Source organism: Aedes aegypti, chromosome 2 (genome assembly GCF_002204515.2).
Source record: "Aedes aegypti strain LVP_AGWG chromosome 2, AaegL5.0 Primary Assembly, whole genome shotgun sequence".
NCBI classification, from domain to species: Eukaryota; Metazoa; Arthropoda; class Insecta; order Diptera; family Culicidae; genus Aedes; species Aedes aegypti.
In genome coordinates this window covers 153197186-153269274 of record NC_035108.1, presented here as the reverse complement: position 1 = coordinate 153269274, position 72089 = coordinate 153197186, and the positions used below count along the sequence as shown (strand labels likewise).

Here is a 72089-nt window from a genome sequence, read left to right as displayed (position 1 = left end):
TGATCAATTTCATCCTACTGATCAATTTTACCCGACTCACGGTACTTTCCATAAATCATTTTCCATAGCAGAAATTTTATCGATGCCTAATTTGTTTTTCTTTTATCAAGGATACCAAATCTAAAAAGCAGAAAGAAAAAATTGGACTCATAAATCGTATGATGAGAAAGGTTCTCAAACAGGGTGAAGCTATTCAGAACCACCTCTCGATGATGAGGTATAATGAATTTACTCCACTTATTTTCACATCTATTATACTTATTTTTACCATTTTAGCCAAAAATCAACCGAAAAGCGTAACCAGGAAAAGTTTCGCAAATATGTCAAAAAGCATTGCGGCAAAACAGCCATCATGGAAAACTTCCTGGAAGATGCCACCACATTGTACGACATTGTCAATCCCAGTGACGAAAGTACCGAGCAGTGCAAATGCAGTGACAAAGCTAGGCGTAGTACATTTCCAAGCAAACTTTTTGCAACCAAGAAATACAAAGAAACCAAGGTCCTGAAGCCTAAACTTTACGAATCATCAGATCAAATCGAAGCTCTGAAGAACGAAGACGAGCTTCTGTTGGTGATCGAACACACTTCCGATAGTGACAGTGGGATATTTACCAATAATCAGTTGGGACGCAAGAATACCCTGCCAAAGAAGCCCAACTTTGGATCCATGATTGAGATAGACAAACTTGCCAAAGAACCGACATACGAACCGGCACCGGAGAATAATACTCCGAAACGAAAACATCGCCCAAAGAGGCGCTATGGATCACTACGAAACAGAGAGGTCAACCGACGAAAGCTGGACTACGACAGCGATGACGTTACGCCACCCATAGATGACTTCGAAAACATTAATCTCGAGTTGCGCAAAGGAACCTTCAACCGGACCTCATTCCGGTTCGATCTCATCCGCCAGGAAATCTCCACCAAAATGGAAGAGATGCAGCAACTGTTGACCCAAGAAGATGACCTTCTCCGCCGTCTGAAGCTGAAGAGTGCCAAATTCCAGGCGGAAAACCAAATCTATCGGTCGCACATTGGGCTTGACTTTCACGTCGAACGCTTGCAGGAATCAATCGACACGTGCGCCAAAGAAATAATCGAAATCGAACAGGAGTTGTTGCACACAAAAGCCGAAATAGAGGAAAAATCTCCCCTCATCGATAATCTGAAAGCATTGCTGGAAGCACAGGAGGCGAAACAGTTCCGTGGGTTCTATTCGTCCTACTCACCGTCGGGTTCCACTGCAGACAGCCTGAACGAAACGTCCTCGTCGAATGCTCTAGGGGCGATGGCTCTGCCCAGAACGGGAGCCTCTTCCAAAGCCAGTTTATCTTCCGAACGTAATGCTAAGGAAACGCAGTTTGTTGACAATATATACGAATTTTGTGATAATAATCGGAGTTTTGTAGTCTAGGCCAAATAACCAGATGGAGCTTAGCAGTGCGGTTTTAGAAAGAGTAGTTATACAGATAAGTTTGCAACGCCGAATACAAAATGCTCAAAACTGTTTACGTATATTTAAAAGCATATATTTTTAACTGTTGTTCGATATATTTTTATTACGCATACTCAATAAATTGTTTACTCGCATTATACAACATCTACGATCTAACAATTTTATTCAGAAAGAAACTCCTATTAAGTTGTGGCTCCAAGATCGTCATGTCAAGAACAAAATATGGGTTGTCTTTGTTCAAAGTTGTTTGACGAAATCTACAAAAATAATCACAGTTACTACTATATTCAAGGGCGTTGCAAGAATTTCCATCAGGGGAGGAAGAGGCGAACGACCTCAAAAGTTCAGTTACCGTCAAACGGGGATAACTTCCAACACATCGACATAATACCGATATATGTTTTTTGTAACAGAGTTTACTGGATTCGTAACAGAGATTTCCGGAGATTCATTAGAAACCTTCCCACGATTCGTTCAGGGTAGAGGTCTTGCCTATGATTTCCCGAAACAAAATTCCGGGATATCCCGAGATCTGAAAAATGCCGGATCCCGGAATATTTTTCGAAAATCCTGCAAATTCCAGAAATATCAAGGTAAACATTATTGGCAAGCACAAATTTTAAGGTGTTACAATCTTGAATGATTTTGTAAGGGCTGCATTTTCCTATTCAACCCAATGACAGCGATTGAGTACTTCACAGCTCTTTGACAAGATTTATGCATTTTTCGGTAATCGAGAGCTGCGTTGACACTTGGTTGCTAGTTGAAGCAATGAGAAGATGATTGGTTGGATGGCTTGCAGTGTTTTACAACTTTCATATACCGTTTTGATTCATATTACGGACACTTAAGGCCTCCGTAAAGTGTTATTCATCAAAAAGCATTTAAAATAAATCAGTTTGTATTATTTCTCCGCATTATCGAGCTTTGAAGACTTTTAGCTTTCGAATGGTGGGTTAAGATTTTGATTCCGCAACATGAATAATTTTAAATAAATGGAAATGTGTTGACTTCCGATGATTCTTATTCCGGACGCTCTGATTCGAATTCCGGACAGCTCATAAAAATCATTAAAAGAGAAGTCAAATAATCGATTGGAATTGTCAAACAGCTAAACAGACGTCTGAGGCAGTTGGGCATTGTAAATTTCCACGGATATTTATGAAAAATGCTTATTCAAACAAGCTTCGAAAGTGCGAACTTTTAAAAAGCAAAAACTGAAACATTTCATGTGAAATGTTTCCCATACAAAGAAGTGTGTCCGGAATTAAAAGCTGTCCGTACTATGAATCAAAGCGGTGCATCAAAAAGTTTTGGATACTGTTCATTTTAAAATACTAATTATAAAATTGATGAACTGTCAGAAATTTAACTAGACATATTGATCTAAGTTTCGTGTGATGGATAGCATGTAAATCAAACCTCCATGAGTCAATATTAAAGTGACTAATTTATCAAGCTATGTATCAAACACCCCCAAGATTTTTTTGCTGCAGCCTTTATAGTATTTTTAACTTGAACTTAGTCTGATTCCATGAGTTCATATCGAGTTCAGAAACATCAACTAGTGTTAAATTTATTGAAGGAAATGGAATCATGGAAGAAGCAAAAAATATATAGATAGAACGAGTGCCACTGAAGTGAAATAAATGCAACAAGGGTAGAGAAATATTCTTGAACATCTGAACGGAAAATGTGATGACACCATACAATATTTCCAATATTTCTCATAACAAATCGTAGGATAGGAGAATAACTTGTAATTCTGTTTAAACTTGTTTATCGTATACAACGTTTAGATAAAACAATGTGGAATACGGCTCATTTTCTTAGGACTTTTATTCAATCTCGGCAGGATTTTTCTTTAAAAGCTCTGGGTCCATATTGAGCAACAATATGCTCCGTCAAGTGCATCTTTCTGCCGAATTCCAGACAATTCACCCAATAAAAACTCCTGATGTCATTGGATAATGGATCCAATGTTCTTTACTCTAACTTTTGGAAATATTCCTAATAGATCGTAAATAGAAAAGCAGTGGCTATCGGAAAACAAGTATAGAGTAGGGAACTACTAAGACACTTCCATAATTCACATTTGGTTGTTTTTTTTTCTTAACCAAATTGTCTGAAATTTTTACAATAAGAAAAGCTTCAATATGACGCACATTGTTGCAAAATATGTGGTCTGTAGCTATTAAAAAAACTCTTGCCGAAGTGAAACAAAAGTGCGAATAATATTATTCGACTCTCATTTGAGAAAACACAACTCATTTTTAGAAAAAATTTGAAATACAGTTCAAATTTTTTTTAAAGACACGGACACGTTAAGCCTTCCAGTGGGCATTTTGCCCTTTGATAGAAGCACCACACTAGACAACGTACTAGCATGCAACGCCCCCAAATTTGAACATATAAATGGACAAAATTTAGCATTTTTATCAAAACCTTAACACACATTCAAGCCTATAGGTTATTTAATGCGTTAAAAATTAAAACTTCAGTTTTGACCGAGCTAAACTTGTTTAAAAATATTTTAGGTTTATCTCGAGATCCCGGGATTTTTAAAATAAAAATCCTGGATCCCGAGTTTGTTTCAAGTCCTGTAAACAAAGCCCTCTAGTTCAGGGTTTGTTATGAGCTCTAAGCCAAAAAATACCCGGTAAATAATTTTAAGAACTTCTATGAAGAAAGGGTAAGAGATTATTTCAAATGTTTACTTCATCATTATGAACAAGAGATTTTGCAGTTTTTCTGGTTGAAGAAAACAATGAGAAATAGTTTGGGAAATTTTCTATGAAAACTATATTTATAATTTTCTAGGGAAACTTATGAAAATGCCGATGATGACGATGGTTTTGATTATGAATTCTTGGGCGTTGAAAGAACTCCGGGGAAAAGATGAAAAAAGCTCTAGTGGAATCGCTCAGAAGCAATACCTAGTTTAATTCCTAAAGTGATGCCTATTTATAAATTCAGGAGGGATTATCGAAGAAATTCTAATCATTTAATCAAGAATGTTAGCAACTTTCTGGAGGAATCACTGATAGAATTCCTGAAGAACTCCATATTGCGCTACATGATAAAATAGGTAAATTGCCTGAACAATTCCTGAAGTATTTTTGTATTCTGTTCGTTTATTTGGTAGGTACATTGTATTAATGATCATTACTGTTCCGATCTTCATAGTTCTTCTCTACTTATAGGCTTCTAACACTGATTCAGAGTCAATTCATAGTTTTACTTTTTCGCTTGCTTCTGTGCTAACGGAGGATGGATTTTCTCGCCAATTGAAGCCTTCCGTGTAGCTCTTCTTGTGGCTGAACTTTCACTCATAAGACGCGACACAAGACATAACACAACACTTATTTCTATTACAACGATAAAAAGCAATTTATTAGTTATTTTTGCCACTTCTCATCGTAATATGCTGTTTTTCATCATGCCAATCTGTTATGAAACGGTCTATTTTCCTGAACTGAAGTATGCAGTGCGGGAATAGTCATTACGCAACTGAATCCAGTGCTGTAATGATTCATTGAGCAACGCTTTCTCATTACGCAACTGTTTAAAGTTGTGTAATGAATCATAACACAACACTTTTTCAGAAATTGTAAAATAATGGTGAATGCATTTTGTTATAATTTCTGATATCCTCATGTAGTCTTCTACGAAATAGTTATTTATGCAACAAGTTGCAAAATGATGATTTTTTTCAGCACGAGTCGTACATTTACTACTTGAGGGTATCAGAAATTATATCGGAATGCATTCACCATTATTTTACAATTTTTTAAAAATTGTTGTGTTATGATCCATTACGCAACTCAAAACAGTTGCGTAATGAGAAAGCGTTGCGTAATGAATCATTACAGCACTGGTTTCAGTTGCGTAATGACTATTCCCGCACTGCATACTTCAGTGCAGGAAAGTGGGCCGTTTCATGACAGATTGGTGTGATGTAAAACAGCCTATTACGATGAGAAATTGCAAAACACATTTTTTGCTATTTCGAAAAATGCCGTTTCAACTAATAGAAATATTAGTAGTAGAACGCTAGGGGCGTTGTTGTCACAAAATTGATTTTAATAATTATTACCTTAAATTATGGGTTTTCATTGCTTGTTCAATACTATGTTGTTGTTTTGGTTTTGAAAATTAATCTGACACTTTGAGGCCCGGTACTCACGCTGTCAGTTCGTGGCAAACTAGATGTTGGTAACACAAACAGCAGCGACATTAGCATTCTCAGGTTAATGCTTCTACTTTTCAACTGGATGAATCTAAACAGTAGAAGCATTAACCTAAGAATGCTAATGTCGCTACTGTTCGTGTTACCAACATCTAGTTTGCCACGCGCTGACAGCTTGAGTACCGGTCCTCAAAGTGTCAAATACATTTTGAAATCATCCACTACAACATGGCATCGAACAAACAATGAAAATATAATAAACTAATTCATTTTTGTGAGAACAGCACCATTAGCGTTCTACTACTAATATTTCTATTATCTAAACACACAAACAAACGTTTCAAGAGAACCCACATGGCCAATAACGTAGGCTATGATACAGTAGTACCCATGAATGTCACAAATTTTCTCGCTCCCATCGGTATCATGACAGCACAGAAGCTGACTACAAACGCTGGACGATCCGATCCCACATCAGAATCGTCAACCTGCGTCGGAACTAGATCCCACAACGGATATAGACCCTAGTGGAGTGACTCGCCGTGTAAACCAAATGGAAAGTCACTTCACTCGAGTCAAGAATTGTCACCTCGCTATACGACACCGTCAATTCTCTCCTCATGACAATGGTCCGAAGACGACCGAAACCTCAAAATTCGAAGTTGTTTTCTCCGAACGGTAATATTTTTCCTGGCTTTCTTAGCGCACTGATGGTTTAAATCCAAAGTTTGAAGCAGTTCATTGAATTTTGAATTTTATACAATTCTTTGAGTGGACCGTGGACAGGGTTTTTGAAGAAAATTCTTATTTGCAATCCATAATTCATCAGCTGTTTATGAATTTAAAGAGAGCTAAAACCGCAATGGTACCCGATCAGTGGACTACAATAGAGTTATAACAGATTTTGTATATAAGGTACAGTGGGGGAAGTGTATCAGTGGGGTAAGTGGATCATTTGTCCATATTAAGCATAAATACTTGAATATGTTGAATGTTTTCGTACCATTGCTTCGTTTTAGGTTATATTCTTACGTCCACACTAATACTATTGCAAAACTGGTACTACACATACACTAACACAAGCAAACTTGTTAGCAGCAAAAATCAATTAGTTTCAAAATTGTTTTCTACCAATCAAAAATCCATTGTATCTCAGTCTAAAATCGAATACTATTAGTTTTTTCAACACATGGTGAGCATTTCAGTTCTAATTTAATGAATATCGATGAAAAATATGTGATTTTCATTAATAAATACAGATATACTGGACATGATACACTTACCCCTACTTCTTCATGGGGTGGGGTAAGTGGATCAAATATTATTATCATTTGTTGGCAGACTACTTACAAGAAATTAAATAAGTTTCAATATCCGCAAATGTTGTTTTCCTTTAACTTTGTCCATTCCTAGCTTAAATTTGTCAAAGTGGCCATAGAAAATTTGAATTAATCCACCTAAAAGGTTTATCAATCTTCCTGGTATAAAAAAATATAAAAGAATGAATATTGCAAAATTCAAACAAAACTTTTTGTGGTATATCTTTTGTTTAATTGCAAAAAAGGCAAAGTATACATTTTATTCAATTGAAAGCATATTAAGGAACCTTATTTGACCATATTAATTGTTCTAGACAGATGGAACAACTAAATAAATGAATAGAATAAAAAGATTTCAGTATGTTAATCAAAAGTAAATGTAACTAATATTTTTAGATTATGAATGTTTTTCAAAAACATCGTTAGGAATAATCCTACAATACTTCTGTACAACTTATGAGTATTAAATGGATGATTTTTCTCCAAATTACTCTAGTTACAATATTTTTTTTGTTCGAATTAGTGTAAACTAATGTTTAAATATTTTTCATAATATTTTGGTGAAATTAACTAATTTTTAATGTTAAAGGTATCAAAATGTAACATAAATAGCACTAATAATAAGAACAAGAGTAATGTCATTCATACTATACATAATTACACCACATTTGTTTTGAGAATAGATTTTTTTTATTGGTGATCCACTTACCCCACTATGGTGCAAATTTTCAAGTTTCTCATACTCATTACATAACAATCAAAAAAATCAGAATAAATGGTGATTTGAAGTATACTAGTCCCTCACTTCTCATCCACAGAAAAAAGTTTGATTAACATTATTAACGTTAGCTGTACATAACAATGAAGTTGACTATTGATTTTTCTGTATCCACTTACCCCACGCAACCTTACTGAAAGTAACAGCCCTGTGCTATTCGTGCATCGCAATCATAGTAGCCATGAAAAGCATATGGTGATTTGTATTACGATCTGAACAAGTAAATTATAATTATCTACATCACGTAAAATTTTACCATTCCCATTTTCCTGTATCACGCCATTTCCATAATATTTGTATGGATCATCAGACTTCCTAAGATCATATTTTTCTAACAGTGTTCCATATTTTATGAACGCTCCCCAACAATTATCTTGTGAGTTATATGATAAGTGGTAATAAACGAGTGGTAGATTACGTCATGCTATAAATGCTATCAAGGTTAATGATAACTGGCTCTAAGCCCTTTTGGAAATCATCTAAAATTTTGAAAAAACCTCAGTAGCCAATACCGACATATTGAAAAAGGAAATCAAATTATTACTAACTAATTGCGAAAAAGCTCAAAAACATGCTATGCAGTTTGAAAGCGCGCACAATTTGAATTTAGGACTTACTAGTCCAATTGAAAATCAAGTTACTCAGGACTTTGGAAATATTCTCAATCAAGAGAACGTTTTCGAAAATTCCTGGGAGACTGATTTGGAAGAAGTGAGAACTATTATTAAAAAATCCTGGCGATGATGGAATGTTCTACATCCTCATCAAGAAACTTCGCCAGTGCGCATCGTACCTTCGTGCTGTGCGTACACGAATTCTCTCTGCTCTTGGAAGTTTTCTTAAAAACTACCTAAAGCAATAAAACAGTACTTTTCAGTGCTACAAAAACAGTACTTTTCAGTGCTAAAATTAAAATCGGTACTTTTCAGTGCTACTAAAACAGTACTTTTCAGTACTATTTTTTCTACTATTGATCCCTTTACGATCCTTGTTTGGACCCGTGCCTTCGATTTTTCGTTGGACCCGTTGGCGAAAGCTAGCGGTGGTAATCCTTCTTGGACACCGTCTTGGGAAAAAACCTCTCGAAGGTCACGTCTTCTTTCGTTTATTAACTAAACATGGTATCAACAACTAACAAAAGGAAGGGTGAATCTCTGAATTCACTACTTCCTTCCAAAAAAGTGGGTTTTAAAACTGTCACTACACGTGGCAAGAATGGCAGAAAGGACGTTTCCCCGGAATGCGAACTTTCTTCCAAGGGTGAAATGAATAATTGTATCGAAATGAGCAATCAGTTCGATGCTCTAGACAAATTTTCCGAACACCAAATTGAAGCAGCCTCTAGCCCAGGCTCTTTGATTCAAGTGAGGAAGCAAAGAGTGCCGCCTATCGTGGTCAGTTGTTCCGAATTTGCGGGATTTAGGCAGGAGATCTTGAACTCCATTAGGGGAATCAAGGTTTCCTTCCAAATCGCAAAAAAGGAGACTGTCGCGTTTTGCCGGAAACTCTTAAAGATCGTGAACTTCTTCTCAAACATCTTGAAGAGAAGAAGCACAATTTTTTTACTAATGACGACAAAACTGAACGTTTGTTCAAAGTTGTCTTGAAAGGTCTCTCAAGTGACTATAAATCACCTGAAGAGATCAAAAATGGAATAAATGATATACTTGGATTTTCCCCAGTCCAAGTAATCATTATGAAAAAGAGAACCCAATCTGGCATTGTTCGTAAAGGGCTTTCTCAAGAATTTTATTTAGTTCACTTTAACAAAAAAGAACTAAATAATATTAAAGCTTTAGAAAAAGCAAAACTTTTGTTTGATGTCCGTGTGACATGGGAACATTTCCAGAAACCTGGAGGAAATTACCAGAACCCCACTCAGTGCCGTCGGTGCCAAAAGTGGGGTCATGGTACAAAAAATTGTCGCATGGATGCTAAATGCATGATTTGCGGAGGTCCTTCTCACGAAAAAGACGTCTGTCCAGTGAAGGAAGATACCACCAAATTCATATGCTGTAATTGCGGGGCTAACCATAAGTCCAATTTTTGGAATTGTCCTTCACGCAAAAGGGTCATTGAGACTCGTGCCAGGCAGATGAAAGATAATATCCGTTACGATAACGGTCGTTTCCGGAATTTGCCTGGTAGAGTATCGAACAATGCTCATTTTTCAGTTAACGAGCGCTTGATCATGAATCATAATCATCAGGAAGATCATAATCAAAGCTCATTCACTAACTAATTTTAATCCGTCGGGTAGCCGTTCGAATCTTTCAATTTCGAATGTATCTACCCACGGTAAATCCTTTGCCGATATCGTAGCAGGAAATTCGAACTCCTCCCCTGTTTGATCCATGGGTACCCATTCTACTTGTTTCAAATCAAATGGAAAAAACCCTACCGCCACAGGTAACTCCGCTTCTTCGTCTACTGGAAATTCCAATGGGAAATCACATGACATGTCTGCCTCTGATTTTAATTTTCTAACTGAACAATTGAATCTAATGATTGATGCAATGTTCAAAGCCACCACTATGACTGAAGCAGTCCAAGTAGGTGTAAAATTTTCTAATCAAATTGTTATTGGATTACGTTTTTCTAATGGATCCAAATAATAATTTAAATATTTTAAATTGGAATGCTCGTTCTCTGAATGGTAAAGAGGACGAGCTGTTTAATTTTCTTACGGTTAATAACGTGCATATAGCAGTTATTACCGAAACGTATTTAAAACCTGGATCTAAACTCAAAAGAGATCCTAACTTTTTTGTTTATCGTAATGATCGACTTGATGGGGCATGTGGGGGAGTTGCAATCATCATTCATAGGCGTATAAAACATCAACTGTTTTCATCATTTGAAACTAAAGTTTTTGAAACTTTAGGTGTTTCTGTTGAAACACAGTTTGGTAAATATACTTTCATAGCTGGCTATTTGCCTTTTCAATGCTCTGGGCAGCAAGTTAATTTGCTCCAAACTGACTTGCGTAAATTGACTCGCAATAAGTCAAAATTTTTTGTCATTGGTGACTTTAATGCCAAACATCGGTCATGGAATAATTCTCAAAGTAATTCCAACGGCAGAATTTTATTTGATGAGTGCTCTTCAGGATATTTCTCAATTCAATACCCTGATAGCCCCACATTTTTTTCCTCTTCTAGAAATCCATCTACGATTGATTTGGTCTTAACCGACTCTAGTCATCTTTGTAGTCAACTGATTACTCATGCTGATTTTGATTCTGATCATGTCCCTGTTACATTTCAAATATCCCAAGAAGCGATTCTCAATCCTATCAGCTCCACTTTCAATTATTTACGAGCCGACTGGAATATATATAAAACGTATGTTGACTCTAATCCTGATGTTAACATTTCTTTAGAAACTAAACTTGATATTGACAATGCTCTTGAAACTTTAACAAATTCCATTGTTGAAGCCAGGAACATTGCAATTTCAAAATGTGAAGTAAAATTTGAATCCGTGATTATAGACGATGATCTAAAACTTTTGATCCGTCTTAAAAACGTGAGGAGAAGGCAATTTCAACGCACTCACAATTTTAATTTAGGACTTACTAGTCCAATTGAAAATCAAGTTACTCAGGAGTTCGAAAATATTCTCAATCAAGAGAACGTTTTCGAAAATGCCTGGGAGACTGATTTGGAAGAAGTGAGAACTATTATTAAAAAATTCAAAAACATGAAAGCTCCTGGCGATGATGGAATTTTCTACATCCTCATCAAGAAACTTCCAGAAAGTAGCTTATCATTTTTAGTTGATATATTTAACAAATGTTTTCAATTAGCATATTTTCCTGACAAATGGAAAAATGCTAAGGTTGTTCCAATTTTAAAACCAGACAAAAATCCTGCAGAAGCTTCTAGCTATCGCCCAATCAGTTTGCTTTCCTCCATCAGTAAACTTTTTGAAAAGGTTATTTTGAACAGAATGATGGCCCACATCAACGAAAATTCAATTTTTGCCAATGAACAGTTCGGATTCCGCCATGGACATTCGACCACTCATCAACTTTTACGTGTAACAAATTTGATCCGTTCCAACAAATCTGAAGGCTATTCTACTGGTCTTGCTCTTCTAGACATAGAAAAAGCATTCGACAGTGTTTGGCATGAAGGTTTGATTGTAAAATTGAAAAACTTTAATTTTCCAACATACATTGTTAGAATAATTCAAAGTTATCTGTCAAATCGTACACTTCAGGTTAATTATCAGAACTCCAGATCTGAAAGACTTCCTGTAAGAGCTGGTGTTCCTCAAGGCAGCATTTTGGGACCAATATTATACAATATTTTTACATCTGACTTACATGAGTTACCTCAGGGATGTCAAAAATCTTTGTTTGCGGATGACACAGGCCTCTCCGCCAAAGGACGAAGCCTGCGTGTCATCTGTAGTCGATTGCAAAAATGTTTGGATATTTTTTCTTCATACTTGCAAAAATGGAAGATTTCTCCTAATGCTTCCAAAACTCAACTAATAATATTCCCACATAAACCAAAAGCTTTTTATTTGAAACCTTCAAGTAGACATGTTGTCACGATGAGAGGGGTTCCAATAAATTGGTCAGATGAAGTTAAGTATCTAGGGCTCATGCTAGATAAGAATTTAACTGTCAAAAATCACATTGAGGGCATTCAAGTCAAATGTAACAAATATGTAAAATGTCTCTATCCACTTATTAATAGAAAATCAAAACCTTGTTTTAAGAACAAGCATTGATATTCAAACAAATTTTCAGGCCAGCCATGTTGTATGCTGTACCAATATGGACTAGCTGTTGTAACACCAGGAAGAAAGCTCTGCAGAGAATTAAAAATAAAATTTTGAAAATGATTCTGAAGCTTCCTCCCTGGTATAGTTACATAGTCTATCCAATGTTGAAACATTGGAACAAATGTCATATAAAATAAATAATAATTTCAGGCAAAAATCGTTACAATCTTTTATTGCCACGATTAATGCGTTATATATTTAGGTTAAGTTAGGTTAAGTAAACTGAAAAAGTATTTCTTTTTCTCTTATAAGCAGGTGAAATCAACTCACCTGTAAAAAAATCTGAACTGCTCCGGCAAATTAAATGTAATATATTATTAACAAAATGTTAATAAAATCTTAGATTTGTGTTACCAAATTAGGATGACTGTGTTATCATATAATAGATATCATATCACCTAGATATAAGAAATAATGAATAAAAATAAAAATAAACGGAAAATAAAATAAAAATCAGAAGTAATTAAAGATTATCGAAGATTCAATTTGAAAACAAAAATCTCAACACATTTTTGGCAGCTAACTTAAATGTTTTTGCATAGCACTGATATCGCTTCTTCAACCTCAATGCAACCTTTATCCAGACAAGTCAATAAGTTATTTCCTTGCTTTTAATGATGTTCACACAGTCTCATATGGAGCAGATGTCAAGGTAAGTGGTTATAAACCAGTGAGTCCCAGTTCAATTCTCAATTGTTCATATTTCCTAAACTTCATCTTTAAATTCCAGCACATATCTCCATTATGTATTTCGTTGCTTTGATAAGACCCAAAACTATGAACCTGTTAACATTTTAACATTTTTTTGGTTTATTGCTGAATAATTGATGAATAAGCGATTGTTAAGCTTTCAAAGGCTGTCATCTGTTCTAAAAATAGAATTATCGTTATTCAAAGGGGCTTGAATGAGCGCATGCTACACCTTTATTCAGCCTTCCCTATAGCTCCAATTAAGCTTAAGGCTGGATAAAATCGCCAGAATTAGATGTTTAATAGCTGAACAACAGTGTATGGAGGCTATGAAGACTTTTGTTCAAACAAAGGCTGTATTGAATTAGTTATAAAAGCGTTCGAGCAGCTTCAAATTGTTACCTGGGTTAATGCGTTATATATTTAAGTTAAGTTAGGTTAAATAAATTGAAAACGTGTTTTTTTTCTCTTATAAGCAGGTGAAATCAACTCACCTGTAACACTCAGCTGTCAAAAGTTGATTAAACTAAACTAGGTATTACTCATATATTTTGTACATTTTCCATAATTGATAATATTTGCCAACTAAAACAGCTGTGTGTTTTTATTTTTTTTTTTTTATAATTGTCAATTATTACAAAAAATGGCCATACGCAATTTCTGGACGGTTCCACAGTATTTTTTTTTTCTTCTGTTCGGATGCGCCATTGCGACCATTATTTAGATCTATTGTTGCATTACCCGTATCCTTAGTGTATAGTGCATGTTGCATTACTCCATTTCCATTTATAGGTAATGAAGCATCGATTTCTGTACAGTTCTTGATTTGATTTCTGAGAGATTGATAAATATCGAGTGTGTTGAAAAGGTCCCGCTATTTACACCCTTCATAGAGACTTACACCACAGCGAAGGCGCGCCCCTTGGCAAACATAATCAATTTAATTTCTGAGGAACCAAATCGGTACTGATGATATTTGATCATGCAACGGAACTCTATTCCCATCCTTATTTCGCTTTAAATTTAGTCCCAGAAAAATACTAGAAAAAGGGTCCTTGTACTATACTCCACTGCACTGTGACGTCACGCATCAATTTTGACAGGTACTGGTCCTGTTGTTTACAGTTTGGACTTAGTACTTTTTTAGAATCATTCTTAATTTCGTGAAAGTTTGCTGCGAGGAGAGGTCAAATCCACTGCAGATACCCACGTATCGTATTATTCTATCTTCCTACCGTGGAAAATCGTCACCATCAGCATGCTGGTGATAGAAATGCGAAGATGAAAAAATGATGGAAAAAACGACTAAGTCCGAAACGTAAACAACAGGACCAGCAGCTGTCAAATAAGTGAGGTTAGGCTCGTCATATGCAGCGCTCTATAAGCAAAACCGAACCAAGGTTGAAAATGTGTTTAGTAAACAGCATTCACGTGAGTCCTTGAATTACCAGTACTCAACAGTACTTGTTGAGTTTTTATCCTTGCTTCAAGTGTAGATAGAAAGGGACATGTTTTATTCTAAAACATGTTTTGTTATATGGAGATCAACTTCGCCCCAGTGTGTCATTTTCAAATTTTAATCCTCCAATACCCAACCCCTAAGACGGGGTTAATAATACGTATATAAGCAAAGTGTTTATGACTTTTCAAACTTTTTTTTAATTGATTGAAAAATTGTGTTTTTATATAACCTACACATGCGTGGGGTACATTTAATGTGTAATACAAAAATTCGTAGCTTTTATATTTTTCTACAATAAGCCTATCACAGAAGAAGAGCTTGATGGTATTGAAATAATTTCAAACCTATTTTTCCGTTAGTTACATGGAGAATAAAATATGTTTCAGAAAAAAAAAATATTTTTAAAAGTACCGTAAAAAACTTAAGTTTTTATTATTGACAAAAATCAGTAACCAGAAGAGGCTTTAAGAAAAATGGAAAAGAATATAAATGTTCACAAATAAAAAGAATACATATAAAAATCAAAAACCAAAATTCATAAATTCGCGAATAAAGATAAAGCGTTGCCCGAAACGTGTTTATAACAATTTTAGATGACGAAAAATGATATTTAGATCGAAAACATAAATTTGAGTATTAGAGAGTTAATGCTCACATTTATTTCATGAAATGTTAAGTATTGTCTCATAAAAAAATCAATTACGTTTTTTTGATAGAGATCAATAAAGTAATGATACTGATCTCACGAGGCTCGCTCATATCTTTAGATTATTCTTCGTTATTTTTGTACTTTAACAAAACTCATAAGAGGCCATGCACAAATTACGTCACGCTCCGAGGGGGGGGGGGGAGGGTGTCAAGCCAAGCGTGACAAGTCTTACAAAAATTTCGGAGGACTCATACAAAAAACGTGACAAAGGGGAGGGGGGGTCAAAATTTGAAATTTAGCGTGACATAATTTGTGTACCATCCCTAATTTATTTTTCTTTCAATTCCATCGAAAATTCCACTAAGACATCTGCAAAATCCAAACAGGTTTTTATCATTTGAGCAGAAATCAATAATGTTATAAAACAATTACACATTATTGTTCAAACGCCTTGCCACTAGAGATTACTATGAATTCATGAATGATTGAAAACTATATGTATACTAGTTAAATCAAATCACCATACATTGTTCTATCTATTTTTAGAATTTTCCAATTCTCCCGTTATGTGCAATGTGTGCAATCGAACCTTCGCGCCAGAATATGAAACGTGTTGTAATTACCATCACACCGGTTCTTTATTCTCGCTCTTACTGTACACTTCGCATGCGTCGCCTATCGGCAAAGAAACGAACGAATGCGTACCAAATGTCAAAATTTTTCTCACATTCGTAAATAGAAATTTTTGCATGCACAAGCACATTACTCTTACACATAATAAAGAAATATTTGATTAATTTACTTTTAAATCCCCGATAACTTGTGATAACTGACGTAAGTGATGGATAAGTACAAATTATTTTATGTGATTAGAACGGAACACAGTTTGCAAAAGCAACGAGGCCACTCGTAGCTTTACCCAAGTTTGTGACTACTCGTAGCGTGCATGTTTCTAGAGACATCTGTGGTTCCATGTGCTGCTCTGCGAGAGGCACGGGTCTAATGTGTGTATACCCCCTATCTGGAATTTTTGCAGGAAAATGGCCCGAGGACACCAGAAAATCCAATCGCAACAAAAGGCACAAGAAAAGGCCGCCAAGATGAAAAAACAGCAGGGCCATGGACTTAGCGATCAGATGAAAGCTGCTCAGAAAGCACTCGTCTTCTCCTGTGCGGTGTGTAAGGTAATTCCCACACTTTCACTATTGCGATTTTTTTTTCTTGGCTAAGTAGGTACGCACAGCTGGTACCTGCTCCTACGCCTACTGCTGTCATAGATTGCAGTCATGTTTTACACTGCTCGAATTGAAAGGAAAAATGCAGAAATAGTGAATCGAGAATATGCGACACTCAAGCAGTAATTTTTGACCTACAATAATCTGTGCCAATCTTCGAGCTGTATAAACGAGTTCAAAGCCTCGTATTTACTTTTTAGCCAGGAAAAGCAAATAACAGTGAAACAGTTCTCGTAAACAAGTATTAGAAGCAAAATTGAACCCTTCAAAAGATTTACATCAATAAATACCGTTTGGTTCCATTCCGAACATGACTCATATTCCAAACACTCGACTTTAAACAGTGATTTTTTAAATGAAATCTTCAAAATGTCTGTACAGAATGATCATTTTTTGTAAAAATCATGGTCCCTATGTTTAGAGGCATTGAAAAAAATAGTTCTGGTCTTCAAAATCACCACTGTTCGGAATATGCGTCATATTCGGAAAATGAGACAGAACGAGATACAAGACAAAAAGGTTTGTCTCCTAAATCCATTTGGTGAATCAGTAAGTTCAAATAGTTTTTTTTTATATAATCTACGGGTAGTATTACATACGGGAAATGAGGAGGTAATATGAGGTACCGTAAAACGGAGTAACTTTGATAGTTTTTTCTAAGAAAACTTGAATATGTATGCATGCTGTTTCAAAGAATTATAGTTTATATTTTTAAAACAAGTACTCGCATCCTAGCTATCGATTGCAGTTGATAGATTGCCAAAAGATTTATTTTGAATGGATATATAATTTTGCATACAATCGACAGTCGGTTTTCTGTTTTGGGGTAACTTTGATAATGCAGTATAAATCGAACAAAATTGAATTAATTACGTAACATTTATAGAGCATTACATACCTCTAGGCGTTTAACGTCATATGGAAATTTCTAACTCAGTTTACAAAAAATGAAAACAGCTTTTAAATGAAGTGTCATACTAATATTCTTTAGTCTGCATTCGTTTTACTTAACCGATTAACAGAAATTATGATATTTGGTTTAGTATGTGGTGGGTAACGCACTATCAAAATTACCCGCATTATCAAAGATACCCCGTTTTAGGTACCTCAGAAAACCGTCATACATAGAAAAACAGTAAAATTTATCGTTTAAATGCAAATTATTTATACTTTATAATGTTTTATTCAAAGTGATGTCGTTAAATAATGTTGAACACAACACAATAATGGGCGAATGTGTACATTTTTGTAAATGTTTCGAGTGTTCAAACGAATATTGATACGGTTTTCATTGTGGTGCCTATTGTAGCGGTCCGAGCTCCGCGGCACTGGTTTTTCGGATCATTGATCAATCATTTTCTTCTCACAATTTTATTTACACACTTTCACTTTTCCCTCGATTCTGATCGCGTATGTGGGTGGTTCCAGCAATATGCCGAAATATACTGTATCCACCTTATATCACTATCAAACACTCTCGACCCGGAATGGCCTGCTCGTCAATTTTGGCAGAAAATGCCCACTGAACTTAGAACGAAAATGTCGAATACAAAAAAGTAGGTTTAACCCGAACGCCACACCTCCTGGAACGAACCGTCAGAACTGGGGACGTCGTACACACCCGGACACCTCCTGTAACGAACCGTCAGAACTGGGGACGTCGTACATTTTCTTCACACCGAGGCCCCTTCCATCTTGGCGGGTCGGTTTTAAAGGGTTGATTCCACTCCCTGGAGAGGAACTCACTCTCTTAATTGGTAGAACTTGTCGTCTTGTTCTAACGATCCGTAAGCGATGAGCGTAACAAAATCCGCATGTGAGTCACCGTTCTTCGCGGTTTGTGGTGTGGCTGAAATGAAAAACTTAAGCAAAACAATACGATTACCCGCCGCCTATAGGGCAGCAAACCGGAAAGCTGCGTAAGTAAAAAGTTCTCGCGCACGTTTGTTTGCTTTACTCCATAGCGGTAAAATTATGTCACTTTAAATTTGGCACTGTCGGATTCCTGGCCAAGGTAAAACAAACAAAACCAAATTGACTTCTGGTTTTGCAGTTACGCAACAAACCACTGCAACGAGGAAGCACCCGTTACTTTGCTTCGTCAGGCTATGTGCAAGAAAACCATCATTTCCCGGATACGTAGAAAGTACCGTATCATGATGCTAGGCTGGTACACTATTATATGCATATTGAAAGGTAGTAATGCCACTGAATATTGAAACACTTCTTTAAACTTTACAGTAGTGAGTGCTGATATCATAGTTTCAAAATTCTGTATCTTTGCCATCGTACGATCGATTTGTATGAGATTTCAGGAAGAATCACAAATTTGATTCGTGCATTATAAGTTTTGAACTCGGCATTGGTCCGGATGTAGGTCCGAATTTGTTGGGGTACCTAACATATTTTTGAATGAAAATTATGGATAAAATGTTAGAAACCTCATCAGATAATTTCAAAAATAAACGTAACATTGATCTACACTCCCGTGCAAAAGTTTGGGTTGATCCCACAAAAAGTGTATTGTCCATATCTCTGTGATTATACGTCCAATTGAAACTCTCTATGGCGCATTCGAAAGAGAATGAATTACTCTTACTTCGTATGTATTTTTCCAAACACATTTTTTGAATTTGGTGTAATATTTTTTTTACTTAAAGTTGCGACATTTTTTTCGCCAAAATTTCGTGAGCCCTCTTCGAAGAATATAAGATTACAATTTTAATGGCTTATTGAATTAAAATTTTGGTCGACCCAATGCTGAAGAAATCAGCCATGTTTTTTAGCGTGTTTTTCGAAAAAAAAAAGTCACATTTTTACACAAAAAAAATCAGTATACAAAATTCAGAAAAAAAAAATTATAAAAATACTTACGAAGTAAGAATAACTCAATGCCTTTCGAATGCGCTACAGAGAGTTTCAATTGGACGTATAATCACAGAGTTATGGACAAAACACTTTTGTATGTTTTTAGGGGGTGAACCTAAACTTATGCACGGGAGTGTATTTGATAGAAAATATCACCTGCTACACTTTTGAAACTATTATGGTAATTTAGGAAACATGTTCCCCGGATATCGGTTTTGGTATGGACCCTAAGGGGCCACTTTCAGATTATCATGCAGCGATACCTTTCGACGGGTTCAAATTTCATGATTTGTCACTCAGTTGTGATTAAACATCGTGTCATGAGTTATTGAATGATTGACATCATGTCATATACTTTCTCTTATTTATGATGTTCCATCCCATCAGTTTCGGTTTTCCAGCTTATTATTTCACAAGCTCTTACTATGTACATCAATTCACAATGATTTTTGAACATTTTTGTGAAGGGTTTTTGCATTTCATTTTCATTTTAATTTAGAAATACCCCATGTACCCCAAAAAATCTGTACCTAAGTCTGAAACCATCACCAAGTTTCTTTCTTTCTTTATTTATTGGAGCAGAGAAAAGCCCGTTCGAGTAGAGCTTTCTTAAAAGCTCTTTCTCATATGGACATAAAACCTCCTCTTCTTTTCACATCACTAGAATACAAATTCCCAATGATACAATATTCTTAACGCTAAAGTACACTATAAAACAATACGGATCTTAAAGCTAATCGTTTACATCTACTAACTTAATTATAATATTACAACAAAATCTTACGGAACTGGTTTTTGTTGGAGACACGAGACAAATGAAAATCGAACGCATGAAAACATTGATTAAAAACGCGACACATACCACTTATAGGCTCATTATAGCCATAGTTTGTACGAAATATTGGAAGACGGAAGAACTGATGAGAACGAAGATCACTACGACGAGTATCAACATTTAACATTTCTAAAATAGTTGGACAATCTAGGGGAACTTACGTATTCTCGGCATTCTAAGCCGATGTCGCGCTTCTTTTGTAATTTTCTCGGACATCAGCAGACAAATTACGTGTTTGTTTATTTATATTTATGCGCTGCTCAATCCTCTATCGATCCACAGCGACAGACTTGTTAAAATCTTTCTGGAAACGTTTTTGCAACGCTGCGAACATCTCTTGTCAGTGTGACTATTGTCGGCGGCCTCATTGTCTTCGGCAACTTTCCCATAAGTGTTGCAGGCGAATCTGTTCGGTAGCTCCAAATCAGTCGCATTTTGTGGCGTGTTTATTTGATTTGATGACATCTCTGGCGAAATTGTTTGTGTCGTCTCGGAAATCTCGTCAGCGGGAAGCTGACAGAACAAAGAATCATCTGAATGTTTTCATAGAATAATACTGTGAATTTGGCGTTTGAAATTTAATTGCCGATAATAGTCGCATGGTGCCGAAGCCGTAAGTCTCCCTATATGAGATTGAAGAACATCTGAAATAAATGACGCCTTGCAAACTTTACGACGGTGTTGTAAAGGATCGAGGTCGATCAATTTACAACGATCCACATAACTGGGCAAGTTATGCGGATCAGTCCAAGGAAGACGACGAAGAGCATAACGAACGAATTTAAGTTCAAAATTATCAATGTATGCTTCAAAAATAAAACTCATTTGTGATTTTTTGTAAAAATTTCATCAAATCGATCGAACGACGGCGAAGATACAGAATTTTAGAACTTCGTATTGTAAAGTACTGTAAAGGTTAGGATGGCCTGGGTAGCTTGCAGTGCCTTCATTACCCCTACTTTTGATTTGCAACTTATTGTGACCAGACGATTCGCGTTTCACGGACAAATTACAAATTCGCATCACGATATAATACATAGTGCGGAACCCACCCCATACTAAACTTAAAGGCAAAAATTCTGTTTTTCAGTTAAGCAAAACGAATGCAAAAGTATAGAATTTTAATATGAAGCTTTAACTATTTTCGTTGAAATTGTGAATATTTGACATGAGAATTTAACATTTTTGAAACGCTCACAATCTGTTTTACTGTTGATTTTTGAAGAGTTTGTCACTTATTCTTGACAGCCTAATAATAGTTGGTTGGTTGGTTTGACTTTATTAACGAGATTTTTAGCCCTAGGCTAGTTCATCTCGGAACCAACGGCTTTACTTCCCTTCCGAAGGAAGTCGTCACTATAACTTTTTACGTCATAAGTGACTATGTCGGGGATGGGATTCGATCCCAGGTCCTCGGCGTGAGAGGCGAGTGTTCTAACCACTACACCAGGTCCGTCCCCTAGCCTAATAATAGTAAAATTTGACATCTATCTAAAATTTCTTAACGAAAAGCAGTTTTACAATTATAGGCCAATTATGTAACCATAGCCAGGAATTCCCAATAACGTTAAGGTATAGATCAAACGAAGTAAAATTACAAATTTTCAGAAGTACAAATCTGGAGAACTGAACGACCGTTCAAGCCGAAAACATGATCGATTTGCCATTTGCTGGAGGTAGTCAATCGATAAAATTCTCAGCATACACAGTTGTTCAGTTGTTTGTTTCTTCATATTTGGGCTCTTGAAAAATGGAAGTTTTGCCTTTATCTACACCTTACGTTTAAAAAACAATTGCTTTATGTTAAATTCAATGTCGAAACATGGGAATCAATTGATGTTCAATCGAAAGTATAATTTTGTACAAATTCTAAATACGAGCGCTAATGTCTGCCGCACGGTGTGCTGAAACACACATATTATCGAACTTGCATGAACCTCCGATCTTTTTTCACTAAAAGTTAGCCTTGGTAGTCAAAAAAAGTTTGCGGCATATTAAAAAATCTTCCATCGGCAAAAATTTGAAAAAAGTCGATTTTTGTATTCTTGCCCTATCTCCATATAAGGGTTCATAGGAGAATATTAGAGTTACACTAATTTTTATGATTTTTTAACGGTTAATGACCAATTTGACGTATACTGAACACGAATGAATTATCAGATGTTTTAAATTGAGCATCATTTCCTACGCACACTCATACAATATGACCAGCCCATGGTGGTATGCCGCATTTTATCTAATAAAAAATCACTATTCTTTTCTGGATAGCTAGCTATTCATACGAACACTTTGTATTCTTCATTTTGGAAAAACGTTCCAACTTGGACATATACTGTGAGTTTATGCAAGTTTTTTCCATCAGGTGTCTATAATGTTTCCATACCTAAGGAGTTGATCATAATAGCTGAATCAATTCAGTACTTGTTAATTGACGTATGCGGCAGAGTTTTCCAATCAGAATAGGAAATCCCTGAAATGGATACACATAGGCTACATATTCATGTACGGTAAAAGCACCGGTTTTGGCCAGTCTAAGAGAAAATGTCAATACAAATTATATTGGAAGCCCTATTTCTACTACAAATATGTCAAATGCAGGCTTCCAATTCATATAATGTATGTATATTATTCGACATGAATTAAAACCACTTTTTTCGCTTTGAAAATCTCGTTGGTAAATATTGCCCACCCGAACCAGTTTCGTTCAGAGATTTAGTTTTGGTTTCTAAATTGGCCAAACTCATTGATTTCTTATGAGAGTGGCCAAATTAGGAGTACCCTGGCCAAATAAGGTGTATGGGAGTTCAAATTATAAGGGAAATGAATTGTGTTTCTTATGTTTTGAATCAATTCTGACGAATAAATGAATGTTTCTCTATCATGTCAATGTGATCTACTGAACACAAAAGGTTACATGCTGATTGGCTGTGTAAAACGGTGTATAATACACAACCCCCCCGCAAAGTGACAGATAACGCAATTTTCACGTACCTACTTTCAACGTAAACAATGGGGCCATCCACCGCTGCCGGCACAATTTTTCACTATGGCAGATCGGAATTTTGTTTCGTTGTTGACGGGTGCAAAACAACGAATGGAATGAAATGAAATAAGGGCGAGTCTGATATGTTCGTCTGCCAACGGAAATAAATTTAATAAAATCACCAAGTTTAAGCACCAAATGAACCTAACAGCGTACCAATTCATTCGTTCGGTGAAAAGATTAAATGACGTGTTAGTGCTTTGTTTTGCGGAAAAGTAATCTATAAGAAATTACTTACAATACAGCCTAACTGATTTGTGGATCGCTTTTATGCCCTCAAAAGAAAGCGCTGGCCGTAACATAAAATAAAATAAAATATTGTGGGCCTCGTGGCCGTGCGGTTAGTGTCGTTAGGCATATAAACGCATCGTGTCATTGGGTGTGGGTTCGATTCCCGCTTCAGCTATTGAAACTTTTCGTCAGGAATGTTTCTCAACTGTGCCACAAGAGCATCCTTATCCATTGTCTAGTGTTAAGTTACATTCCGTGCAGCTAAATGGCTGAAGACCGTGTCCTTATCTTTTTATTTTTTTTATTTGAGATCGAATGAAGTCGATAAGTGATATTTATTTTTATTTGCAGTTTTTTTTCTATGCGGATTAGAACACTTTTTCTCATACTCACCACCAGAGGTCTAAGTTTCAATCAAATAAGCCTATGAACTAATGTACGATGACGTCACGCTCCAACTTTCAGTGTGAAGATAACCTTTACTGCTGGCGATGTATACAGAAAAATAAACGATTTCGTTGCACATTCATCCACGCATTGTTCATCCGGTGAACATTCGTGTTGGCGTGGATGTCATTTTATGTAAACATATTTAGATCGGAAAAAAATCAACAAGAAAACCGTGGATAAGTCCATTGGATGAACTATCCAGCTTTTTAGAAGCGGTAATGGCCGCCAAAAGTTAGCTTACTTTCTGGTAGGGATCCAACATATTGACAACGGTCAATTCTCGCATAACTTCTGATCTCGTCCTAAAAGCCATTGGTAAGCATGCGTGTAGCTAGTTGTTTCTGAGCATTTGCATGGATTTTCATGGTATTAACAACGCTATGGGGAAGAAAGGATCTACCTGCCCGTGACGTTGGTTTGGATGCTTATTCTTTCATGCGCTCAGAAACAACGAGCTACGCACGTGGTTACCAATGGCTTATAGGGCGTTATCTCAGAGTATGCGAGAATTAACTTGTCCACCGGTGTGATAAATTCACTCGGTTAAAGAATTTTGACACTTTAATGGGTCACGTAGATGCTTCCCACGTGTTTCGGTCAAGTGTCAAAATTCTTGGACTGAGTAAATTTAGTGCACCGGTGGATAAGTCCATATCAAGCGACCCAAGTCAAACGTCAGATCACTAGATTCCTTTTTGTAGAAGTGGGCTAATTTTTGGTGATATTAGCGTTCGTAAAAGCGGGATACTTCATCCAATAAGCTTATCTGATTGAAACTTAGACATCTGGTGGTGAGTATAAGAAAAAAAGTGTTCAAATCCGCAAAAGAAAATGTACTGCGAGTTGATATGATCTCAGATTGATTTCAAGCTTAAAACTACAGTAAATTTCCCATAAATTAATGATCATCGTAAATATCTAAGGGATGATTCAAATATTACGTAACTAAGAAATTTGCCAATTTAAACCCCCTCCCTTCCTGAAGTAACAGGTTTTATATGGAAAATTTCAATTTATTGTATGGACCGAAACATTACAAAATATCCCTTACCTCCCCTTGTTGTGTTACGTAATATTTGAACGATCCCTAACAAATTTGTCTTGCTTTGAATTGCCAAGTGGCCAAAAAATAATTTCGTAAACAAAGGAACGGTTACTATAAGCAACTTACAGCATGCGGACCACATCACACCACTATTCAAAACTCCCTCGTGGGCCATACAAAATCTTCCCGATGACCGTACAAATCTTTTTATAGAATCGCTACTTGGTGATCATTCGTTTATAATGATGTTACAAATGCCAAACAAAAAATTGTAAAACTTTTTTTATGTTCATCAAGCATAATTCTAGTTTACGCCCTATTTTGAGCACACTCCATGATTTCATTGAGTTTGACAGTACCACGGACCAAAATTTTTCGGTACATTGACGTTGTACTGCAGCTGTCAAGATGCTCCCGGGTTGATAATACATGATGGCTACAACTGGCGTATGGCCAAAATCGGCGCTTCTACCATACACACAAAAGTGTTGAAAGATAATTCAATTTAACATGATTTACAGTGAATAGCTTATACAGTCTTAATATGGTTTCAAGTCCATCATGAAGTTTTGCGCGTTCAATAATCTGCCCTTATATTTCGCATTGCGCACAGTAGAGCGTGATCGTTTGTCATAAAATCTCGAAAACTTATTCATACAGACTCAAGTCAAAAAAGTATACACACTTACTTTATCGATCCTACGTGTTAAGCAGGCGGAATTCTACACGTACCGCTCTGTACCAACTCAACTTTTCACTTTTAGAACGTTTAATTTCCGGATTTACAAAACGACGAAAGTAACATTTTCAACTTTCGCAACCTAACCACTACTTTCGCCGCCCCGCTATATGGAGAGACAAAGTGACTTAACCACGAATCAAAACAAAACACTACTTGAGCCGATTTTACACTGGTAGAAAAACGTCGAAAGTAACTGAATGAAACGGCTTATCATTTTCTTATAATTATTTTTGTGGGAAATAATAGAAACTACCTAGTTTTTGAACGTGAGCTGAGTGTATGCAAAATTTGAGCGAAGTACACGGCAAAAAAATGTTAAAAAGGTGATTCATTTTAAAACAGTTGTGATTTTTCCTAATTAATTTTCTCAAAACCGTATAAAAGTTACTTACGTCGATTTGAAAAAGTAATCGAGAAATGAAGAATAATGCGGCGTTGATAGCAAATCGATCCAATGTAATCCCGCACTTTGGTTTACGACCTCCCACTCATGGACGGCACATTTTGAAAAACAGACTCAACAATTTCATTAACTATTATAATCAACTCTCCCTTACTTTATATTTCGTATCTCGACTTTGAGAACCAAAGTGAAATTTAGATTTTATGGCTTTATGACCATCGGGGTGGTCCTTTCGATTGTATATGTACTGGTTTGGTGTTCTGTAACTCGGTACCTCCCTTAATGGATGACTTTCTTAATATCGAGGTTGGAGAATTGAGTGGAACATGAAGACATAAATTTTAGTATTTTGTTTTAGATAGGTGAATGGAACTAAGCATACGTTAATGGTGGGAGGTTCTATAAACCTTTACAACGAGCGGCTACAAGATTTCAATACAATTCTGAATAAAAACTTTATAAATATCGCATTATATTGTTACACTTACATGAAATGTAAGGTATTTAGAGATTTTTTGTTTTGAAATTCTAATTTTTCTGCATAAAACCCTTTCATATTCTGTATATGTAAAGATATTTTTCAATATTTGTATAAGCTCAAGTTTTAAAGGTAGACATACCGTATAGAGCTCTGCGTAAAAATCTTCCTCTATCTTTCACTCTTTCAAAATAATTGTGAACAACAATGTAAGAAGGAGTAAAAAATGCCGTATGAAATTGAAACAGAGCAGTGCCTTATGTATTTGTATATCTGTTTATGTTTATGGCTGTATGTAATTGTTTAATTTTATTGGCTTGCAACTATCTTATGAACGCTTCATATTTATTAATATTTTCCAATGATTCCAATTATGCAGTAGAATTGGGAACAAGGATTAAATCAGGCTTGCCCAAAAGACGAGCACTCGACATTGAAGAAGTCTGTAAGTCGCAGACGAAATAAGCCTATCTGTCAAGATAAGCAACATATTAGAGTTAAAAGGTAGTGATTTTTAGTATTTTCATTAAAGGTAATAATTTCTCTGGTCGGATTATTATTGCAAACGGATCAACCATTTATGTTAAAATAAACCAAAAAGGTTAGGCCGGCCTAGATTACATTGATGAGTTGTAGTGTGTTTATTCTAAATTTATAAAAGGTTATGTCAATAAGTGAAGTCGTTATAAAACGGCATACTACCATGGGCTGGTCATATTGTATGAGTGTGCGTAGGAAATTATGCTCAATTTAAAACATCTGATAATTCATTCGTGTTCAATATACGTCAAATTGGTCGTTAACCGTTAAAATTCATAAAAATTAGTGTAACTCTAATATTCTCCTATGAACCCTTATATGGAGAAGAAGCAAGAATAAAAAATCGACTTTTTTCAAATTTTTGTCGATGAAAGATTTTTTAATATGCCGCAAGCTTTTTTTGACTACCAAGGCTAACTTTTAGTGAAAAAAGATCGGAGGTTCATGCAAGTTCGATAATATGTGTGTTTCAGCACACCGTGTGCCGCAAACAGGCTCGCTTCCTGGTATGGATCAAACGATTTGACGTTTGGCTTGGGTCCGTTCAATATAGGCCTTTTCATGTGACAAGTCCGTGTTTGCATTTGTTTACATCGGTGAAGGACCGGCGGAAACACAGGGCTGTCTTTTTCATAGAGGAACTGTCAAAGAGCTCAGCTGATTTGAAACGTTTCGCGAAAAGGCTTATAAAACGACCCAAGCCATACGTCAAATCGACTGATCCCTACCAAAGGTCGATAATGTTTGTGGTAGTCATTAGCGCATAAAATGCTGGAAAAACTAATAATGATGTTGGACATGTTTGTTTCTTCTCAAAACACCTTTTTATGTTTTTTTTCGGATAATTCTGTACTTTAGCACGCGTTCTCTTTAGACATTCTCTGATCTAGTTCCAAATGCAAAGATGTCAAATCGTGTTTTGATTGTTAATTTCCTTATCTCTCATAATTTATGATCTCGCCCTAAAAGCCATTGGTAACCGAGTATGTAACTCGTTGTTTTTCAGCAAATGAATGGACCAAGATGCAAAATAAATACAATTCGTAAAATCTCGTGCAAAAGTTTGAGGTCACCAAAACACATACCAACATTTTTGTACATATTTCTGTGATCTGAACAAAACTCGCTATGGCTTATTCGAAAGGCAATGAGTTATTAAAACGTTGTAGGTGTGTCGATCCATTGCTTTCATTTAATTATGTCGACTTATTTACAAAAAATAAAGTATTGAATTGACCAACATTTCAAATCAATGCGTCATTAGAACCCTCATTATGTAAATGATCTTAAATTTTCAAGTAACAACCGAAGAAATTAATGGAGAAATTACCGTGAAAATTTCTGGAGGAAGCCCTGGGAGAATCCATTGATAATTTGCGAAGCAATCCTGTAAAAAATTAGAGGGGAATCAACGTTCAATTTTAGAAAATATTTCTGGAGAAAATTCTACAGAAATTAAATTAAGCATTGATTGGAGATTTTCTCGTAAAAAAATTCTGGAGGGAAAAAAACCGAGGATTTGTCGGGGATTGTTCTAAAAATCCAGAGATTCTTCCAAAGTTTTTTAAGGATGTCCTCAGTAACATTCTTCAGGAATTCATAAAGTGATTAATTTTATCCAGAGCATATTTTACGGACTTTCGGAATAAAAATTCATCTAAAACTTTCGTTAGTTTCGTTTCATTTATGAATTCAGCATTAAATTGGCTCTCTTTCTTGAAGATGACTTTAAGTATCACTTCAAAGATTATCTAAGAGATTTCTCAAGTAATTTATTCAGAGACATTTTCGGAGAACTTCTCCGAATTTCCAGAGATTATCTAACAACATTTCTGGTATAATTACAGGAAAATCACCAAGCTTAACCCTGGAATATAACCTAAGCATAAATTTCTGGAGATATTTCTATAGGATTAATCTGAGAGTAGTTACAAGCACTACTGTAACATGTCATTAACTCCATCTTCGTCAATTCTTGAATAAACCAAATCCTGGGAGATTTAATAGGAAATGTTACGAAAGTGATTATTCTAAATAATTGTGTACTTTACTTTTGTACGGTACATAAAAAAATAATTCCCCACACTTTTTCTCGTTTCAGTCCCAAATGCCGGATCCCAAGACTTACAAGCAGCACTTCGAAAACAAACATCCCAAATCGGAACTGCCAGCTGATCTGAAGGATGTATAACGCAACTGCCGCAGCCATGTCGTCAGGGTGCAAGTAATCAGCAGTCAGCATTGCTAATCATTCTTGTTCATTTTACACGTATGAATATGGGTTCTACAAGGGGCCGAATCTGCGAGAGCTCGCTCGCCACAAAACTTAAGACGTTATTCCCAGCTGTACGGGAATGGATCGAGAATTTATTTTCTTCACCAGTGATTGACAATGGATATTAGCGAAAACGGAAAAGAAAACAAATTTATCAATATTATTTATAGCATTAATGATACATTATGTGCACTAAACATAACCGATCAATAAGTGGTTGTTCGCAAGCAGTTCTCCATGATGGTTTAAATTCTTTCGACAACAGTACCATAGCCACTAAAAGTCAAACAAAGATATATAATGGTTGGAGTAATGTGTAGCAAAAAATTTTAAAACTCTGTATCTCTACATTTTGTTCAATAAACAATACAAACATTAAAGAATGGGTGTTTTATTTTTATTCGATTTTGGTGGAGTCGATTCAATTATCTACTATCTTTTATACATACATACATCGATATTTTCATAGTCATAATCATCGGAAAACCTATACAAGCTGTTTTCAACGAGTGTATAACCAATTTTACAACTGAACTATTGCTCCACAAGGTTCTTTTTTGCCCCAGTTCCCCCAATCCTCAGATGAACATTCATCTGGCCACTCAAGAGAGTGTATAACTTTTGTTCACTACCCAATTCACTGATTTTTGCAGCTAAGAAACGTTATGCCGACCTAAATTTTTTAATCGATCTGCCGGCAAAGACACTATGGAGCAATATACGCCGGGATGAAATAATAGCAAGAAAAATCATATGGATGAAGCAATTGATGTCGATCTTCTGAACAAGTTATTTTCAGATGGACATCTCAATCTAGGGAGTAGAGCTGCCCAGCCTAATGAACAGCACCACGCCATACCCAGATATGGGAATTTCACTTTCCAACATACCAATTCAGCTGAAGTAGCTCTTTGTATAGCTGAAATCGAATCCAATGCTACAGGTTCCGATGGAATACCCAAATCATTTGTGAAAATGCTCTGCCCTTTGATCATTCCGCTGCTGGTTCTTTTGGTCAATTCAAATATTGAATCAGGGTCATTTCCTGCTGCGTGGAAAAAAATCATTACCCCCATTCCGCAGAATTCACATCCCACGGATCCGAAAGATTTCTGCTCAATTAGCGTCTTTCCGGCCATGTCAAAAGTGTTCGAAAAGGTTTTGCTTGCCCAAATCAACGAACATTTGTCGAATGCACCGTTCCTCGCTAAGCATCAGTCAGGATACAGGAAGCTGAGGAAGCTTCATAGTACGACAGCGCTGACTAAAGTCACCCATGATGTGTTCAGCAGTTTAGATAAGAACCACTGCACAGTCATGGTACTAGTCGACTTCTCCCTAGCGTTTAACTGTGTCAGACACAACTTACTACAAACCAAACTAGCTGAAGAGTTTAGATTTTCCCAATCTGCATGTGACCTCGTCAGATCCTTCCTAAGGAATAGAAGCCAAGTTGTGAAGTTGGGAAACAATTTTTCTCAACTCAGGCAGCTTACCGCAGATACACCTCAAGGATCGTGCCTTAGTGCTCTCTATTCGTCAACAGCCTTCCAAATAACCTGCAGTGTGAATATCACTTGTATGCCGATGACCTACAAATTTATATTTCTGGTCCGACTGGCGAAATAAATAGGCTTATTCTAACGACCAACCAAGACCTTACTACTATCGAGGAATGGGCTAACGCTGATGGTCTCTATCCTAATCCTAAAAAGACACAAGGTATATTTTGTTTTGCAAACACGGTATTGAATCTGCCCCCGTGTTGAATGTGCCATTCTGCGACGAGACTATTCAGTTCAGCAACAAATTTGTTAATCTTGGGCTTAGTATGGACAGTGGACTGATAATTACTATTTTGGCTGACTACTCCCATTCTTAAAACTACCATGGAATTTCAGAGCAAATTACTATGATTGTAGTACATTTTACAGAAATAATTGTCATCGGTCTGATTTCAACTAACTATGGTAAAATCAAACGCATTTCTGGTCTGCTGAAAATTGCCGGTGCGCGCGCTTAACTTAACCCCCTAAGGGCCCTAAGGGCGCGGCCAGGGTAGACGCGAATTGCGAAGCGAAGCGAAAATTGCATGGGGAGGAATAACAATTATTAATAATGAAATGTCAAACTCCAAAGGATTTTCGCGTCGCTTCGCGTCGCTTCGCGTGACGCGTCTACCCTAGCCGACACCTAAGATGGTAGTTTTCATTGCACAATTGTTTTGCGTGCATACAATGATTGCTTATAAGGACTGTCGTATCAAAAAAAAAATTACATGTGACTTATGCATTTTTTCGCTTATTGGAAGTGTATGTTAGTGTTAACACAGCGTAACAAAAATGACATTTTTTACGTGTCTCAAGAATCAAATTATGTGTCTCTAGTAGATTTTGGGTTGCTGTATCTGATGCCATTCTCAGAAATGTTCCAGCACGTCACAATTTTTAGCTACAGGTCGCCAAAGTTGTATAAAATACATGTTTAATTGATATTTACATAACATTTTAACAATGATCTATCAAAAAATATTATGGTCTAATCTACCAAGCATGCAAAATGTAGGGTCTGGGAACACTTCTAGAGTGAATGAGACGAGAAGGTAGATGGAGCAACAGGCTGTGACTTCTGCAGGGACGTGGATAGGAGAGTAGGAAGGAAGAGGAGAAAAGGGGAGAGAGTGTGAAGAGAAAAGACAGGAATAAACCGGGCTCTGGACTGTCTATATTACGACAGTGGAACCAAAGTGAATTTAAGTGATAAATCCGAATATCTGACTCCTCTACAATTTGGCGACGAAGGTGAATTCAAGGTAGGCATTTATTCTGAAATTCCGGGAAGTTTGAAGAAGAAATGGCTGAAATATTTCTGGCGGATGTTATACATTCCTCGAGAAAAGATGGCGTCGTCGAAAAGAAAAAATCTGGGCAAGTTGGCAGTGATGTCGTTGGGTTGTGTGAGATACGGTGTTGCAAGAGGGTGTACATGTGTTGGTAGTGGAATCTCTGAGACATGCGATTGAGAAGAATCTATATTTTTGAGAGAAAGTTACACAATAAGAAAACTGAAATAGGGGTGATCATGTTATAATTGTGTTAGAGTCAATACAAAATACAAAGTGAATTATGAATATGAAACAAATGAACAATTAAATTCGTACGGGAATACACAAAAAGCTTATGAAAATTTATAAGAAATTTCGTACTCTAACCAAGCGCTTCGTGAGGCACAAATTTGTGTTAATCAAACGTCATGGTGGTTTACAAATGTTTGAGTGAGAGAAAAGAAAAAAAAACATCGTATGGACTGATCGTTAATTTATTTGAGAATGAATGCTGGTGTGGGGCCAGTTTTGTACAAAATACAATAATTGTCATGAGGGTTGACAAATGTTTGTGTGAGACAAGAGAAAAACATCGTGTGGGTCGATTGTTGATTCAGTTGAGATTGAATACTGGTGTGGGGCCAGTTTTGTATAAAATGCAATATTTAATTGTCATGAGGGTTGACAAATGTTTGTGTGAGACGAGAGAAAAAACATCGTGTGGGTCGATCGTTGGTTCAGTAGTTGAGATTGAATACTGGTGTGGGGTCAGTTTTTTACAAAATGCTATAATGTCATGAGGGTTGACCAATACTTGTGAGGGACAAGAAAAGAGATCGTTTGGGGCGATCGATAATCAGCTTAATTGGTGTGGGGCCAATTTCAGAGGCAAGATACTTCCTATCCATGAATCTAAGATCATAAGGGTTGATCGAAATTCGTGAGGGACGAATATGAATGAATGAGTTGGACAATCAATCAGGGTAAACGGTCCTTCAGTGGAAGAAGCTTCAATAGTGGAGGTGCTCCACCAATGGTACATTCACCCTAAGGAAGATGTTCAGGCAAGATTGGAGAAAATTAAATGTTTGTGACAATGTTGTGGGAACAAGATTTGAATTTGAGTTTTATTATGAGTGATACTATGATAAATCAAGCGCTGGTGATATAGTCTAAGAAATAAATATAGTTTTTTTGTTTATGTTGGAATGATACATGAATGGATGGTTTTGTCGACTTGTTGATTACAGATGGATGATACGAGACCTATGCCACAATTCAGGTGTGAGGATATCGCAAAGTCAAGATTGCATCATGAGTGGAAGGATTGGAAAAGCGGATTGGAGAGATACTTCGATGCCAATGATATAACTGATCAGTATAAGAAACGGGCGAAGTTGTTATATTTGGGTGGCCCTCAACTGGACAAGGTGTTCACCAACCTTCCCGATGGGAACAAATTTCCATTGGTTGCTACAGAAAAAAGGTTCTATGATGTTGCCATTGCAGCATTGGATAACTACTTTCAACCAGTGAAGCAGGATATTCTAGAACGTCACCGTTTGCGTCAAATGAAACAGCTACCGGGTGAAAAGTTTTCACACTATATGGTAGTTAATTTATTTTTTTAAATCGTTTCCAAAATTCTTACTTTAAAATGTTTTCATGCAACTTTAGGTTCGTTTAAGACAGCAAGCCGCACTGTGTGGTTTTGATAAGTACTCGAAAACAACGACGCAGGTCCTGACTGAGATGATGATAACGGATGTCATTGTAGAAGGTTGCTTGTCGGTCGAACTCCGAAGAAGGATGCTGCTGAAGGATCGTTAGGGATCGTTCCACACCGGGGTTCAGGCGTCCTCCAGTCCATGCGTCAAAGTTAGATAAAAGTCGTTATCGCGGGCGTCAGTTTCCACGCTCAAATATTATTTGCTTTAATTGTGGTAGATCAGGACATATTGCTACATCCGATTATTGCCCTGCAAAAGGTAAACAGTGCCATAATTGCAAGCGAATGGGCCATTTTGACTTCACGTGCAAATCGCGTCGAATTTCGTTGGAAAAAACACAACCATCACCACCGAGTAAGAAAGTTCGGGTGGTTGAGCAACAGGAATCACCCAGCCCTGATGAAGGAAAAGTTTATTACGCTTTTTTCAACGGTAACCTCAGTAACATGCTAACGTTTGAAGTGGGAGGTGTGTCTTTGAAGATGCTTGTAGATTCTGGGGCAGATGCTAATTTGGTGACCCTCGAGGCATGGGAGATGTTAAAAAAAGCAGGTGTTCGAGTCTCCAGTTCTACGAAAGATTCGGATCGTCGCTTCCTCTCCTATGGTAGTAGCACCCCTCTTTCAGTTCGAGGAACATTTACGGCAGAAATCAAAATTCAAAATCAATCCTCTTTTTCTGAATTCTATGTAGTTGAGAAAGGGCAAACCTGCTTACTTGGTGACGCCACGGCAAAACAGCTCCGAGTTTTGAAAATTGGCGTAAATGTGAATAGCGTTGAGAAAAAGGAACCGTTTGCGTGCATCAAAAACGTTGAAGTGCACATTCATATGGAACCGGATGCAAAGCCTGTCATCCAACCGGTGAGAAGATTGCCTATCCCACTCGAAGCTGAGGTCAATCGAAAGCTAGACGAATTGTTAGCAAAGGATATCATCGAGCCAAAATCAGGTCCAACTTCGTGGGTCTCTCCCTTAGTAGTTGTTGCGAAGGCAAACGGCGGGCTGCGATTGTGTGTGGATCTTCGAAGGGTTAATCAAGCTATTTTGAGGGAACACCATCCCATGCCAATGATAGAGCAGATACTGGCGCGTATCGGAAACGGTACCGTATGGAGTAAGTTGGATATAAAGGATTCGTTTCTCCAAGTCATGGTTGCTGCAAAGTCTCGAGACATTCTCACGTTTATAACAGAGAAGGGATTATTTAGGTTCAAACGTTTACCATTTGGCTTGATAACGGCGCCGGAAATATTTCAACGAGTCGTCGATGAGATCCTCTGTGGCTGTGAGGGTACTCATTGGTATCTGGATGATATTTTTGTGGAGGGTGAAACTCTTAAAGAGCATGATGCGAGGCTTGAAAAGGTTATGACAAGGCTTACAGAACTAGGAGTCCAATTGAATTTGGAAAAATGTCAGTTCAGGGTGACAGAGCTTGAGTTTCTTGGTCATAAAATCACGGAATTTGGAATAGCACCGTCAGATTCAAAAGTGGCAGCAATAATCGCTTTTCGCCGTCCGACAACCGAAGGTGAAGTCTGCAGCTTCTTAGGGCTGGCAAACTATCTTAACAAGTATATTCCCCATTTGGCAACCCTTGACGAACCTCTGAGGGAGCTAACTAGGAAGGAAGTTAAGTTCTCTTGGAAATCACGTCATGAAACATCTTTCCAGGCGATAAAACATGCAATGTCAGACGTTGGCATCCTCGGATTCTACAATACTTATGACAGGACGGCAGTGGTTGCTGATGCGAGCCCTACGGGTCATGGGGCGATGTTAGTGCAAACAGATAGCCAAGGGAAAGATCGAGTAATTAGCTTTGCGTCGAAATCACTAACAGAAACAGAGAAGAGATATTGCCAGACGGAGAAGGAAGCTCTTGGTCTAGTTTGGGCCGTCGAAAAATTCCAATTCTATCTGTTGATGCGAAAATTTGACTTGGTGACGGATTGCAAAGCTCTATCATACCTGTTCACGCCCCGATCTCGTCCGTGTTCAAGGATCGAACGGTGGGTTCTGAGGTTGCAGTGTTTCGATTATTCGATCGTTCATATTCGAGGGGATCAAAACGTTGCAGATATTCTTTCAAGACTATCTTGTACTCAGGTTGAACCTTTTGATTCAGCTGAAGAGATAATTGTACAACATATCGCTGTGGTGGACGCCAAAGCCGTTGCTGTATCTTGGGAAGAATTGGTCCGTGAGTCTCGAGACGATGCAGAAATCACGAATGTTTTCGAATGTTTGAAACAAAACTCTACAGAATCATTACCTGTAACTTATCGTATTGTTTCCTCAGAATTATGTGATGTTGAAGGAGTCCTTCTGCGTGGTGACCGCATAGTAGTACCAGTTGCCCTACGCCAACGAGTTCTGAACTTACCACACAATGGTCATCCTGGGGTACGAATGATGAAGTCATTTCTCCGATCTGCCGTTTGGTGGCCCAAATTAGACGCAGATGTGGAAAGTCTTGTGAAAAGTTGCCGTGGATGTGTTTTGGTTTCTTCTCCGGATGTTCCCGAACCAATGCTCAGAAGAGCACTTCCTTCTGGACCATGGGAAGACATTGCCATTGATTTCCTTGGCCTTCTTCCCGATGGACATCACTTGCTGGTAATCGTAGACTGTTATAGTCGGTATCTAGAAATTTGCAAAATGAGCTGCATCGATTCGACGGAGACAATTAGTCGTTTAAGAGAGGTGTTCAGTCGGTTTGGTATTCCTACGTTGATCAAGGCGGATAACGGCCCACAATTCTCCAGCAAGGAGTTCAGTACATTCTGCGATGACTACGGTATACAGCTGGTAAACACGATCCCGTATTGGCCGCAGATGAACAGCCAAGTTGAGCGACAAAATCGCTCAATCTTAAAGCGACTGCGTATCGCCCAAGAATTGGGCAAAGATTGGCGAAAGGAACTACACGACTTTCTTCTCGTATACCATGCAACTAACCATGCAACTACAGGTGAAGCACCTTCGAAACTTATGTTCGGGCGTCGAATTAAAAGTCAACTATCACATGTTCCGGTTCATTATGATGACGAGGCTGTGCGTGATTTTGATGGTCTCCAGAAAGAGAAGGGAAAGTGTTATTCTGATAGGAAGAGGCAGGCCGCATTTAGCAATGTCAAAGAGGGAGATAAAGTGTTCGTGAAACGCATGAAGAAGAATCATAAATTGGAAGCGGATTATTCGCCAGAGGAGCTCGTAGTTGTTAAGAAAACCGGCTCTGATGTTGTCGTCCGGTCCAGGGTATCTGGAAAGGAATTTCGTCGTAACGTTACACATCTTAAGAAGATCCCTGAGGAACAAGGCACTGTACAAATAACTTCCACCGAGGAATTCGATCAAGCTATACATAGGAACGATTCAGATGGACAAGCGCCACAGATCTGCGATACCAGTCAACAACAGCAAGTACCGTTACGTTATCAACGAGAACGACAACCGCCAACAAAGTTCAAAGATTACATATCTCATTGAATTAAGAAAGTTATGGTGGGGTTGTAGGGTCTGGGAACACTTCTAGAGTGAATGAGACGAGAAGGTAGATGGAGCAACAGGCTGTGACTTCTGCAGGGACGTGGATAGGAGAGTAGGAAGGAAGAGGAGAAAAGGGGAGAGAGTGTGAAGAGAAAAGACAGGAATAAACCGGGCTCTGGATTGTCTATATTACGACAGTGGAACCAAAGTGAATTTAAGTGATAAATCCGAATATCTGACTGATCTACACAAAATAGGACTATAACTTTCATTTCAGATATAATTTGATTAAAATTGCACGATTGAATTGAGGTTAAATCGATTTTTTCAACATGCTTGCAGTCTCCATACGAAATTCTTCGTTCCTCTTATATGGCAAAATACAATACTATTCTAAACCAACAAAAAATAACTTTTGAGCATTGACAGTTTTATGAACTTTGTTGATAAGTATTGTTATACACATGAAGTTTGAGTTCTGAGGCAAATTAAGCAAATAAATTACCATACAAGCTGGAAACTTGCATGCAAGTTGGATGAAATAGCCAAATTTAGCATTTTCAACGACCAATATCTCAAAAACTAGACGTGCTATGATATTTCTGTAAATGGCAATGAATTCAGCAACCTTTAATTCAGTAATTAGCTGTATTTTGGTGCTTGACCCAAGGAACAATTGGTAGCTTTTAAAATACTTACGTGTTTAACACAAGCTGCATAGCAGCAACCATTGCTGAACAAATTTTTAGTTGAATCATTAATTGAATAAAATTAATTTCCGCTTTTGTTATTCCACTTGAAATTTGGGTTTTGAGTAAGAGCTGAATAAACCACCGAAAATGCTTTTAAAGTAGCTTTTATTCTACAACACATAAGAAGTTTAACAATTGACTGATTAAAGGCTTCTATAGGTTGTAGTCATCATTTTAGTAGAATGTTGAACATTTGATTAACAACAAATCGTACAAAAGTTTCAGTTCTAATACTTAAAATGTTGACCAGCATGATTAGTAAAACTTAAAAACAATGCAAGTAACAGTATTTGAGTTTGCTTCTTTTATTGAAGCAAAACGTATTATGTCTTTTTAATGATATTTTCAAATGTTTCAAATGTTTTTCAAACCAAATCTAAGACATGTAGGTGACTATGGATCAACGAGGATAAAGTTCGAATCCCATTGCATTAAAAAGATCATAATTGAAATTTTCCAAATGTAGTGATTATCATCTGCGACATTATTGACATCGGAAAAAAGTTACTTACCATATATATTTTAATGATAATTGAAGTATAAATAATAATTTAACAATAATTACATGAAAGTGGTTACCCAACGTACAGTCCAGAGTCACAAATAAACATACAAATTTAATTATTGTTGAATACCGGTGACAGCTTAAAACAAATGCCCTACAAAGAGCTGAAAAGATGCTATTAAGATCCAAATTTAAGTCAATGTTCAACATTTTTCATTGGAATGAATAATAGTAGAATCGACACTTATTAAACTTTTCCAAAGAATCTCTGTCGACTTGTCAAGATTATTTTACTAATTAGTTGAACAAGTCATTTTTCCTTCTATTAAAGAGCCAATATTCCACCAAACAAATATAACATGAATATGTTTAAAAGCTGAATAAGTATTGTATAAAATCCTAATACAACATAGATATATCATCCGAGCAGTTAATCCGAAGAAGTCCAAAATAACGATTACTAAACACATTGTTCAGCAACAAAGCCTTACAAAAGAGGTCACACCATAGCCAAATTTTCGAAAAATGGACAAAATACTTAAAAATTGCGTTGTATTCCTAATGTATTGCAATGTTCAACTTACTAATATTATTATTATTTATCTCTATTTGAGTGGATTTTTGCCCTTGGTGGATTCGTCACTAACTTACTAATATATAAAAACATATTGGATACAATCATAACTTTCTCAATACAATTATTCAATTATGTTTAGAAAATATTTTGAATCAGTCTTCTGATATAGGATTATTTTGAAAAACAAAAAGAGCACATTTAAAATACAAATTATTGAAATATATTTTATATTTCTGTAATGCTTAATAGGTAGAAAAAGTACGACAAATAATAAAAATAATAACGTAATAAAAATGTTCCATATGAAATAAATGAATTTTAGTTTAGTTAGATGAACAATTAAAGTTTTAACAAGTTGAAACTTATTATGAAATTCAATTAATCATTTCAGACTTTTTTACTTTGTGAATAAACCTCATTTTTGACCAACATTGACATAAATTTTCTCACTGTGTACTATAAATAGCCGACTGGATTCAGCTTGCATCAGTACCGAACATCAGCAGAAGTAATGCGCTTGTTCAGTTGTTGATCAGCATAGCACGTGTTGATTAGACATTGTTGAATAGAAGCTTAGCATGATCAATATTCAGCTACAAGAGGTTTATATTGGGCACTGGAAGGCTAATATATGAATTCAAGGATAGCGCAGATGGCAAGGTATACCGCTAACGATGGGAAGGTCTCGAGTTTGAATCCAGTATCCAGGTAATTATTGAAAGTGGTTATCAAATTCATGGCAAAAAGTATACATTGCATTTGATGTACAGTGTTAGCAATTTTTGGTCATTTTGTTTTCAATTTATTTTTGTGGCAGTTGTATAAAAACTAAGATAAATGCTATATAAAGCGATTTTGAAGTTGTAGAATAAAGTCAATATACAACGACACGGTTTATAATTTCTCCAAATTTGTGTGAACAATGCCTGTAAATCGTATGTAAATAATTAAAATGTTGTTAAACATGGTGCTGAATTAAACTGTAATAATGTTGTTTGCTAAATTAGCTAAGTGAAACCTAAATAAACATCATTACAATTTATGATTACAATCACTAAATAATAAGTAGCCTAATAATTTCGCCAGATTTGCTTGAACAATGTGTGCGTAGCAGCTGCAAAGTAATATCCCAAGTAACCATGGAACATTATATAATTGCATATATGATGCAGCTGCATTGCCGTAAGCCTACCATTAAAGTAGTTTAAAAGCGGAAAAAGGCACTTTTACCGTTAAATTAATGCAAAAAGGACGATAAAGCAATGGAGCAACTTATAAAGTAATATTAATGCAGCAGTACAATTTATAAAGTGATGTTAGTGCATTGATACATTTGTAATGTGGGGTTAATGCTTTATTGCTTGACAGCTCTTGAAATTTGTTGAATAAAAGCAATGTTGCATCAATGGTGTTGATATGCAGTAAAATACGTGCAATGTTATAATGCTTGTGGTTACTTGGGATAATAAAGCAACTATTCAATATGTAGTTGTGAAAAAATGCCTAATAAATGATTATAAAATAGGCAAATGTTTCTTGGGAACTGCTTTTGAAAATTCCAAAATCAATGACGGATCCTGCCCCCATCAATTTCTTGTAGCAATCATTAGGGGTCATGCACAAATTACGTCACGCTCCGAGGGGGGGGGGGTCAAGCCAAGCGTGACAAGCCTTACAAAAATTTCGGAGGGCTCATACAAAAAACGTGACAAAGGGGGGAGGGGGTCAAAAAAGTTGAAATTCAGCGTGACATAATTTGTGTACCATCCCTTACAGTTAATCTCCCAGGATTAACCTTAAGGTGATTATAGAACGAAGCCACACCTTATATTTTCAAAAGCACAAGACTTGAGAACCAAACACCGCTTTGCGTTAAAAATCTATCCCATTGGTCACCACCAGCCAGCAAGTAAGTTGATTGATTTTCAACGCGAACTGTTGTCAGATACTCTCGTCTTGTGCAATTGAAAATTCATAGTTTGGCTTCGTTTTATAATCACCTTAACTATAGATATTCTCAATCGTTCTTCTTAGGAGCTAGAACATTTGGTGGTCATCTACAAACCATGGCATGGGAATACAATGAAAAATCTTATCATTCTTCCATCCGTCATAAGGGGTCATGCACAAATTACGTCACGCTCCAAGGGGGGGGGGGTCAAGCCAAGCGTGACAAGCCTTACAAAATTTTTGAAGGACTCATACAAAAAACGTGACAGAAAGGGAGAGGTGGTCGAAAAAGTCGAAATTTAGCGTAATTTGTGTACCATCCCTAAGAATAAGTACAACATTGATCGAGTTTGTATAGATAAGACAGACTGTTTTATCAGATGCAAGATGATAAATGATAGTGATCCTTTATATCCCTTATAAAGGATCACTAATAAATGATAACATTCATTCTTCAAGCTTTCTGCAAATCTTGTATTTTTTATTTTTATTTTATTTATTTTTTTTTTTTTGTTGGATCGTGTGTAGGACAATCCTTTTACCCAAGTGTTTTCGTGCGTAGTACATGTCCTACCTGTCCTACCTACTTCCCACGCCACTGCGATATATCCGAAGAGAAATCGATCACTGCTTATACGCCTGCACGATACTAAACGCGAGAAACGGCTTACATAAATTTGGCATTCGGCCTTGTCGCATCGGACAAATTTCATCCGACAACGCCTACACTCCTGCAGCCCGCAAAACAGTTCGATGAAAGCAGCGATGACATCGACCAGTCAGAATCAACTGTGTCATCTCAACAGAGGAGGAAATCCAGCTAGAAATTGCCTAAAAGTAGATAATGTGCGCAACGCTCTCGTGAAGTGCGTCGATCGAACCGACTAAAAGGAGTTGAGTTCTACTCGCTTAAAACAAGCTATACAAAACTATACAATTCACGCAAAATCGTGCACTTTTGAACCAACACATAAAATGTGTGTAATTTTTACACACCCTGAAAAATCAGATGTCATAGAAAGTAAGAAAAAGATGTCAGCAAAAGAGCTATTTTTCAGGGTACGTAAATAAAAAAGGACCAATTTCTTAACATTCGCTTAAAACCTTGTTTACTTGTTTAAACAAGGTTTAAGGCCCAAGCGGTGGTGAAGAAAACAACGCTTTGTAATCCAAAAACTTTCAAAGATTTCCTAAAAGTAAACATTTTGTATCTCCTTCACTTAGCATATTATTTGAAGGGTTCTTAAAAAAAAACTATCTAGAAAAACATACTGTAGTAGTTGATTTAATTGTCTGCCTTCCAGATTGATCCTGCGCTCTTTGAGATCATGTTTGTTAACATGTTTAGATGATTATTTATTTAAAGGCCATTTTGATGAAATGGATTGATAGAAAATGCATCGAAATTGGTTTGCAATTATAAAATTTATTGAATACTCTTCCAACTGAAAAATGTCTGAGCCAGATCTGAAATGGAATTCAGCAGCCACAAAATCCTACATTTCTCTACGACCCATTATTATTCTAAATCTCGCCAAGCTTCAGTTGGAATTATCTACATGTGTACATACAAATTATTGCAAACTCCTAAAGTAAAAATTATAGGCAAAAGAAAATCTTGTGGAATCATTATTTATCTCGAATCAGCATCTGTTCCTTTTTTGTTGTGTGGTTGTATGTCTCGGTATCTCTCTCCGCCACCATTCATCTTCATCTTGCGACTGTCGTATCGACCGTCCGCTTCCAGACTTCGTCCCCGTTACGATTCCGGATTCCGGTTAAATTTCCTTCAACTCGGCCGGCAGTTCCGATTTGGGATGTTTGTTTTCGAAGTGCTGTTTGTACGTTTTGGGGTCTGGCATTTGGGATTTACACACCGCACAGGAGAACACCAGGGCCTTCTGGGCAGCTTTCATCTGGTCGCTCAGTCCGTGACCTTGCTGTTTCTTCATCTTGGCAGCCTTTTCCTGAGCCTTCTGCTGGGACTGGATTTTCTGATGTCCACGGGCCATTTCTTCGCTGGCGGAAAGGGAGAGGAAGAAAACATGGCAGATTTGAGATCACTGGTCAGTGAGAAGGGGTGCAGAATGACTAATACCCCCACATTGTACACTAAGCAGTGCACATAATGGTTAAGCAATTTGATTTCTACTTACGTTTTGAGTGAATTTATCTAATAGAACAAGAAATTAGAAGTTATTTGAGCTCCCGAAATAAGTTTTTAACAATTCGTGTAAATCTGATGCCAGAGTGATGCTGATGAGAAAATCCGTGAACATGAATGATGGATGGTGAACGTTGGAAATGCGTGAGTAGTGGTGTGTTCAAACGTCACTAGTCAAAAATCAACGTCAGTTGAAAATAGGGGTGTCCCAGCAAAGGAGAATTACGAACAAAGTTCTACATTTAAAAACACGAGTACACGCAAACAAATTTTGTTGTATAATCTACCGAATCCATGGTAGAATTAAGAACTGCATCAACGATTTTCAACCGACTACAAAAATCTGTTAAGTTTACTATAATCTGGTAAAAATCACTGAGCAGTGTAGTAAATGTGACTATGTCCATAGTAGCCTCGACTACAAAGCATTGAATTTCAATCCGTGACACCCACCGTACAACACAGTACGGTGAAAAGTACAATGCCAAACTTGTCAAATCTAGAATGTTTCTAGTCATGAATACTACAACTCTGGTTAAATAAACCATATATATTTTCTTGTTGACTATGTTATGGTAGAGTTAACAGATTAATGTAGTCGGCTGAAAATCGTTGGTGCAGTTCTTAATTTTACCATGGATTCAGTAGTTTCTACAATAAAATTCATTTCAGTGTATATCGGTTTCACGAAAGTTTAAAGCTAAGTAGCCCGTCATTCATTTTGGTAGCCATGTTGACTTAGCACAATTTTGAAGTAATAAAACTCAGTCGTCATAGTTAATATTGATGCAGAAAAATATCACTGTGTGCATCTACATGTAGTATGCTGATAATTTTTCAGTCAATGTTGAGACATTAACTCGTTAGACTGCATGTACGCTATACTATACATATTTCGCGTTGAACGATTGTTCGTGCTTATACACTATCGCATGTACGTTACTTACTGCGTTGAAAAGGGATCATTCAACAATTTCATAACGCCAAAAATGGCCATTTTTGACTCCCACCCATCTCCTCGTAACGTGACTCGGCGAAGTTGGTCGAAAATCGAGTTTAGCATTTTGATTTTATTACATTGATTTTATTCACAAATTTCATAACGCCGAAAATGACCACTTTTGATATCCATCCACCCCCTTGTAACGCATTTTGTATGGATGTTTTCCGAATTTTGTATGAGCTGTAACATCCCTGGGACACCCACCCACCCCCTACAGCATTATGAAATTTGCGAATGAGCGCTTGACCCATTTTTCAACGCGAAGCAGTATATTTATTTGATTAGTAGCAAATCAGGCAATGGATGTTCCTCATTGATATCATTTTTAATCATTTAGGTATAATATCAAAATAATATTTTTTATTTATTTAATAGGCTCAACCGTGCAAAACTCGATTTTTTCAGCACTCGTCGTATGTTTCCAACTCGGCAAGCCTTGTCGGATAAATGTACGGCTCGTGCTGAAAAAAATCTTCATTTTGCCACTTGTTGCATAAATAACTATTACGAATATTCTCTGTTGCCGACTGTTTATACCTACAACAGCAACTCGATCGTTTCGCCAGTGGGTGCTCGCTGAATGGAATGGTGGTTAACCCTACCAAGTGCTCCATCATCACGTTCGATTATAGTTTGCTTGGCACGAAAATTGAACTTGTGAATCACATCAAGGATTTGGGCGTGTTCCTTGATTCACAGTTAACGTATAAACAGCATATCTCATCTACCGTCAGTAAAGCGTTAACGACTTTGGGATTCATCTTTAGAATCGCCAAGAATTTCTCCGACATTTACTGTCTAAAATCACTATATATTTTTCTCGTGCATTCCACGTTGGAATATGGTACCGCTATTTGGAGTCCTATTTATAATAATGGCGCAGAAAGGATCGAATCTTTTTTTCTATCTTTATTAACGAGATTTTTAGCCCTGGGCTAGTTCATCTCGGGACCAACGGCTTTTCTTCCCTTCCGAAGGAAGTCGTCACTAAAATTTTTAGTGACTATCTCGGGGATGGGATTCGATCCCAGGTCCTCGGCGTGAAAAGCGTGTGTTTTAACCACAGGATCGAATCTGTTTAACGCTGATTTCTCCGATTCGCACTCCGTAAGGTGGTAGAGAATGGTAGAGATACATTCCGCTTGCCGAGCTATGAGATTCGATGCCGATTGATAGACTTGGACCTCCTCCGGAACAGAAGAGCTTTAACTATTGCAGACGTTTTACTGGGTCGTATCGACTGTGGGACAATCCTGGAGCGAGTCCATCTAAATGCCCGTCCACGCTCCCTCCGGAACAGCGTCATGCTGAGATTGCCTCTAATTCGAACAAACTATACGGACTTCACGGAGCACTTAGTGGGTTGCAGCGAGTGTTCAATAAAGTCGCATCATTGTTTGACTTCAATACCACGCAAGAGATGCTTCGCCGAAGGTTTTTATCATTTTTTTATGAACGAAGAGTTTAGTTTAAGTTTTATCTCTTGACTGTTTAGTGCTTTTGTTAAGTGTTTGTCCTCTGATTGTTTTATATTATATATATTTTAGACATCATTGGGGCTACAATTTACCTGTTGATGTGTTTCAAATAAATAAATTTACTGTATGGAATAAACCAATAATGTACAATATAACGTATTGTATGCAATACAGTGTATTGTAATTGAATGACGAAGCAACATAATTCTTGATTGAATATACAATTCAAAAACAATTTAATGTGTTGTAACAGAACACTGTATTGGTTTTACACCTTGGTCAAATTATTATTTTCGTATTTCATTTTTCTGTGCAGCTTGACTGACAGAAGTAAACAAAACAAGATCAGAAAGCAAGAAATCACGCAGAAGAATTTCTGTATGTTAAGATTACAATCCTGTCAATTACTTTTACTTACGCACAAATAGTTGTTTCGAAATAGAATTAACTTACGCCAACACTAAATTAACGTCAAATCAAATACACACACTTCTTTGATTGAGCTATCAACTTGTACTTATAATAATCACTATTCGGAAACATTCACCTCCCTAGACTTCAAGTCATGCTCACAAATCTACTTACTTCTAACTTGCAAGGAATAGTGTAGGTGCTAAGATGACCACCTCTCACGCAGGAGACCACATATCACATTGTTTTTTTTTGCAATGTTTTTTAGATCGATAAAGCAGCACCGAATCTTTTCAGATATGTTGATAAAGCAGAACAAAATGCTGAGTAAACATTGCAAAATATTGTAAACTCAATAAAATTCACTTTGAGTCAACTAAAATATAGTTAAATTTTGACGTTTGACGTTTGTAAATTCAATAAAAAAATATAGTTGTCAACAACTATATGATATAGTTATGTTTAACAATATACTGTCAATTCAACTATATTTTTGGTTATCTCCAAATTAACCTTAAAATATAGTTAAATTGAACGGAAAAATGATTACGAACACTATATTTTGTTCTCCGTGATATTGAATGAAAAATAGTTCTCGATTACTTTTTCAAATCGACGTAAGTAACTTTTATACGGTTTTGAGAAAATTAATTAGGAAAAATCACAATCTATCTTCCAAAACTGTTTTAAAATGAATCACCTTTTTAACATTTTTTTTGCCGTGTACTTCGCTCAAATTTAGCATACACTCAGCTCACGTTCAAAAACTAGGTAGTTTCTATTATTTCCCTCAAAAATAATTATAAGAAAATGATAAGCCGTTTCATTCAGTTACTTTCGACGTTTTTCTACCAGTGTAAAATCGGCTCAAGTAGTGTTTTGTTTTGATTCGTGGTTAAGTCACTTTGTCTCTCCATACAGCGGGGCGGCGAAAGTAGTGGTTAGGTTGCGAAAGTTGAAAATCTTACTTTCGTCGTTTTGTAAATCCGGAAATTAAACGTTCTAAAAGTGAAAAGTTGAGTTGGTACAGAGCGGTACGTGTAGAATTCCGCCTGCTTAACACGTAGGATCGATAAAGTAAGTTTGTATACTTTTTTGACTTGAGTCTGTATGAATAAGTTTTCGAGAGTTGAAAAGTAAAAATATTAGATTTTGTAAAAAAGAGATTTAAACTGTGATTTTTCTAAGAAAGAATGCAACAAAGTGGTAGATCTATACCTCTATATAGGAGTTGAAACCAAAGACAAAAAAAAAAAAAACTATTGCTACTGTGGGCAAATATATCCGGTAAGTTGGGGATATTCCATAAGAAATACAAATTTTATTTTTTCACCCATCCACCCCCTCATAAAGCATTTTGTAAGAATATTTTCCGAATTTTGTATGACCTGTAACATCTTGAAGACACCCACCCACCCCCTTCAGCGTTATGAAATATGTGAATGGGCCCTATTGTACTGTAAATGTATTGTTATTTTACAATATACTATATTGTATTTCCAATGTTTTTAATGGTACTGTTACATTACGTTAAATTGTTTTTATATTGTATTTTTTATCCGGGAATGATTCAGTTAAAGGTCATTTTAAACAACCACCCCCTCGTAACGTATTTTGCATAAATCCACACGGTGAAAATCAAACATACTTATTTTGTATGGCATTTATTGACCGTTCAGTTCCTAACTGTTCGCGACCGTTTGAAACAGTCGTCGTTTCAAACGGTCGGTGAAACAGTCGCTGTCAGATTTGGCAACAACAACGAGTGAGAAGATTTTCGCGGGCAAACGAGCACTCCTACTCTTTTGAGTAACAAGGACAGCAGAGTGGGCGTCGAGTCAGATTTCCAAAACAGCTGTTGTTGACACGCAGCGAAGTATATTGACAGCTATAGAAGGTATGCTATACACGACTGTGCACTAGTATTAGTAGATAGTTATGAACTTTTTCGGGATTTGCATAGCGTTTGTTATATTTTAATGCAATTTTAGTAAATTTAGGCATTTAGGATAACAAAATATCGATGGCTTGGCAGAATAATTTGTAACGTATCCGATTGGAAGGTTATTCAATGCATTTGTTCTATTTATTATGAGTATTTTCCATGTTTCTCATGCAACCCATTACCTCCCTCAGAAATAACTAGCCGTGCAATTTTTTTTTATGTTACATACAAGAATATATTTACTAAATGTACATAGAAAGGCCTTATTGTACGGAATGCAAGAATTGAATCCGATATAATTTCTGAAATTTGACCGAATATCTAGTTCATATAAGAATCCCAAATACAAAGGAGTGGGAGTGACATTGAGTTCGGTTTTGAGTTGAGTATACTGAAAAGTTTAAAGCTGTACACGACTGTGTTTGGAAGATTTTCGATCGACCCTTTCGATATTTATAAAAGATAGGTATAATAAAATAAATCACACAAGGTGCATTTGCTTGTTGATTATTGTTCAGTGTAATTTAACTTTCAATAGTTGTTTAAATCTTACATCAGGATTTTCTTTATTTTCTTCCACTATGGTCCTGCTATCTGATTCTCCGAAGTGCTCGGAAGAAACGAAAAGATTCTTGGTGTATTTGTTTTCAAGTTTTAGCCCAAAAATGTTAGCCATCGGTTTCTCTGCACATTGATCATTGGAAATCTATATGGAACGTAACCGGTTCACATGGTTCTGCTTAGGGTTTCTTCGAATATAATTTGCTCCTGCATTTCGGAACATTACAATTCGACATTTTGACATTTTGAAATTTAAGCGACGTAATAAATTATTAATGAAGATTTAAATCTGTAGACTCAATGGCATTTCAATTTACATAATGACAGCTCGTCTCGTAGTAACATTTGCCGAGCAATGATTTAAAATGTATTTTAAAAGTAGTTCCAGGGCACGGAAGAATATGAAATTTTGGATTCTGGCTCAATTTTTAACGTAGAATCATGATATGTAAAAAATTGGATACCCCTAAACAATCCGATTGAATAAATTGAACTTATATTCCGATTTCAGTACAAATCTGAAGAATTTTCATAACTATCTATTTTATCGTAGTTGGAAGGGTCGACTGGTACTTGATGATGCTAATTTATTCGGCTATCTTATCTGTGTGAGTATTTTCGTGTAAGATAATCAAAAATGCAGCGTACCTTTAGTAGCTGTCAAAATACGTTGGACACGCAGTTGCCTTCTTCACCTTCTTCACGGCTCGGAAATTTAGGGGTGCTCTGATGAAATGTTTATAAAAGTGTGCATTGACTGTTTAACGAGAAACTTGCGACGATCGACGCGCCACCATAATTCATATAAAGGTGGGTATTACAACTAACTTGGAGGTGATGATTTCGCAATTTGGAGGTTAAAATCACCTCCAAACACTAGCGATTTTGCGGTGGGATGTTGACGTTTGATCACGAATCACAGAACATATTCAACTTGTGATAAATGTTTCTAACGCTCAAATACACGTTTAATGAAACAATAGCATAAGTGTTAAAAGTTTATTGTGCGTAAAGGCCCAAACGCAATGACAGCGGAACGGCAACGGAAAGCGGTACCGGTTCGCCAGTATGAATCACACCATCCCGACTGAGCTGTCAACGAATGAAAGTGAACCAACACTGGATCGACAAGCATGCTATAGTTCATGCTGGCGAACCGGTTCCGCTTTCCGTTGCCGTTCCGCTCTCATTGCGTTTGGGCCTTAAGGTATGTATGGTTACCAGATTTATGTGTTTTAACAACATTGGCCACATTGTTTGATCTAGGGGAATACATTGGGATACCCCTTGATTCCCGACGACTGTTTCAAGCAGTCTTATAAATAGCCGGGATAATCCAACATTCAAGTGGATGTACAATAATAAATATAAAATAAAATAAATTATTTATGTTTTTTTTTTCTCTAACGGCCGAACACGGAGAAATATTTTTACCTAATTTTTGAGTTCACTTTACCCAAAATTAAGTATATCGATTATAGTTTCAACCCAAAATCTCTCGGTTTTCTCTTTCTCCCACACGAATGTTGTCAAAAATAGAGAGAGAGATGCATCTACCCCAGGCCCATGGCACGGGACGACTTTTAGCGTAGTCAACATCTCCATGTGTTTACTCATTTTCGGGTAATTTGAATCGAGAGTGCAATCAGAATGCGAAGTTTTGTTTAATGTTTATGATCCATAATCGAGCAAGAGTCGCAATCAAATCACTGATTGCTTGCTTGGAGGCTTGCAGGATGCCTTTTAATGTTTGCTCTCCTCCCAAAGTCATCGAAATGTTGAATGTGCTTCAACTTTTTGGCACATTATTAGCTGATTTAACAATATAAAAAATTGATAATCCAACCATAACAAACAATTAAACAAAACAATGGTCTTTATTTGCACAATTCTTACAACTGACAGTGGGCGATATTCACTTATCGCCCGGGACATCCTGGCTACGAAGAACACTGTGTATCGATATATGATTGTCATGGGCCTGATCTACCCAATGGGGGTACTTTGGCCCAATAAGCCAAATTTGGGTAAATACAACTTTTCTTATGTTTGGGTCGAAAGAACTCAATTTTGCGTTAAATCAACCCAAAATTGAGTATAGAGCTTAGTGACATTTGAACACACGTAGACTAGCATACGCTCGTCATACACAGTTTGTTTTTGTTTTCCTCAAAGAAACTTGCACACGCTTTCCAGACTCATCAAAATGCATATGGAAATATTACCCAATTTGAAAAATGTATACACGGATTCTGGGTGTTTTTCGAGACAGAGTGCATATTGTTTTCCTCTAAGGTTCACAACTACATCTACACTAGGGCACCCATACCATCGGGCGTGAAAACCACTATACTTTTCTAATGGAATTAAGGAGAAGTAGGCCGTTATTGAAATTTGTACGCGTCGTTAATGATTGTTGCTAATTCATGTCACGATTTCGGATAAAAAAAAATCAGTTAGTTTTGCACTGACACAGCTGAAAAAGTATCAGCATACTTTATGCATGTTTTCGCGTACAGTGATACATTTTCAAGTCAATATAAACTATCAAGCCTGAGTTTTATCACTTTGAAATGCAAGCTGAAAAGTCATCATTGCATTGTTACCAAAACGAATGACGGGCTACTTAGCCTTAACGTTCAACGCTCCTTCATCGTAATCATCGTCATCATCGAAACGTCAAAAGCAGTTTTTCCAATCAAAACTGAAAATTATTTGACGAAAATATGTTCACTGTGTTTCGGTTGGAGAATAGAATACAGGGAACACATTTTCCTGTAAATTTTCTTGATTTTGAACGAGCAAACTGCTTCTGAAAATTCCGAAATCAATGACGGATCCTGCCCCCAAACTACCTAGTGGGACCTTGGAAATTTAGCCAAAATTGAGTTATTGGGCTCAACTACGGAATTGCGTTGAAACAACCCAAAATTGAGTTGAATTCCGTTTCCGTGAAGAGAGTGTTCCGCCGTTCGCCATGGTTTGCGCATGGGCATCCCCAGCGAACAGCGTGCGGTTTGCAAATGGCATGTACATCCCCGAAAGAACCGAAACAAAACAAAGCTGTGACAGAAAAAAAACTCGAGTTTACGCAGTTTACGGGACATCAAAATTTTGTTTTTTTTTCCGCAAGAAAATTTTAAAAATCTTATCAAAATCTTCAGTTATGGATCGGGATAACCCGTGGATGAATGACGATCGACACGACGACGAAGATTGCCAAGATGAACAGCCGCCATTCGAAGTCGTGCAGGAAGAACTGGATGATGAGTATGGCCGTGAATATTTCCGCAAATTTGAAACGAATCCACTCTACGATAGAAATGGTAAGCCATATGATATGTTGTTTTTCAAATAATTCTTATGCTCATACCAATGGTTTTCCTTCGAAACAGAATACGATGCATCGTACAAATCAATCCGGGTAGTAAGAAAATATTGTCAAGAAAGAGGCTTGCCATATCTCCGCCACAACGGACACCAACAACCTGCCCGGAGTGTTAAAGATGCTTGCACCTGCCGGAAGCTTTGCTATGCCAAGTTCTCTGACGATTTGCGAGCAAAACTTTTGAACAATCTACTGGAACTGTCCGCTGATGGTCAAAACACATTCCTTATATGCCACATAGAGTCAATTCCGGCGCATTGTCCGAAGCAAGTAAGTTCTCTTTTGGCTCTTTCTATCACAAACCATGCAACGACTTGTATTCACAGGCACAGCAACAAAAGTCCGTTCGGAACTACTATTTGCCGTCCGATTCTGGGCGAGTCAGGGTATGCAAGGTAATGTTCGCTAACACCTTCGACCTAAGTGCGAAAAAGCTTCGAGGGATACACCGGAAAGCGACATCCGGCGCATACGATGAGTGGCTCAAACAGCTGCTTCCGGTGCAAGAGGGTTTAGATATTGGTCCGGAGGAACAGGACTCAAGTGAGTTTTACTTAAAAATACAATCGATTTTTTTTTATCTATCAATTTGTCAGGCCTTAGCTTTAACACAATAGTATTGAAAATCGTGATTCTCGCATTACCTGTGATCTCACCCTAAGGTGATTATAGAACGAAGCCACACCTAAAATTTTCAAGAGCACAATACTTGGGAACCAAACAGCACTCCGCGTTGAAAATCTATCCCATTGGTCACCACGCAAGGAAGCAATTTGATTGGTTTTCAACGCGAACTGTTGTCAGATTCTCCAGTCTTGTGCACTTGAAAATTCCAAGTTTGGCTTCGCTTTATAATCACCCTAAAAGCCATTGGTAACCGTTGTTTTTTAAGGAAATACATAGACAAAAATAAAAACTATGATCAATGGGAGATAGAGGAGGATCTTCTCTGCATAGTAGCGTTCTTTAATAAATAATAATAAAATTCTATTCGGTTGCTCGGTAACAATTAGCTAGCGCCCGTTCCTGAGAAACTCTTTTCCATTTCTAAGCTTTTAGCAACAGTTCTCAAAAAAAGTTGTGAATTCAGGCACCCTTTTTTGCGTTATAGCAATGAACATTCGGGCGTGATCTTATAAGAGGTTTTTTTCAAGAAGGTGTTTGAGACGATTCAATACCGTTAGCTTTCGCCAACGGGCTAACAAAAATCAAAGGCAATGGTTCGAACAAGGTCCTTAGGTACGAAAAGTAACACCGAACTATTTTTGTAGCACTAAGAAGTACTGTTTTATTGCTTTCCGTAGTTTCAAAATATCCATCAGCAAATACTTATTAAAAGTCAGTTAGAATTAGTATTGATAACATTTTTTTTTATTGTAGGTTCTGATGTAGAAAACATACATGAAAGCTCTGCTGAAGATCCAATACTGAATGATCAATCCGAGGAAAATCAATCAAACGATGGATCAGATGATGATTCGGACATCGAACTTGCTCCACTCAATACGGAAAACGATGATAAACTCAATACGGAAAATGCTACCGAGGAACCAAAACCATTATTAGATGATGCATTCTTAGATCGATATTTCCGCCAACTGTACGAGGCTGACCCGCCTAATGAGGAATTAGAAAGCGACAAAATCAAACCTCGCGGTTCAGTGCTAGACATACTCTCGGAGCCGTGTAAATGTGTCGTCTATCATTGCACACGGTGGTTTACGGATGATTTACGCCAAAAGATTCGCAGTCGTTACGCCATGTTGCCCCCTTCAAAGCAGGACCGTTTCCTACAAGATCACACTAAGCAAATTATGAAAAAGGTTCTGTAATTACCTTCTACCAACTGCTTCTTATTCTAACAAACCATATATCTAATTCCAGCGTCACAAAAACCATTTATCCAGACGAAATTTTACCTACCTATACCTTATACCGACGGCAAGTGGTATGAAAAATGTTTGCAAAGTGATGTTTCTGAACACGTTTAAAGTTAATGATCACTTAATAAGGGATTTAAATAGCAAAAAGGAATCGACAGAAACAACGGAGGAAGCCAACCAGGATGCAGCACAAAATGTTCAGAGTAACAAAAAGCGAGTATCCAGCATTTTCGCCTTCGACCCGACTCTCATAGGTAATTGTTAAAGGAACGGTATTTGTTTTAATCTATAACATTCACCAGACTAAATCGTTCCCTAGAATGCACCATTCCCCAAGAAGCTATATAAGGTACCGCGGGTGAAGTGGGTAAATGGGGTAAATGAAAATAATGTGTATATTGTACTGAATATGCAAATTAATATGTTGAACTCATGTGTAAACCTTTGAGGCCATTCAGAGCATTATATTATGTAAGAGATTCCTGAGATTTTGAAACCATTATTGCATAATAGAGCGAATGATTGTTAACCTGTCAACTATTACTCCGTAACAAGTTGGCGGCGTGCAATCTTATTTTGATATTTTGGTGGAAAAAAGTTACAGAATATAATTTGTTGTACATACCACTTCTAAGTTGTCCTCTCTGACAGTTTCAAACAGAAAAAAAAGTTTTAGAATTAATTTAGGGATAAAAATGATGTATAGGTTTATCCACACAAAAAAATCTGAATTAGGAATAAGGATTCTGTTCCAAAAATGATTTCTCCCGAAAAGTTATCCGACGTAATATCCGATTTTCCTAAAATACAAATAACGAGTGGAGGAAATTCTACAGAGTTGAAATTCAAATGTTGTCCCATGATATAAGAACCAACATTGAAAGAGTTATAGTTGTAATGTTGTTGAATTATTTTAACAAACATAACTGAACAGAAGAACATTTAATTGACAAAAATACAGTTTTCTTTGTTTATTTGTTTCTTATGTTATTGTTCATTGGGACTGCCTAACAAATGTTAAAGATTTTACATACAAATCAATTTCAGCATACCGTTTATATTTAGTGGGAGTCAAATTAAAAAATATACACGACCTCATTTATTTCAATTTAAAGTCTTTAGAATTTGAATAATCTCAACTTTACGATTTTATATTACCCACTTGCCCAACGGTACCTTACTTCAAACCGACTTTTGAATTTTTTATAAAGTTCCAAATGGAACCATTTGGTGGTAACTTGGTTTTACATACATAGTTTTTTTAGGGAATGCTCTTAAATATGAAGCCTTCAATTATCGGACAATTGTTTTTTTTTTGTACTTAAAACTAGATCCACTAGCTTTACCGGAAGGATCCACTAGCTTTACCAGAAGGAAACGAAGATCATCTAAGCTGTCTGAAGACACCGAAACCTCTATCGTAAAGGGTAAGATCCCAAAGACTAATGCAGGCACAAAATCCAAGAAAAGTACTCAAGCAGAAGGTACGAAAAGACAGGAAGTGAAGGATGGCGATGACGACTTATCGGAAAGCAATATTTCCCGTCAAACCAAATCGTTCCAATATCCGCCTGAAGCCGAAATTGATGACGCTTTTTTGGATGAATATTTTCTCAGCTATGAGACAAACGATGACCACCCAGCAAACACGAAAAGCTGGCTCAACTTGGAGGACAGCCCAGCCGTTCCGTCAGCTTGTACCTGCCAGAAGCGCTGTTTCAACGCATTCCCAAATGATTCTCGCGTTAAAATTTTCACCCGCTTTGCCAAATTAACGCCAATCAATCAACAACGATTTTTGTACCGTCACGTCCGAATTAAACGGCATATAGGCTCGGCTGTAAGTTCCTTTTTTTTTTTCAAGTGCTCACAATCGGTAACTTCAATATTCTTTGTCGATTTCAGACACGAAAGAAAAAATACTGCACTTATTTCCTGCCTTCCAAAACTGGACTTGTGAAGGTATGTTCTGTTATGTTCATAAGACTGTACGGGGTTACCGAAAAGAAGATGCGATCGTTGGTGAAGCGGCGCTATTTGGGAGTAGGTTCCGGTAACAATGTCCGAACGAAGCAGGTGAAGGATAAGCCAGAAGAGTGCAGTACTTCTGGTGTGCCACCGCGTGAAGTTGTCCCAGACGATGTGGAAGGTACGTATGAATGGGCGTAGCTCCATTCCAGGCATCACCCTGAAAGTAGTTAAGATTATGCCCCCTTTCTCCGCTTTTGAGCTATGAATTTGTGTTAAACTGCTTTGTTACGAGCCATTCTTAACACTACATATTGTTTTACATATATTTAATTAATTTGAAAATACTTTTAGACATAATCCAGATCGAAACACCTTTGCTGCAACCATCTAATGAAACAAACATCAATCAGAATGAAGAATTTAGTTTAGATATCCCAATGGACACCGTGATTGACGACGAAGAGCTGGATATTAAGTATTCGTATGAGTTACTTAACATAGAACCTCAAGATAATTACAATGACAACAATAGTAAGACAATAAAAAAACATTTTTCATGTAGTTACCGATTTTTATTAATAATTGAAATATTTTTTCAGCTCTCGGTTCAAATTACAACCGTTCAGTTTCGGCTACTGGAATGGAGTATTCCATTAATAAATCGATAAAAATAATACCAGAGATCGATGAAGACTTCCTCGATGAATACTTTATTCAATTCGAGATAAACGACGTCCGGGAAAGAGTGAATGGGAGAAAAATCAAACCGATGACCAGAAAAAACGCTATTGATGATCAAATTGTCATGGAACCATGTACATGCGTCAAATATAAGTGTTTCACGTGGTTAACAGATGATTTACGGCAGAAACTGTACAGCAGATTTGTACGTCTCGCTCCGTTGAGTCAAAAGCTTTTCATAAAACGGCATATCAGAAGAGAACATAAAAAGGTGAATTTCAGTTGATTTGCAAACTACTTCAATTAAAATGATTAATTTTCTTTCGTATTTTAGCGATCGTTCAAAATAACGTCAAGAAGAAATTACAGCATGTTTTACTTCATGCCTACGAAAAAAGGACAATTCAAAGTCTGCAAAGTAATGTTCATGAACACGTTTAAAGTGACAGATAAAAAGCTTCGAACGCTTCTTGATAGTAACCAGTTTGATGAGACCTTAACTGAAGAAATCACGTTTGGTGATGTTGAGATTAACACAGGAATTGATAACAGCTACTTGCATGCACCTGCCAGCAATGAAGAATCTCAACACATAGGTTTGTATTTCGAATACTCTTTATATCCCATATAACATTATGTTACAAATCGATGTATATTCAAGACCAGTTTAATACAGACATCAAGGAAGAGCCCGAATTATTGTCTTGCACAAACGAGTATGAGGAGGAAACTCCACCAGCAGAAGATGCCCTTCTCGATGACCATCAAGCTGCCGAATTACTCGCCACAAATTGCTATACGACTGATGAAGAAACTTTAAGCGAAACAGAAACTCGCAATAAGAGCGCAACCGTTGATTTTGACGACGCTTTTATTGATGAATACTTTTCCCCTTACGAGTGTGCTATCAATATCAACCAAGCATCTGTAAAAGCTAGAAAAAGATGGATCAACGCAGATGCTAGTCCTTCAGGGCTGCAACCATGCCCATGCTACAAACAATGTAGCAAGGTGTTCCCAGATGAATTGCGAACTAAAATTTTCACTCGATTTTCGAAACTCCCGCCGCTTAACCAACAACGATTCCTGCGCTCACATATCAAAATTGATGGCCCTGAAAGAAGACGGAAACCAAGTACAGTAAGCTTTGAATTAGTACTCATTTATTGGATAACGAATGTCTAATTTAATGTTCCATCTGTTTTGCAGTCGGTAAGAAACGTTTGGCTACATTATCTGCCAGGCAATCCAGTTCCAGTAAAAGTTTGTCGAAAAATGTTTACAAATACTTTCCAAGTTACCGAGAAAAAAATTCGCCTATTAATGAAACGCGGTTATCTTGACGAAAATTTACCTGGACACGAAACTGAAACCGATGATCAGTTGGAGCTGAATGAAGAGACGATGGATGATGATTATCACTTTATGGCAGCGATATCCGATCACCAAATAGAAGATGCAGAAGGTAGGACATTATAGAAAAGTGCATGCTTATTCCAAACACATGAAACGAAAACAAACAATTGTGCAATTTTTATTTCAATACCTAAAAAATAATGCGCTCTCGGGCTAGGCATCTAATTCTTCCGAAAGAGGTGCACTTTGCGAAAAAGGACCAAGTGATTATTGAGCTGAAGTCTAATTCAGATTACCTTCTGCGTCCATGAATCCTCTCGTGGCGTAGGGGTAACGCGCCCCAACTGACGCCCCTAAGATCGGGGAGTCGTGAGTTCGATTCCCACCGAGAAGACGTGTAACTTTTTCGTAAAACTTCACACCAATTTGTCCATTTAATCCAATTGCAAAGTATATATAATGTTTAGTTTTTGCGGTAGTTGTCGAACTTCCACTCGGCTGGTTAGCCGTAAACCACGTATAATAATTAATTAAAAACAAGTAATTGTGCAAAGTTCCCAAACCAGCTTCCAAATTGAAGAAAACTTGCATGAGTGATGAAGTCCTGTATGCTCAGACACTCAAAAACCAGGCGTACCGTGGACGTACCATATTTGACGCGGTTTAGAAAATTCTAAATTCAAACACTTGTCAAATTGTCTAAATCTGTCCGATTTTGTTGAAATTTGAACCTATGCTAGCTCAACTATTATAGAATTAGGGAAAAATCAGTAAAAAAATATTAAACTTTTTTTCTTCATGTTTGATTGACTTTTTGTGGATTACATTAGGTTCCTTAATTGACGCATCAATTCTTCAATGTGCCTAATTTGACGCACTATGTTCCTTATTTGACGCACTTAAAAAATATTGCCAAACTTTAAAATATACAAGAGTTTCAGTATTCAATAGTTCAATTAATTGAAAAAAGCGCTTTAGAGTGAACAGAAAAGTTAGAACCTTTGGAAAAAGTTTTGAATGACGTCATCCGGTAGTACTTTTGCTACGCGTTTAGTTAGTGTAGAAAATAAAACCGGCGATTGAGTTCAATCCATAGCTAAGCATTATTGTTTAGTTTAATGTATTTTCGTCGTGATATCAAACAAGGGAAAGGTTTGAAAACTACGTTGCGGGGAAGGTAGTTGCTAAAATAAGGACAAATTAGTCAAAAACTAGAACGAAAACAACCGGTTCCAAAAATGGCCGTTTTAGAATCTTCGTTACTTATAACACGTGAACTACGCCTACTTGTCCCATGTTCTATGTCACCCTTATGGACCGGGGGACAAATATGCGTAGAAGTTCTACGGTAGAATAAACGGCAGTATGGGCCTCGAAATAGATCGAGAACCATATATGCGGTCATACATTAAGTACGTCATGTTATTAGGGGGAAGGAGGTGTTCTGCAAGATGTGACGAATCACACAAGTTTTTTGAAGGCTCTATATAAAAAGTGAGACGTAGGGCGGATGGGCCGGGTTTTTGTAGAAAATAGTATGTTTTTGTGACACGTATCTCATGGACACCCCCTATTGTATAACTTATACGAAACAAACCATTGAACCTACACCTCACCTCCTGACACCTCCATACAAAAATATGTCTTAAACCTTAAAAATAGAAATTTTTCGACGTCAATTTATGAATAAAAGAATATTACTGACTGTTGTTGATGATATTGCTGTAAAACAGCACAATATTTTCATGAAAATTGATTAACAATATTTAGCACATTCACTAAGGAATGAAAAAATTGACGCACTTGTCGGATGCATTTTCCAATAATTTTTATTTTTTGCCCATTATTAATCAAAACTAAACTTTTTTTGGTTGAAATCTTTCAATAACATGTAAATGAAGATTTAGGAATAATTTTTTGAATGCTATTTTGAACTAGAATTAATTTATAATAAAATTAATAAGAAAATGCGTCAAGTTTGGACCCGCGTTAAATATGGTACGTTCACGGTAATTTTGAACCTTCTCAAATAAAGATAAATAATAAATACAAATGCAAAAGTTATAAGATTTCTATAGAAAACAGCAGATTTAGGCTAAGTTTAGTGAGTTATTAGGGCCAGCCTCGTTCCCTTCGGCATGGGCACAGATTACAGACGTTGAAGTCCGATTGTACAACTGTGTAAGGCAATTAATGGTTATTTTGAATGGCAACACAAGTAGCAACATCGTGGTGGCGCTGTTATCGCTAAGTTCCCATGACGATATCAGTGGTGAATATGAAATATTTCAAGATACTGATATTCACCACTGAATGACGCAATTCGCTGTGTGGCGGCGCTAGTGACTGCAAGGAGTTTCAAGTTGAATATTTACACAGGTTTTCAGATATTTTTTGTTCTAGCATAAACATCTGTTATCTGTGGCATGGGTGAGTTTCTTAAAGCTATTGAGCATAAAATTTGCATCAATACTTCTGGTATATAAGCGCATTTTACTGCCGAATTTCAGGAGATTTGGTCGATAAAAATCCTCCATGACGAAGAGAACAAAACGGTCGAAAATTATCATCTCAGAAGTCTGTCTGCAGATTCCCACCTTGTACAAAAAATACGTTGGCACATGACAAAATAAAAGCAAATTCAATTGTCATAAATAAACGCTACGTAGATAGCCGATTCTTTACCGTTTCAATAAAACTTTTTTTTACATCTTCTTTTTCCCACAGGTATTGGTGTCATGGCTGAGTTAACAGAGTTTCCGAAAATTACCAAAGAAAATACGAACGCCACTGTTCAAAAACACGACGAACAGGATAATCCAACTGTTTCAGCAGTGGAACTAGACGAAGCCTTCCTCAATGGGTACTTTCAGGGGCTTTTGAACAGTGCTGTCGATAAGAGACCTACGAAGCATCTATCGTGGCATCAGGTTAACACATCTGAGGTCCCCAATACGTTGGGCCCGGCATGCTCTTGTGATCGGCAGTGTTACTTGAAATTTCCGGATCATCTGCGTCACATGATTCGTAACAAATACATTCAATTTTCTCTTGAAGATCGAATGTTTTTCGTAAAAAGTCATATAACGATTGAAGATCCACGTTGCAGTAAGGTATTTGTTTAGTAATACTAAAACATGTTCTTATATTGACTTATCACTTAATTTGCTGTTTTCAGGAATCGATGGAAAAGACTGGATCCAAGATCATCTCTTGCTATCATTTTCCAAGCAATGTTGGTCGCATTAGGGTGTGCCGAGTAATGTTTCGGAACACGTTCAACTTGGATAATGAACAATTGCGATCAATTTTGATCATGAAATGTTTTGATCTCAGAAAAAGATCGTTTGACATCGACGATCTTTCGACGGATACGGATTACTCGGATAATCCGTCTGTAGAAATCAAAATTGAAAATAATTCTGAGGATCTGAACGAGACTGCAAATCTAGACAATTCCAAAAGGCAACAAGCTTTCGACATTCCCAATGAATCGATCGGAGCTGGAAATGATTTGCCTACGGACACGAAGTGTCCGGATGAATCGTCGGTCGAAACAAAATTGGTCGATAATGATAATAAGAAACCTAAAAGGCGTAGTCGCACAGCCGTTCGAAACACCTTACAATTAACTTGTTCTTGTCCACGTCAGTGTAACAACAAATTTCCAAATGATCTTCGCCGGGCGCTTTTTGAAAAATATGCAGAATTATCCTTTCGAGATCGAATGCAGTATTTGCGAAATCATATTAAAATTGTATCTCCAAACGTCCGCAGGAAGGTAATAGTGATAAAACACCCAAATGATTTAGAATTACCATATTATTCATTTCAGCCAATGTCATCGAGAAGAAAATTCACTTATATTTATTACATGCAACGCCTTGATGATCTCGTCAAGGTTTGTAAAAATATGTTCATCCATACGTTCGGCTTGACGGATAGAAAACTTCGATCATGTTTAGCTAAGCAATGGTCAGGAGGGAACACGCCCAATGAAGAGGCCTACGAAGTGTCGGATGCAGCAATGAATGATGATTCATCTGTGGAAATAAAGTACGAGATCGATTCCGATGATTTGGACGAGATGATAGTAGGAGACTAAAGTGCGTAAATGTGACCAAAAGTGAATAAAAACATCATTATTCATTAACATTAAATGTATGTTGGTTTATTGATTGAATACCCAAAATTCTTAAAATTGCATAAATATTTGAAAAGTTACAAGAACAATCATGAATCCAAAACTGGCTTTGGAAATAGTTGTTTACAAACGTCACGTCACGTTTTTTGTATGAGTCCTTCAAAAATTTTGTAAGGCTTGTCATGCTTAGCTTGACCACCTCCCCCCCTTGGAGCGTGACGTAATTTGTGCATGACCCCTTTCACAAAATTGGAATTTTTCGTCTTCTATCGCCAACAATACCAATAGTTGTAAATGTAGCAGTATATTATGTATCCGGTAGAAATCAAGACCAACATTTATTTATAATTATTGTTTTCTCGGGCCCCGTGGGTCGCAGCTAATATGTGAATAGTGCGCTGTGTTCATAAAAATCGTAAGAATGCAGCGCCACACTAAAAAACTGATTTCAAAATCGCGCGAGTTGAGGCGCGTCGCGAGTCTCACTGGCGCGATCCGGTTTGGTGGCGGTGCGACAATACTATATCTATAGATTGAACGATGGAATAGAACGTATATTTACGATAAAAACAGCATGTGCTATTCATTTCCTTGCGCTTGAACAAGACAGTCTTTGGCAGTCGGTAGTCTTTTTGGTTTTTCTCCCACCGCCCGTGTGGGTTTTTACCAGGGCAGTTTACTCCTGTAGTGCTATAGACCGCGCACCGTGAAGGAAGCGAACCAGATTGGCAAAGGTCAACTGGTATCGTGCCACCATTTGATTGATATTATCACCATCATCCCCCGGTGATTGGTTCCCCGCATACATCAGTGTAGAAGACCAGCAGCGGTCATCGAACGGGAACGGATAAGTATCAATTTGTATACCTACTCCACATCTATTGAATTGCTTTCGCATCTCCGAACAAACAGTGTTGAGTTCAAGGTTGTTTGTTGTTTCTCCTCTGTCTCTCTCCCGGTGCATTTCGGCCGTATAGAGGAGTTTCTTACAAAATAGCCCACTGATTGGTTAAGTTTTTTCTCTCGATTTTTCTTTTTTTATGTTAATATATTTTGCTTATTTAGGGGAGGTGTGTACAAAATAGTTCACTGATAGGTTAATTTTTTTTCTGCATTTTGTTTTGTTTTATTATTATTATTATTATTATTAATATTATTATTATTATTATTTATTATTTGGTTGCGGTTGAATTCTTTTCCGCATGGACGAATCGGATGGAGGCGATACGCCTCCTAAAGATCTCGTTGCTCGAACGCGGTTTTATCAACCGTCTTCGGCTGGGTCTTGGGTTGTCTATTTCCGGCGCAAAAATAAGATTTTGAATGTGCTCTCGATCTCTAGAAAGCTGACGCGTAAACATCCTGGGACCGTTATTCACCAAGTGAACCAATCCAAGCTGCGTGTAACTGCACCTAGTTACAAAGCAGCGTATTTACTGTGGAGTACTTTATCTACATACCTGCCAGAGAAGTCGAGGTGGAAGGGAAAATTATCGACGCGAGTCAGACATGTAAAGACATTAGGACTGGCAAAGGCATTTTCGAGAACCGGTCCATTCCTGATGTGGCTATACTGGATTGTAAACAATTGCAATCAGTTTCCATGGAAGGAAATAAGAAAGTGTTTTCGCCGTCAGCCTCGTTTCGTGTAACTTTTCCTGGTTCCGTTCTCCCGAAATTTGTTTGCATCGATAGTGTTTTTTACCCAGTGCGCCTATACGTGCCGAAGGTATTTAATTGTACCAACTGCAAACAGCTTGGTCATAGTACTAGCTTTTGCGACAGCAAGCCCCGGTGTGGCAAATGCAACCAAGCTTACTTGGAAGATGCTTGCACACAGGAAGCTGAAAAATGCAGCTACTGTGTTACCTGCTAGCTCACCGAAGCTAGGGAAGGGAGACAATTATAGGGTCGTTTACCTTACTCTCAACATTACATACACTCACGGTGGTACTCACCTACAGTAGGAGCTACACACGCACGTGTGTTGCGCGACACGTGCCCACCAGTGCAACAAGGAGGAAAAATCGGCAATCAGTGTCGTATCTAGGGGGACTCAAAAGCTGCTCAAACTATCAATTCTGGCTCAACCACAACGGGCGAGGCTTGACGACTCCTTTGTGAGTCCGGTAACGAAAAGCAAAGTGAAAGTGGCGAAAGAGACTAATCAAGGCTTGCTCTTTAAATGAATGCGCTGTACAAATTAACTTCTCATTCTAACATGCTAATTTATTAGCCATAATCGGCTGAATAGTGACGACACAACACTTTGGGGTAGGGTACTTGCGGTTTGGTACATTCTTGGCAGGGCGGCGACTGGAGGCTCGAAGCGGCAACGGTTGGTGGCAGGTGGTGGTGGTTGATGGCGGGTTGGTGGCGACAGGCGGCGATTCTCCGCGGGTTGGTGTATGGGAGATATCTAGCCGGCGGACTAGATGGTGATAGGCGAACTACGGAGTCTTGATCGGTTCCACGGGAAGTTTGGCAACTGTCCCACCGTGAACTTGGGTGATGGAATCCTTCACGGACCTGGACCGGGGTGCTGGAGTACGACAGTCCCGATAACGTCCGGAATGGATAGAATGGCTTTGTTGGCTTCGACGGCTTTGTAGTCGCTCTCCTGAACGGCTTGGTGGCACGGAACAATGGCGGTTTTGGGCACAGGTGAAGACAATGGCCAGATGACAAAGACCAAATGTGATGGCCGAGAACAATGACCGACGCCCGGGATCTGAGCGTGGCCAATCCAAAATGGCCGGTTTCGTGCTCCGGATGGAGGTTGTAGCACGTAACGTGGGCACCCTTTTCAGCGTCTGTCCGTCCTTGGCGTTTTGGGAGATGAAGCTAGGTGCGCTTGAAGGGAAAAAGGGCCGCTTTTGTCCTGTGGAGGAAATAACCACCGCTTTCTCCGCCAAGCGATGCAGAAAAAGAGAAAAAGGCCCGCTTACAGGACCTACCCCCGTGATTAGTACCCTTGTGACGTCACTGTGATTTTTAATTTGTACAATATACATGTTTTAACATTAAATTTACCTTTTTCTCCGCAAACTAACACTATTTGTTCTGTTTTATGTACACGTGTGTTTTGGGCTTAACAAAAACCTATTAACAAAGAAATAACAATACCGTTTTTATCCTACTAACAATGCACCTTTTGTGTCACTAACCATACATGTAATCTTCGTTTCTTCAACAATTGTGTTTTCGTTATTATAACGTATCGTTTTAAATTTTACTTTTACCACCTAATAAAGAGAAACAATAATTAGAAAATTTCACCACTTTTAATTATTCAACTCACAGTCTAAATTAAGTAACAATTTTCCGACGCGCACTACTACTCCCGTTTATGGTTACGGACAGACTAAAGAGTTCGAGCCGAAAGCTGAGCTTTTTAATGATCAAAATGATACGACCGAACACGAAATTAGCCGACATTCGGAATGTTCTGACTGTTTGGCAACCCTTCCAGCATGCGACATCTGAAGGCCAGTGATAAACGTAAGGCAAGCTTTCAGTCTTTTGCTTGCGCTCAAACCGCTGCAAACAAATACCATGCATGACATGTATGTTGGTGTTGAGATCTAATCGGCACTCACACTGAATACCGACAGGAGAGTTACTCTCGCCCGTATTGAGTGGTGATAGTGCACGGTGGGTTTAATGGAGGAAAAAGGACCTTGCGGTGGAGCCGGCAAGTAATTATTGGAACCACCGGTTACATTACCTTATATTCCCCCCCTTTTTGAATGCTTCAAACTGCATTTATTTTTCAATCAGAGTTTACTAATTATTAATTACAACATTAATCGATTTCCGATTTATGTTAAATATATGAACCTCTAGGGCCCACCCTGTACTTTCCATTTACCTTCATCGTACTCACGATGAAGAAAAGAGCTGTGATGTTAAAGTCACCAAAATAGCTTTGGTGAGCGAATTTGACGGATAGCGCCGACAATTTTTGTCGCATAGGATTCATCGAATGTAGCGCGGTTGTTGCACCATGGCCAGATTCATTTCCCGAGCGCGTGCACGGAAAGAAATAACAATTGTGATTTAAAAAAAAAACAGTAGCGGAAAATCAACTGATGATCATTGTCAGCAATGGTAAATCGGTCTGATGTATTCTGCGCAGTTCATATGTATTTTCCACACGTTCTCCTATAATTGTTTTTAATCCACTTCGATACCGTCAATCCGCCCCCAAACTGGATGGCGTACACTCAGCTTAACGCAATTTATAATTAAGTATTGAGTTGTATATATTAGTATATATTAGTTGTGGTGCTAGAGGACATCTTGAAAATTCACTGAGATTCTTTCAGAAACCCTTCTGAAATTATTATATGTAGTTATTTCTTTGATCGCTCTGATTTTTCCAATAACCTCCTTGGGACTTCCTATTGGACTATCCCAGAAACCCATCTTGGGTTATTATGGAAATCCTTTCAGGATTCTGCTGTAAAATTCTAGAATTCTGCCGTAAAATTCTGGAATTCTGCCGAAAATGATTTAATGATTGCTTTCCAGTGTAATGGAATCTATTTTAAAAATCTGGGTTCGGGGATTCTCACAAAATTTCTCGGGATTTCTTCTGGAAATTCAATCGAAATTATTTTTTAAATTCTGATATTTTCCTCGTAATTCTTCAGTATTTCTTCCGTGAAACTCTTTGAAAGTTCTTCAAAATCCCTTTGAGATTCTTTCCGAAAAATGTCTTAGATTATACCTATTATTCTAGAATACTCTCGGAAAGACGCCTGAGACTAAAATCAAAAAAATCTATTATTTCACTTCACTTTCTTCCGTGCAAATTCTTGGGATTCTTTCGGAAATTCCTCTGGAATTCTGTTGTAAATCCCAATGGAATTCTCCCAGAAATCCCTGTGGAATACTTCCGAAAATCCTGCTAAGAATCTTCCAGATGACGGGGATTTTTTTAAATCTTTATTTATGGAAATCATCCGAAAATTCCTCTGTAATTGTTTGTAAATCCTCCTTATATTCTTACAGAAATCCTTCTTATATTCTTACAGATTTATTGCTATTGATTTTATTGTTTCTGCCTGAGATAATTTTGTATATCCAGAATTTTTCCGAAAATTCCTTCGTGATTCTTTAGAATTTTTTTCTAACATTTTTTGAGAAAAAAAAAACTCTGAGATTCTTCTGGAAATTCATAAGGAAGTGTTTTTGATTTTTTTCGTGATTTATCATTGATTTTCCTTGAAAATTTTCTTAAATCCTTGGCAGAATTTTCTGAAAATCCCACTTGAATTCAAATGGAAATCCTCCAAGAAAACTACCGGACAGCCACTAGGACTTTAAAAAAATACCTATGAGATTCTTTGATTACTGATTTCTTTTTCTGAGCATCTTTTGAAAGTGACTTTTAAATGGTTCTGGAAATTCCATTTGAAATTATTCCGTAAATCTTTCTGGAGCTCTTCTGGACATCGTAATTATTCTGGAAAATATTCATGAAATCGTCTGGATGTCTGTGACTTTTCGTTGAAACTTCAGGGGTTCTTGCGAAATAACTTCTGGGATTCTTTTGGATATCACTGTAAAAAAAAAAACATTCAAAATCCATTCGAAATTCTCCTGAGATTGTTTCAGGAATTTACGAGAATCCTTAAAATAATTCCTTTAGAAATCTCCCTGATAATATTTTAGTGATTTCTCTGTGGTTCTTCTGTAAATCGACCTGGGGTTCTTCCGTAAACCCTCCTTTAATTCCAAATCAATTTCCAGAAAAATTTTCAGAAGGATATTTTTAGGAATCCTGTATATTTTTCCCTAAGAATCTCAATGTAATTAAACAAAATACCAGAACAATTTACGGTTGAATCCCACAAAAACTTCCGGTGGAATTCTTGAATGCTTATCATTCAAGCAGAATTCCAGTCGTATTTCCGGATGAATTTCGGCAGGTTTTACGGAAGAATCCCAGCGGAATTTCTTGAAAAATTCCAGTAAAATTTCTGGAAGAATATTTGAAAGATGTTTTGAAGTCCTCCAGCAGGATAACAGAAAGAAATCTGGGGGTATTGTAGAAGAATTTCCGAAAGAATCCTAGAGAGATAGTCGAAATAATAACAGTTTTCTTGAAAAATTCAGGAAACTCCCAGAGTCTAGAGGTAATTCGGGAAGAATTTCTGCAAGAATCCTTAACAGAAGCATTTGAAGGATCCTCAGAAAGATTTTCGAAAGTATCCCAGAAGGCTTCCCGAAAGAATGCTAGAAAGATATCTGGAAGATTTCCTACAGGATTTTTGGAAGAGTCCCAGACAAATTTGAAGAATATGGACGTAAAAATCTCAGTGGCATTTCTAGAATAATTTCAGAAAGATTTTCGGAAGCATCCTCGAAAGTATTCTAAAGGGATTCCGAAAGCATCTCAGGTGATTTCCGGAAGAATACCAGAGGTATTCTCATAATAATCCCAGAAGTATTTCCGGAAAAAGGCCAGAGTTATTTTCGGAGGAATTCTCGACGAATTTGTAGTAGAGTCGTAGTACATTTTTTGGAAAATGCTCTAAAAATATCCAGAAGAATTGCATCAGGATTTTTGTTAGAATCTTCCATTGAATTTCCGAAAGAATCTTCGAAAATTTCGATTCGAATTTGATTTCCAGGATTTCAAAAGTAATCCTTAAGGAGATAAACGCAAACTCACATACAGATTTATGCAAATATTCCAATAAAATGTCCAGAAGAATCACAAAGGATATCCGAAAGAATCTCAGATATAGTACCGGCATGCTAACGATTTTTTTTAGATGAGTCCAAAAGCGATATCTGGAAGTATTCTGTGATTTCCAGAAGAACTTAGAGAAAAATCAGAAATAATCTCAAGATTTCCAGAACAATCCCAGAGAGGTTTTGAAGGATTCATAAGTGATTTAAGGAAGAATCCCAGGAGGGAAATTCCATAGAATTCTGGAGTAATTTCTGGACCAATGTCTTTTTATATGATGTATCAATATTTACAAGTAATTATAATAAACAAGTATTTATGGAACAGTAACAATTTTAATTTATCGCCATAATTGAACGACAATTTTAATTAGAATGTGCATCCACCACATCATCCCTCTCAGAAGGATTGTGATTCTCAATATTTTTTTTGCGGTGATTCAGAATTGTAATCACATACTAGTTTAATTGTATGTGGTGTCATTCAATATTTCAAATAAGATTCGTTAAGCCGACCATGTTGATCCTTCGACATGAACCAACGAGCATTGCTTGAAATAATGAGATTTTTTCGATTACTTTGATTACTGATTTCTTTTTCTGAGAATCTTCTAAAAGTTACTTTCAAATGATTCCGAAAATCCCGTTTGAAATTATTCCATGAATCTTTCTACAGTTCATCTGGACATCGGAATTATTCTGGAAAATATTCATGAAATCTTCTGGATGTCTGTGAATATCCTTTAAATCTTTCAGGTATTCTGGCGAAATAACTTCTGGGATTCTTTTGAATATCACTGTAATTTGGATTTAGAATTCTCATGGGATTATTTCAGATATTAACGAAAATCCTTCATACAGAAGTGATGTTTCTGTGAATCGCCTTGGAATTCTTCTGGAAATCCTTCTATAATCCCAAAACAATTCTCAGAAAATTTTTCAGAAGGATATTTTTAAGAATCTCAATAGAATTTCTGAAAAATACCAGAACGATTTACGGTTGAATCTCACGAAAACTTCCGGTGGAATTCTTGAATGATATCCGGAAGAATGACAGTCGTATTTTTGGATGAATCTTAGCAGGTTTTACAGCACAATCCCAGCAAAATTTATTGAAAAATTTAGAATAGAGAGATATCCGAAAAAAAAACTCCAACAGGATTTTTGTAAGAGTCCCAGGAGTATTTCAAAGATATTGGCGTAAAAATCTCAGTGGAATTTCTTGAAGAATTTCAGAAAGATTGCCGAAAGCATCTCAAGTCATTTTCGGAAGAATACCAGAGGCATTCTCATAAGAATACCAGAAGTATTTCCGGAAAAAAAATCTAGAGTTATTTTCGGAGGAATTCTCGAAGAATTTCTAGTAGAGTCGTACATTTTTTGATAAAATCCTCTTTAAATATCCAAATGAATTGCATCAGGATTTATGGTAAAATCTTCCATAGTATTTCGAAAACAATTTTCAAGAATTTCAAAGAATTTAATTTCCTGGATTTCAAAAGTAATCCTAAATCACAAACGGAGTTCTGCAAAAAAAATCCAAAAAGATGTCCAGAATAATCGCAATGGGATATCCGGAAGAATCTCAGAAGTAATACCGGAATGGTAACGTTTTTTTTTTGGATGAATCCCAAAGCGATATCTGGAAGAAAATTCGGAAATAATCTCAAGATTTTCAGAACAATCCCAGCGAGGATTTGAAGGATTCATGAGTGATTTAAGGAAGAATCCCGGGAGACGCTGCCAAAGAATTCTAGAGTAATTTCTGGAACAATTTTTTTTTCATATGATTTATATATAAAAATACTCTGATTCAAATATATTTCTTGTGTAGCATTAAGTTTCACTGCAGACACAGCTCGTAACATCAATAATAATTTTAATTTATAAATCTTTTAAGCACATCCAAATTCAAAGAGTACCATTCTCATGAGTTTTTGAGGATCATATGGTCGGTGTTTAGACAGACCAGACTAGATGAATTTTGGAGCTCTAAGGATACGTAAAGAACTCCATCAATTTTAAATCTTCCATGTTATTTTGATACAAATGTATCATCAAATAGATAAGTTTCATTATTACAGTAAATATCTATACTATTTTGATGTTTCACATGTTTGGGGTACATTTTTCTTACTCGATTAAAAAAAAAACACTTGATTCAGTCTGTCTGAACACTGACCATATCTATGTTTGCTATTTGATATTTAAATACTTGAATTGTGCTGTATCAATATTTACAGGTAATTATAATAAGTAAGTATGTATAGAACAATAACAATTTTAATTTATCCCCATAATTGAACGACAATATTAATTAGAATGAGCCTCCACCACATCATCCCTCTCAGGAGAATTTTGATTTCCAATATTTATTTTTGCGGTGGTTCAGAATTGAAAATATCAAAAGTCTATTGTAATCACATCCTTTTTGTTCAACTGCATGTGGTGTTATTCGATATTTAAAATAAGATTCGTTAAGCCGAACATGTTGATCCTTTCACAAGAACTAACAACGAGCATTGCTTATGTTAAGAGATTTTATCGCAATGCACAACCAGCCTAAACGTTCTTCCCCTTTTGTTTATGTACTTATTATAATTTCAAATTATTTTAATTAAATTAGTTGTGTTGTCTACTATTGTACACGGCAACATGTTTCAAATAAGTGGAGTTGCTTTTAAAACAAACTTTAACATCGATCAACCAAACCATAGAATATCCAAAAATAAAAATAATAATAATAATAACCGATCATTGCAAATCGAGTCGAACTGGCGCTCTTTCCGTGCGCACGCGCTTTCTGCAGAGCTGTCAAACAGACTTTTGTGCCTTCCTTCTTTCGCTCTCCTTCAACTCAACAACTCAGCACGATCCACCTCCTGGTGGATTGGTGAGCTGTCTGGTTGTTGCAGATGAACAATCATCGTGTAGCGCGACATCATCATTGACACTAAGCTTGCAACTCACCAGAAAATCGTGGTACAATTAACAACGGCCCTAAGGTAACTCAATTTTACCAACACTACTGTGTTGAGAACTGTCAAATCGTCAACCTTTATTTACTACTCGGAGCGAT

The 72089-nt window shown here is 37.0% G+C and overlaps 3 protein-coding genes and 1 pseudogene across 5 annotated transcripts in view; 3 read left to right on the top strand and 1 right to left on the bottom strand.

The window, feature by feature from the left end:
- The window catches only part of LOC110676131, a 20058-nt gene extending 18452 nt beyond the window's left edge, over positions 1-1606 (top strand). Inside the window, exons 4-5 of the mRNA XM_021842801.1 lie at positions 111-217; positions 277-1606. Of these exons, the coding sequence (XP_021698493.1) occupies positions 111-217; positions 277-1420 (1251 nt within the window). The 3' untranslated portion in view covers positions 1421-1606. The remainder of the gene's footprint in view (positions 1-110; positions 218-276) is intronic.
- Positions 1607-16028: 14422 nt separating this feature from the next.
- LOC5569590 (zinc finger protein 706) lies at positions 16029-29871 on the top strand. The gene is made up of 3 exons (XM_001652824.2): positions 16029-16180; positions 16383-16530; positions 29318-29871. The coding sequence occupies exons 2-3, from the start codon at positions 16387-16389 to the stop codon at positions 29405-29407; spliced, it is 234 nt and encodes a 77-aa protein (XP_001652874.1). The 5' UTR covers positions 16029-16180; positions 16383-16386; the 3' UTR covers positions 29408-29871.
- Positions 29872-42729: 12858 nt separating this feature from the next.
- LOC5569598 lies at positions 42730-43640 on the bottom strand (annotated as a pseudogene). 2 transcript variants are annotated; one of them, XR_002500096.1, is made up of 2 exons: positions 43480-43640; positions 42730-43342 (listed from the first exon to the last, which is right to left on the bottom strand). The product of XR_002500096.1 is annotated as a zinc finger protein 706, transcript variant X1 (transcript). The 2 variants fall into 2 exon arrangements; XR_002500097.1 differs by having other exon boundaries at positions 42730-43337; positions 43480-43639.
- Positions 43641-51912: 8272 nt separating this feature from the next.
- LOC5569599 lies at positions 51913-62324 on the top strand. The gene is made up of 15 exons (XM_021842799.1): positions 51913-52211; positions 52281-52543; positions 52600-52816; positions 53654-54096; positions 54158-54410; positions 55488-55996; positions 56062-56305; positions 56479-56658; positions 56727-57079; positions 57143-57404; positions 57470-57948; positions 58018-58273; positions 60892-61277; positions 61343-61945; positions 62000-62324. Exons 1-15 carry the CDS (start codon positions 51914-51916, stop codon positions 62267-62269), a joined length of 5016 nt encoding a protein of 1671 aa, XP_021698491.1. The 5' UTR covers position 51913; the 3' UTR covers positions 62270-62324.
- The last annotated feature ends 9765 nt before the right edge of the window (positions 62325-72089 follow it).

Coding starts and splice junctions, on each gene's coding strand:
- LOC5569599 (XM_021842799.1), top strand. CDS start 51,914: ATGTACATCCCCGAAAGAACCGAAACAAAACAAAGCTGTGACAGAAAA. Junction 52,212..52,280: donor TCCACTCTACGATAGAAATG/GTAAGCCATATG, acceptor CCTTCGAAACAG/AATACGATGCATCGTACAAA. Junction 56,659..56,726: donor TAATTACAATGACAACAATA/GTAAGACAATAA, acceptor ATATTTTTTCAG/CTCTCGGTTCAAATTACAAC.
- LOC5569590 (XM_001652824.2), top strand. CDS start 16,387: ATGGCCCGAGGACACCAGAAAATCCAATCGCAACAAAAGGCACAAGAA. Junction 16,531..29,317: donor TCTCCTGTGCGGTGTGTAAG/GTAATTCCCACA, acceptor TTCTCGTTTCAG/TCCCAAATGCCGGATCCCAA.